Below are 72,089 nucleotides of genomic sequence, written 5' to 3'. Positions count from 1 at the left end.
TCTTAAAGATTGTCAAGAGGAGATAAGAATAAAGGTGGAAATGCTAATAAAAGCTTTGTTTTGCTTATTTAGTGCTTTTGTTGTTTTTCAAATATTACTTGCCCTTTCATTTAATTTATGCAATTTCAGGTTTTGTTTATATTTTGTTCTTTATTAATTATCCAAATATTTTGGTTTTTTGTGGGTGAGACCCTAAGAGACGGGGCCACATTAATGTCACTCCTGAAAGACCACCCCCAGCCTTTATATTGGTGGTCCTTTAGAGGTTCACTGACATTTGATAAGAGCTTTATTATAATTATCTAAACCAGTAATCCATTTTAGGCCTGTGCAGGCTGAAGCCTCCTATTGAGTTTGGAGTCAGGCTGTCTGGAGTGAGATCTCTCTATAGGTAGACAAGTGAATGTCCTGAGCCCTCATTTATAAAGCTTGAGTACACACAAAATGAGACTGAAAATGTGTATATGCTCATTCAAATGTCCAGATTTACTAAGGAAAACTTCACAGGGGAACAAACGTATATTTACAACAACTCTGACCAATGCATACATAATATTACAGAGAAACTGGGAAATGACGCCACCCTTGATCAAGCAGTAAAATGCTACCAAACCAGCTAAATGACAACTCGGAAGCATAATAATTCATTTCAACAAGCTGTTCTTATAAGGTATGTTGATGTGACAAACATTACACCTTAAAAATGATGACTATAATGTACAGACTGTATTTTAGTTCCTTTTAAGAGCGCTAATGATACGTATTTGCACTAAAGAAATTCTGCTGTGTCATCACTTTATCTCGGCTAGGTGTTGTCGGCCAGCTCCCTGAGAAGTGACACCTCAACAGTATCTCAGCTAAGCTTCACTCCATTATGCCTGCTGTGCTGGAAGTCATTAACTGACTGCTGATGCACTACATCCGGTGTTTGTACGGTGTGGGTGTACACACATAACATGACATGTTTCTGACGATATAAAATGGCAATCAGCAGCCATGTCCAGCTCTCCTAACTCAATCGAAGCACTTTACTACACTCATATTATAATAAGGGCATGTAGCAAGACTGAAGCTGCCTTTGTTAACTGTAAGCAGTGACATTTGTGGATGAAAACCTGCACAGGTCACCCTTGCTGGGCGTCCTGTTCTTCCTTTACATTAAATAAAATAAGTACAGTCAGGAGAAAGAGTCAATCAATCTTCTTTTACTTTCTAAGTCCTGCAAGGGTAACACTCAAATCAGCAGAGCAGTAAAATGAAAGAGTTACAAAGAGGTATTTGTGCTGTGTCCTTTTGATTCACTCCAAAGTCAGATCTTTAGTTGTTACTAATAACACAAGCTCTAATACCGTTGGTTACTCCTAGTTGCTAACAGGACATGGCAGAACAGAGACACCTTAAAAGGTAATTATCAACCTGGTCCACTTGGCTGGATGGCCACTTGTCAGTTTCGTTATCCTTAAACGTTCTTGACCTTAAGGTGCCAAAGTACACTGGCGTCTTCAACTTCTGTACGCTTTATCTGCACAGTCCAGTCAACCACAAGTTCCCTGTTCCATTGTTATTATGAGTTGTCAGTCGTAGACAATACAAGCAGATAAATGTCAAAGCAAGCACACCCTAAAGAGACACACTTTTAACTTTATTTCATTTGCTGAAGCCTTACTGTTACTGCAATACTAAATAATAAAACACACTTAACTGTCTTTTTCTCACTTAGTTCAAACTTTTTTGTTATAGTAAACACCAAATTATACCTCATCTTTTAAGCATAAGCTCAGAAGAGTAGAGACTCCATATAAACCCAGTAAGTAATGTAGCTGTTTTGTTCTTGTCTTGTCAACGCACCTAAATTACACGCCAGGTGCACAACGGACCGGTGATCCAAATCCGACTTCTGCACACTCCATTAATACACAAGTCATCCAAGATGTGGCTGACAAACATCATGACTCCACGGACTCGCTCAACCCGTGATTCATTTATTTTGACGTGATAGTGCTGTACGTGGTGAACTGCTTGTTGGTGAAGTAACCTGCTGACCTCTCAGTGTTTCATGTGGCCTGAATTATTCATTATAACAGCAATCATGTCATTACATGTGCCAGGTGACAATGGCTACTCACTCAGTTTTGCCTCACACCTTTCCTGAACCCCAGAAGACAGAGGAGAGGCGCTGTAACTACATGTGTGACCTTTCACTCTCGGATGAAGAGCAAAGCCAGGTATTATTGAATGGAGGTGATGGGGTCTCAAAGCGTCAGGAGGGAGGAGGCTGATCTACCAGCTAATGAAGTTCTGCAGCATCCTGACTGCATATGTAGGAGATGGATTAGCAGGCTCCATATGTGAATGGTTCAGGGTGGGGATTAAAAGGAGTGATCACATATGAGTATTTAAAAAAGTGATTGTGATTTATAAAAAGAAAGTGAATTGTGTAGAAAAGTGTGTACGTCAGGTTTTATACATCTGATTTTTTGGATGTGCACATTTTCCTGTTTATTTTGCCATGCACATATTTTCACTTTCAGTTCTATGCAGATCATTAGAAATGTCACCCCTGGTCTGGTGTTTGGTATTTTGAAGGACTGTCACCCCATGTCACCCAGTGTGTGTCAACATTTCACAGTGGTTTGGAAGTAAAACAGCACAGCACACTAATGCTAACGCCTCATTGCAGAATCATAGTTGGGGGCTTTTTTGATTCTGCAGGACCAGGACAGGACGTCATCATCAGTGTAATGCTGAGTTAAAAATTATTATGAAGAAATATGAGAGGAGAATGTCAGAATAGCAAAATCTTGATAGAAGTTAGGTAATGAAACAAGACAATGAGCAGAATGAAAAGAAGAAATCTACAAGAAAAAGGCTTAAACTGAACAAAACTGTTGTTGTGCACTGGCCAATCAGAACACAGAGCTTTACCTGAAGTCAGCTGATCATTCAAGGAACCCCAGAGACATTAAGGAATTGAACACTCTGGAAAGGAGGAATGAAGTAAAATTGAAGGTTGGGCAGAAACTGCAGGAAATGTGTGGTGGAGGTCATTGGAGATAAAGAAGGATCAACAAGTTAGTAAAGACAGGGGGTCACAAACTGGACTGTTCAGGTTTAAACAATGTATTCAGGAATGATGAGAAGTCTAACTGTTATTACTTAACATCATAGTGTTTGTGCAGTTTTGGGGACTTTAATTAAAGATCAGACCACACCGTTAGGAGAAATTACAGGAGAAATTTCAAAGGATTCACAAACTGTACATTTGTTTAACACTTTAACTAAAGACAGGTTTAGAAAGTTTACATAATTTTACAAACTATAATGGAAGAACAGAAAATTCCTAGAATCTGTAAAAAAAAAAAAAAAGTAGTGAAATTGAGTTTTACTGTTTGTTTAATATTGTTTGAAATCTTGTCCAAGTTTGTCTTAAAAAAAAACACAAGACAGCACTCTCAGGCCCATAACCCTAAAATGTACACCAATTTTTATTTTTCACTTACTTGTTTTAGCTGATGTTGTAGGTGGTGGTGGCTTATCTCGCTGACTTCTAGGAGATGAAACATCTTCAGTCCCCTTTGTGTCAGACTGTAGTGATTCATATTTTACATTAATAGAAGACTCCAGAGATGAAGAGTGTCTGCTATAAGAAGAGACTAACCCGGTCACTGCTCCATCTTGATGCTCATAATAAAGGTCATCTTCCTTGACACTCTCCATACTCCTACAGTTGTGTATCTCGGTGCTGACACACTCGTCTTCATCCTCATCTTTAATACTCACTGACCCCAGCTCATGGTCCTCTTCCTTGATTTCCAGACTCTCCTGTTTGGGGTGGACAATCTCCCACTCACAGTCCTCCACTTTAACATTTATGGTCCTCTCCTCCACGATATTCATGTCGGCCTCAAACGTCTCCTCTTTAACATCCATTTAAACGTTACAGTATTTCTTGTCTGTAGATAAAAACAGAAATCAATTCAATTAAAAGAGATCTAAAGATATTTGATGTTTATAACATCTTCTCAGTTAAAGCTGATGTCAAGTCAAGTAGCTCATAGCAAGTTGACAGTAACTCATCACTTTTCATATCAAATGAGGTGTAAAGTGAGTTTGGGAATAAAAGGAGGGTCAAATAGTGTAGAAAAAGGAGGCCATCTTGTACACTTGTGTGTTAACAGTATTCACTACTCTGATTAAACATTCCCCTGCGTGGAGTTTGCATGTTCTCCCCGTGTCTGCGTGGGTTTCCTCCGGGCGCTCCGGTTTCCTCCCACAGTCCAAAGACATGCAGGTTAGGTGGATTGACGATTCTAAATTGGCCCTAGTGTGTGCTTGGTGTGTGGGTGTGTTTGTGTGTGTCCTGTGGTGGGTTGGCACCCTGCCCGGGATTGGTTCCTGCCTTGTGCCCTGTGTTGGCTGAGATTGGCTCCAGCAGACCCCCGTGACCCTGTGTTTGGATTCAGCGGGTTGGATAATGAATGGATGGATGATTAAACATTCAGTGCTATTGGGGTCCCAGAATTGTGTTATCAGTTAATCTTAAGGAAAGTTTATAAAAGTTAGGCCTCGAGATTATGTTAAGAAATGGGGCAAATGAAGGAGGAGGTTAAATAAAAGGTTTGGGGTCTGCAATCTTAGGACAATGTCACACTGGACGACTTATCCAGCAATTTTCAGTGATAGCCTTCATTTACATAATCTTAGGCTCTGTCCACACAGACGTCTGAACTGAGCATTTTTCTGCTGTCTGTAGCGTCAGGCGAGTGCAGATTGAATGTCGAACATTTTTCTGCTCATTGCAGTGAGTCAGACCGTCCACATGGGCTTTCACCATTTACATCTGGTCAGATGCGCATTCGGATGGCATCAATTTCTACCAAAATCCCAATGAACGCGAATAAAAATATTGGTATTGCATTGACATGTTGTTCATTTAATGTTCAGTCTTGATTTAAACATTTGAGTGGATGATGCTGACCTAATTTCAATTGGCAGAGTATTCCAGAACTTTGGAGATGGAACTACAAAGGCACAATCACCCCTAGTCTTCATCTTAGACTTTGGCACAACCAACAATTGTCGTTGAGAGGAACGGAGGGAGCAGATTGGTGTATACGGGACCAGCAACTTGGCCAGATAGGATGGGGCAGCACCATTCAGTGACATAAAAATCAAAAGTCAAATTTTAAACTGAATCCTAAATTCAACTGGGAGCCAATGAATTGAGGCCAGAATTGGGGTAATGGACACAACTTTCTGAGAACCAGTAAAAAAAACGATCAGCAGGATTCTGAACCATCTGCAGCTGAGAAACATGAGATTTACTGATTCCAGAATAAATTGAATTACAACAGTTGAGACACGATATAGTAAAAGTATGGCATACCTTCTTCAGATCTGAGTGCCCCAGGAACAGCTTGACTTTAGAAAGCAGTCTAAACTTGAAAAAGAAGCTTGACGATGGACGAAATCTGTTTATTAAAATAAAGAGCGGAATCAAGGATAACCCCAAGATTTTTGACATGGGGTTTGATGAATGAAGAGAATGAGAAGAGGCTGGATGATGTGGAGATAGTGAATCAGGAGGCCGTTGGTCCACATGACATACCTGTGGAAGCATGGAGGCGTTTAGGAGAGATGGCAGTAGAGTTTAAAAAAAAAAATGATTGATTTTATTGTCATCATTCCATACAAATAGTCAATTTTTACAAAAAATAGGATTGAAAACAAATCAACCCCCAAGCAGTGGAGTTTTTAACCAGATTGTTTAATGGATTCTTGTGAGAGGATGCCTTAGGAGTGGAGAACAAGTGTACTGGTGCTGAAATTTAAGAATAAGGGGGATATGCAGGACTGCAGTAACTACAGGGGGATAAAATTGATGAGTCACAGCATGAAGTTATTGGAAAGAGTAGTGGAAACTTGGTTAAGAAATTAGGTGATGATTAGTGAGCAGCAGAATGGTTTCATGCCAAAAAAGAGCATCACAGATGCAATGTTTGTTTAGAGGGTGTTGATAGAGAAGTATAGAGAAGGCCAGAAGGAGTTGCATTGTGTCTTTGTGGACCTGGACAAACCATATGACAGGGTGCCTCGAGAGGAGCTGTGGTATTGTACGAGGAAGTCAGGAGTGGGAGAGAAGTATGTAAGACTTGTACAGGATATGTACGAGGGAAGTGTGACAGTGGTGAGGTCTGCAGTAAGAGTGACGGATGCATTCAAGGTGGAGGTGGGATTACATCAGGGATCAGCTCTGAGCCATTTCTTATTTGCAGTGGTGATGGACAGGTTGACAAACAAGATTAGACAGGAGTCCCCATGGACTATGATGTTTGCTTATGACATTGTGATCTGTAGTGATAGTAGGGAGCAGGTTGAGGAGACCCTGGAGAGGTGGAGATATGCTCAAGAGAAGGAGAGGAATGAAGGTCAGTAGGAACAAGACAGAATACATGTGTGTAAATGAGAGGGAGGTCAGTGGAATGGTGAGGATGCAAGGAGTAGAGTTAGCGAAGGTGGATGAGTTTAAATACTTGGGATCAACAGTACAGGGTAATGGGTATTGTGGAAGAGAAGTGAAAAAGAAAGTGCAGGCAAGGTGGAATGGGTGAAGAAGAGTGTCAGGAGTGATTTGTGACAGATGGGTAACAGTAAGAGTGAAAGGGAAGGTCTACAGGATGGTAGTGAGACCAGCTATGTTATATGGGTTGGAGATGGTGGCACTGACCACAAAGCAGGAGACAGAGCTGCAGGTGGCAGAGTTAAAGATGCTAAGATTTGCACTGGGTATGATGAGGATGGATAGGATTAGAAATGAGTACATTAGAGGGTCAGCTCAGGTTGGACGGTTGGGAGACAAAGTCAGAAAGGCGAGAATGTGTTGGTTTGGACATGTGTAGAGGAGAGATGCTGGGTATATTGGGAGAAGGATGCTAAGGATAGAGCTGCCAGGGAAGAGGAAAAGAGGAAGGCCTAAGAGAAGGTTTATGGATGTGGTGAGAGAGGACATGCAGGTGATGGGTGTGACAGAACAAGATGCAGAGGACAGAAAGATAAGGAAGAAGATGATCCGCTGTGGCAACCCATAACAGGAGCAGCTGAAAGAAGAAGAATTTTGCAAAACCCAGCTAATGAGCCAAGATGATCTCTAATAGCCCCATCAGAAGCTATTGGTCCAAATATAACAACTTCAGTCTTACTCTGAGATTCAAAAAATTTACGGCCATCCAATGTTTGACCTCATCATACATAACATTTTTGTATTGAATTTAAGTACTCCTTAGTAATATTAAATAAATCTGGGTATCATTAGTGTAGAAATGAAATTAAATACCATATTTGCGAAATATGGACCCAAAGTGTAGCAAATACAAAGAAAACAACAAAGGACCTAGAAAAGACCCCTGTGGAACAACATATTTCAGATGAGCAGTAGAGGAAAAGAGACTTGTTACCAACTGAAAAAGTCCTATTAGTGAAATAAGATTTGAACCAAGCTAGTGCACCCCCTCGGATTCCTAGTCACTTATCCAGCCTTGACGATATGTTGTGATCAATGGTATCAAAGGCTGCAGTTAAATCCAAAAGCACTAAAACTGTTGAGAGCCCAGAGTCAGCTGAAAGTAAAATATCATTAACAACCCTGAGTAAAGCTGCTTCAGTGCTGTGATAAGTTTTAAAACCGGACTGAAAAATTTCTTGACCACCATTACAATCCAAAAAGATCTGAAACTGCTGCAAAACAACTTTCTCAAGTATTTTAGATAGGAAAGATAGTCGATAAATCGGTATAAAATTCTTTAAGTCATCCTTATTAAGGTTAGGTTTTTTTTTCATTAAGGGCTTAACCACTGCATGTTCAAAATAGGCAGGTACAGTTCCAGTGGTATGAGATAAATTAATAATAAGTAATATATATGGTGCGAGTGATTTTAGTGATCCTCTCCATAACCGTATTAGAATAATATCAGGATAAAAAGTAACCTTAAGTCTATAGTTCAAACTGGTCTAACACAGCATTACAGACAGGAGGAGCTGCTGGGGGACTTCAGGCAAGCCAAAGACCCTCCGAGAGCAATCGCCATTAGGGAGGAGAATACAGAAATGTGGAGAGCTACGAGTACCTGGGGGTTCACATAAACAACAAACCGGACTGGTCTGATAACACAGTGGCACTGGTTAAGAAGGGCCACAGCACACCGAACATCCTAAAGAGACTCTGGGCTTTTGATGTAGAAAGCAAGTTGCTTCTGGGTGCTTTGAAGTAAAAATGGGACTCGACACGTTAAGTGAATCAGAGACAAAAACACCAATGAATGGCAACAGCACCAGGGATGGGTCTCACAGGAAGATTCACAAAGGTCACTACTGGGCTGAAGAACACAAATGCGGCGTGCGCCTCACTCTCAAGTCGCGTGAAGTAGTCCGAGTGGACCGAATTAAAATTCACACGCGCGAGAGTGAGAGAGATGTGGGGGGGGGGGGGGGAGAGAGAGAGAGAGAGAGACACGCGCGCGAGAGAGAGTGTGAGAGAGAGACACGCATGCGAGAGAGAGAGAGTGTGAGAGAGAGACACGCGTGCGAGAGAGAGAGAGACACACGCACGCGCGAGAGTGTGAGAGAGAGACACGCGCGCAAGAGTGAGAGAGAGAGAGAGAGAGAGAGACACGCGCGTGAGAGAGAGAGAGACACACACGCGCGCGAGAGAGAGAGAGAGAGACACACGCACACGCGCGCGAGAGAGAGAGAGAGAGAGAGCGAGAGAGAGAGAGAGAGAGAGAGACACACGCGAGTGAGAGAGAGACACACGCGCGCGAGACAGAGAGACGCGCGCATGAGAGAGAGAGAGAGAGACGCGCGAGAGACAGTGTGAGAGACACGCGCGCGCGCGCGAGAGAGAGAGAGAGTGTGAGAGAGAGACACGCGCGCGAGAGAGAGAGTGTGAGAGAGAGACACGCGCGCGAGAGAGAGTGTGAGAGAGAGACACGCGCGCGAGAGAGAGTGTGAGAGAGAGAGACACGCGCGCAACAGTGAGAGAGAGAGAGAGAGAGACACGCGCGCGAGAGTGAGAGAGAGAGAGAGAGAGAGACACACGCGAGTGAGAGAGAGACACATGCGCGCGAGAGAGAGAGAGAGAGAGAGACGCGCGTGCGAGAGACAGTGTGAGAGACACGCGCGTGAGAGAGAGTGTGAGAGAGAGACACGCGCGCGAGAGAGAGAGTGTGAGAGAGAGACACGCGCGCGAGAGAGAGTGTGAGAGAGAGACACGCGCGCGAGAGAGCGAGAGTGTGAGAGAGACACACGCATGCGCGAGAGTGTGAGAGAGAGAGACACGCGCGCAAGAGTGAGAGAGAGAGAGAGAGACACGCACGCGAGAGTGAGAGAGAGAGAGAGACACGCGCGCGAGAGAGAGACACATGCGCGCGAGAGAGAGACACACGCACGCGAGAGAGTGAGAGAGAGACACATGCGCGCGAGAGAGTGAGTGAGTGAGAGTGAGAGTGAGAGAGAGAGAGAGACGCGCGCGCGAGAGAGTGAGAGAGAGAGAGACGCGCGCACGAGAGAGTGAGAGAGAGAGAGACGCGCGCGAGAGAGTGAGAGAGAGAGACGCGCGCGCGCGAGAGAGTGAGAGAGAGACGCGCGCGCGCAAGAGAGTGAGAGAGAGACGCGCGCGCGCGCGAGAGAGTGAGAGAGAGACGCGCGCGCGCGCGAGAGAGTGAGAGAGAGACGCGCGCGCGCGCGAGAGAGTGAGAGAGAGAGACGCGTGCGCGCGCGAGAGAGTGAGAGAGAGACGCGCGCGCGCGAGACAGAGTGAGAGAGAGAGAGACGCGCGCGCGCGAGAGAGAGTGAGAGAGAGACACGCGCGCGAGAGAGAGTGTGAGAGAGAGAGACACGCGCGCGAGAGTGAGAGAGAGAGAGAGAGAGACACGCGCGCGAGAGTGAGAGAGAGAGAGAGAGACACACGCGAGTGAGAGAGAGACACATGCGCACGAGAGAGAGAGAGAGAGAGAGACGCGCACATGAGAGAGAGAGAGAGAGACGCGCGAGAGAGAGACACGCGTGTGAGAGACAGTGTGAGAGACACGCGCGTGAGAGAGAGACACGCGCGCGAGAGAGAGAGTGTGAGAGAGAGACACGCGCGCGAGAGAGAGTGTGGGAGAGAGACACGCGCGCGAGAGAGAGAGAGTGTGAGAGAGACACACGCACGCGCGAGAGTGTGAGAGAGAGACACGCGCGCAAGAGTGAGAGAGAGAGAGAGAGACACGCACGCGAGAGTGAGAGAGAGAGAGAGAGACATGCGCGCGAGAGAGAGACACATGCGCGCGAGAGAGAGAGAGACACACGCACGCGAGAGAGTGAGAGAGAGACACATGCGCGCGAGAGAGTGAGTGAGTGAGAGTGAGAGTGAGAGTGAGAGAGAGAGAGAGAGAGAGAGAGAGACGCGCGCGCGAGAGAGAGTGAGAGAGAGAGAGACGCGCGCGCGAGAGAGTGAGAGAGAGAGAGACGCGCGCGCGAGTGAGAGAGAGACGCGCGCGCGAGTGAGAGAGAGAGACGCGCGCGCGAGTGAGAGAGAGAGACGCGCGCGCGAGAGAGTGAGAGAGAGACGCGCGCACGAGAAAGAGTGAGAGAGAGACGCGCGCGCGCGAGAGAGTGAGAGAGAGAGACGCGCGCGCGAGAGAGAGTGAGAGAGAGACGCGCGCGCGCGAGAGAGTGAGAGAGAGAGAGACGCGCGCGAGAGAGAGTGAGAGAGAGAGACGCGCGCGCGCGCGAGAGAGAGTGAGAGAGAGACACGCGCGAGAGAGAGTGAGAGAGAGACACGCGCGCGAGAGAGTGAGAGAGAGACACGCGCGCGAGAGAGAGTGAGAGAGAGACACGCGCGCGCGCGAGAGAGAGTGAGAGAGAGACACGCGCGCGCGCGAGAGAGAGTGAGAGAGAGACACGCGCGCGAGAGTGAGAGACAGAGACACACGCACGCGCGAGAGAGTGAGTGAGTGAGTGAGTGAGTGAGTGAGTGAGTGAGTGAGTGAGTGAGTGAGTGAGTGAGTGTGAGAGAGAGAGACACACGCGCGCGAGAGAGTGAGTGTGTGAGAGAGACACACGCGCGAGAGAGTGAGTGTGTGAGAGAGAGAGAGACACGCGCGCGAGAGAGTGAGTCTGAGAGAGAGAGACACACGCGCACGAGAGAGAGTGAGTCTGAGAGAGAGACACACGCGCGAGAGAGAGTGAGTCTGAGAGAGAGACACACGCGCGAGAGAGAGTGAGTCTGAGAGAGAGACACACGCGTGAGAGAGAGAGACACACACGTGAGAGAGACACACGCACGCGAGAGAGTGAGAGAGAGACACGCGCGCGAGCGAGTGAGAGAGAGACACGCGCGCGAGCGAGTGAGAGAGAGACACGCGCGCGAGAGAGTGAGAGAGAGACACACGCGAGTGAGAGAGAGACACACGCGCGCGAGAGTGAGAGAGAGACACACGCGCGCGAGAGAGAGAGAGAGACGCGCGCATGAGAGAGAGAGAGAGAGACGCGCGAGAGACAATGTGAGAGACACGCGTGCGTGCGCGCGCGCGAGAGAGAGAGAGAGAGAGAGTGTGAGAGAGAGACACGCGCGCGAGAGAGAGTGTGAGAGAGAGACACGCGCGCGAGAGAGAGTGTGAGAGAGAGACACGCGCGCAAGAGTGAGTGAGAGAGAGAGAGAGAGAGACACGCGCGCGAGAGTGAGAGAGAGAGAGACACACGCGAGTGAGAGAGACACATGCGCGCGAGAGAGAGAGAGAGAGAGACGCGCGCATGAGAGAGAGAGAGAGAGAGACGCGCGCATGAGAGAGAGAGAGAGAGACGCGTGCGAGAGACAGTGTGAGAGACACGCGCGTGAGAGAGAGTGTGAGAGAGAGACACGCGCGCGAGAGAGAGAGTGTGAGAGAGAGACACGCGCGCGAGAGAGAGTGTGAGAGAGAGACACGCGCGCGAGAGAGAGAGAGTGTGAGAGAGACACACGCACGCGCGAGAGTGTGAGAGAGACACACGCACGCGCGAGAGTGTGAGAGACACGCGCGCAAGAGTGAGAGAGAGAGATAGAGACACGCACGCGAGAGTGAGAGAGAGAGAGAGACACGCGCGCGAGAGAGAGAGACACATGCGCGCGAGAGAGAGAGAGACACACGCACGCGAGAGAGTGAGAGAGAGACACATGCGCGCGAGAGAGTGAGTGAGTGAGAGTGAGAGAGAGAGAGAGAGAGAGAGAGACGCGCGCGCGAGAGAGTGAGAGAGAGAGAGACGCGCGCGCGAGAGAGTGAGAGAGAGAGACGCGCGCGCAAGTGAGAGAGAGAGACGCGCGCGCGAGAGAGTGAGAGAGAGACGCGCGCGAGAGAGAGAGTGAGAGAGAAACGCGCGCGCGCGCGAGAGAGTGAGACACGCGCGCGAGAGAGTGAGAGAGAGACGCGCGCGCGAGAGAGAGAGTGAGAGAGAGAGACGCGCGCGCGCGAGAGAGAGTGAGAGAGAGAGACACGCGCGTGAGAGACAGAGACACACGCACGCACGCGCGAGAGAGTGAGTGAGTGAGTGAGTGAGTGTGAGAGAGAGAGACACACGCGCGCGAGAGAGTGAGTGTGTGAGAGAGAGACACACGCGCGAGAGAGTGAGTGTGTGAGAGATAGAGACACGCGCGCGAGAGAGTGAGTCTGAGAGAGAGAGACACACGCGCACGAGAGAGAGTGAGTCTGAGAGAGAGACACACACGCGAGAGAGAGTGAGTCTGAGAGAGAGACACACGCGCGAGAGAGAGTGAGTCTGAGAGAGAGACACACGCGCGAGAGAGAGTGAGTCTGAGAGAGAGACACACGCGTGAGAGAGAGAGACACACACGTGAGAGAGACACACGCACGCGAGAGAGTGAGAGAGAGACACACGCGCGAGCGAGTGAGAGAGAGACACGCGCGCGAGCGAGTGAGAGAAAGACACGCGCGCGAGAGAGTGAGAGAGAGACACACGCACGAGAGAGTGAGAGAGAAACACACGTGCGCGAGAGAGAGAGTGAGAGAGACACACGCGTGCGAGAGAGAGAGAGTGAGAGAGAGAGAGAGAGAGAGAGAGAGAGAGAGAGAGAGAGAGAGAGAGAGAGAGACGCCGCCATATTGAACTTTCCAACGGTCTGTTACTTAAAGGGCCCATCTTCAAGAAATTTGGTACGCGGGTTTCCAACACTAACTGAATCCTACTTTTGTACATATATACGTCCATAGCCTGCAGCTTGGTCCACACTCTGAATCCTCCAGGCACTCCAGAGAGAGAGAGAGAGACACGCGCGCGAGAGTGAGAGAGAGAGAGAGAGAGACACACGCGAGTGAGAGAGAGAGACACATGCGCGCGAGAGAGAGAGAGAGAGAGACGCGCGCATGAGAGAGAGAGAGAGAGACGCGCGAGAGAGAGACACGCGTGCGAGAGACAGTGTGAGAGACGCGCGTGAGAGAGAGTGTGAGAGAGAGACATGCGCGCGAGAGAGAGAGTGTGAGAGAGAGACACGCGCGCGAGAGAGAGTGTGAGAGAGAGACACGCGCGCGAGAGAGAGAGAGTGTGAGAGAGACACACGCACGCGCGAGAGTGTGAGAGACACGCGCGCAAGAGTGAGAGAGAGAGATAGAGACACGCACGCGAGAGTGAGAGAGAGAGAGAGACACGCGCGCGAGAGAGAGACACATGCGCGCGAGAGAGAGAGAGAGACACACGCACGCGAGAGAGTGAGAGAGAGACACATGCGCGCGAGAGAGTGAGTGAGTGAGAGTGAGAGTGAGAGTGAGAGAGAGAGAGAGAGAGAGACGCGCGCGCGAGAGAGTGAGAGAGAGAGAGACGCGCGCGCGAGAGAGTGAGACGCGCGCGCGAGAGAGTGAGACGCGCGCGCGAGAGAGAGAGACGCGCGCGAGAGAGAGAGTGAGAGAGAGACGCGTGCGCGCGCGAGAGAGTGAGACACGCGCGCGAGAGAGTGAGAGAGAGACGCGCACGCGCGTGAGAGAGTGAGAGAGAGACACGCGCGCGAGAGTGAGAGACAGAGACACACGCACGCGCGAGAGAGTGAGTGAGTGAGTGTGAGAGAGAGAGACACACGCGCGCGAGAGAGTGAGTGTGTGAGAGAGAGACACACGCGCGAGAGAGTGAGTGTGTGAGAGAGAGAGACACGCGCGCGAGAGAGTGAGTCTGAGAGAGAGAGACACACGCGCACGAGAGAGAGTGAGTCTGAGAGAGAGACACACGCGCGAGAGAGAGTGAGTCTGAGAGAGAGACACACGCGCGAGAGAGAGTGAGTCTGAGAGAGAGACACACGCGTGAGAGAGAGAGACACACACGTGAGAGAGACACACGCACGCGAGAGAGTGAGAGAGAGACACGCGCGCGAGCGAGTGAGAGAGAGACACGCGCGCGAGCGAGTGAGAGAAAGACACGCGCGCGAGAGAGTGAGAGAGAGACACACGCACGAGAGAGTGAGAGAGAAACACACGTGCGCGAGAGAGAGAGTGAGAGAGACACACGCGTGCGAGAGAGAGAGAGTGAGAGAGAGAGAGAGAGAGAGAGAGAGAGACGCCGCCATATTGAACTTTCCAACGGTCTGTTACTTAAAGGGCCCATCTTCAAGAAATTTGGTACGCGGGTTCCCAACACTAACTGAATCCTACTTTTGTACATATATACGTCCATAGCCTGCAGCTCGGTCCACACTCTGAATCCTCCAGGCACTCCAGAGCATAATCTAATTTTGAAGGTTGGGGCACCAATAATGTTACTGAGAAACTTACAGCCACCAAAACTTTGTAATGGCACAAGACTTCAGGTCACATGCCTGCAAAATAACCGAATTGAGGCAACTATTTTTACTGGCGGTGGCTCAGGGGAGAGAGTTTCAATTCCTCGCATCCCCGTTATACCCTCTGATCTCCCATTTCAATTAAAAAGCCTACAATTTCCAGTAAGGCTCTGCTTCACAATAACAATTAATAATTCTCAGGGACAGACCCAAAAAAAGGCTGGCATTGATTTGAGGCAAGATTGCTTTTCACATGGCCAACTATGCGTTGCATGCTCAAGAGTAAGCTCAGCGCACAGCTTGGTCATATTACAACCAGAGGGGCGAACTGACAACGTGGTATACAAAGAGATCCTTAACAAATAATTATTGGTACATTTTCCCTCAGTTTATTATTTAAAATTTTAAAGCAGTACTTCGCCGCTGCGAAGCGCGGGTATTTTGCTAGTCTCAATATAAGCTACTCCAAGAAACATCCATCCATTTACTCTTAAAAGCAATCAATGGGTACAAGGCAGGAACAACACCTGAACTGGGCACTGGTCAGACACAGGATCGACACACATGCACATGTAGACCGTGGGACCAATTTAGCATTGCCTATCCACCTAATCTGCATGTTTTAAAAGAGGAGGAAACACACGGACACAGGGAGCACACACAAACTCCACGCAGGGTCCAGGAAACATCTGAAAAAGAATTTTCTGATAGAGGAAGTCGACATCCTGCTGTTTTCAATAACAAGTCACCCAGCCAATTTCTTAAGTCATGTCCAACAAGGATTTCTGCCAAAAACAAAGCATCTAAAACACAAGTTCTTTAATACTTATGGATGGATGAATAGATTGATCTTTATCAGCTCGAAAAGGAAAAAGAAACAGCTTTATAGAGGATCACTAGTTTTCAGGCGTAAATACTGAAGAGCAGGTTTTCAATTTGAATAATGAATTTTGGCTACCAACTGTCAAGAGTTGTGAAAACGTATTTACAGACAAAGGGATAATGAACAGATTGGGACAGGCCAGTGTACGGTGCGACAATCAACCCGTCTTTATTTTGAATGGCTTTGTCATCAGCAGTGTAGGACAGACTGACATTACCATTTTTAACAAGGCTAGAACACAAGTCCTGTTTTAAAATGTGCTTGGATCAAACTACTGTATACCAATCCAGAAGCTTCAGTTTGTATTAATAACATTTGCTCAGACTACTTTAAACTAGAACGTGGTACCAGACAAGGATGTCCCTTGTCGCCACTGTTGTTTTCAATCGCCATTGAACCACTGGCGGTTCACTGCTGAAATTCTTACCAGATAAAGGGGATTGTCAGAGAAGGACTGGAACAGAAAATTTCTCTATATGCAGATGATATGGTCTTATATATACCAGACCCAGAAAACACTGTCCCCGCTGTTTTAACAGCACTAACAGAATTTCAAAAGATATCTGGTCTTAGAATTAATCTGAATAAAAGTATACTCTTTCCAGTGAATTCACAAGCATATAATATCAGATTAGACACCCTACTTTTTACCATAGCAGATCAGTTTAAATACCTAGGGGTAAATATCACAAGTAAACATAAAGCTCTTTATCAACAAAATTTTGGCGTCTGTATGGAAAAATTTAAGCAAGACTTGCATAGATGGTCAACCCTTCATCTCACTCTAGCCGGAAGAATTAACATTGTTAAGATGAATATCCTTCCTAAACTTCTCTTTTTATTTCAAAACATTTCAATATATATCAATAAATCGTTTTTTAAACAGTTAGATTCAATAATAACCTCATTCATTTGGAACTCAAAACACCCACGTATCCGAAGAGCGACCCTACAAAGACCTCAGGCAGAAGGCGGCATGGCTTTACCTAATTTTCAGTTTTATTACTGGGCAGCAAACATACAAGCCATAAAAACCTGGACACAAATAAATGAACACACACAGGCTTGGTCTGCAATAGAAGTAAAATCCTGTAGTACTTCTTTATATTCCCTGCTCTGCTCTCCAATAAATGAAAGTTATCGCAAATATACTAATAACCCAATTGTGCTTTACTCACTCAGAATATGGAACCAAATTAGAAAGCATTTTAAGATGGAAAATCTTTTATCAGTGGCACCTCTGCAAGGGAACCACCTCTTTCAACCTTCGCAAGTATATCCAGTTTTTAATACCTGGAAAAGTTTTGGGATTAAAATGCTCAGAGATCTTTATATAGACAACATATTCACATCTTTTGAACAATTACGTTCAAAATTTAACCTCCCAGCTACACATTTCTTTTACTATCTTCAAATTAGAAATTTTGTTAAACAGAAATTGCCCGATTTCCCCCACCTTGCGCCCTCCACAATGCTGGAAAAAATACTGCTCAATTTCGAGGAAACAAACACTATATCCACAATATATAAAATCTTATTAGAGTCCCTACCTTTCAAAGACCCAAGAGGACATTGGGAAGAAGATCTCTTAATCAATATATCAGAAAAGGAGTGGAAGGTAGCAAAGCAGAGAATTCACTCGAGTTCTATATGCACAAAGCATAGAATTATTCAACTAAAAATTATATATCGAGCTCATCTGTCTCGCTTAAAACTGTCCAAAATGTTTCCAGGCCAGGATCCAACCTGCGAGCGCTGCAACCAAGCTCCTGCCTCACTGGGTCACATGTTCTGGGCCTGCACCAAACTAACATCATTTTGGACAAAAATTTTTAAGTGCCTTTCAGACAGCCTTGGTGTCACAATCCCTCCTAACCCATTAACAGCTGTGTTTGGTGTTCTTCCAGATGGACTGGAATTGGAGAAGGACAAGCAAACGGTGATTGCATTCACTACACTCTTGGCACGCAGACTTATTTTGTTAAATTGGAAGAATCCTAATTCTCCTCTTATAAGTCAGTGGGAAACCGATGTTTTATATTATTTGAAATTGGAAAAAATCAAATTTTCAGTTAGAGGATCTGTACAAAATTTTTTCAAAACATGGCAGGATTTAATCAATATTATTTTAGAATAAGAGAAATAACTATTACCGCATTTAACTCCCTTCTCCATCTCTTATTTATATAGATATTTACTTCTCCCCTTCTTTTGTTTAATGTTGCCTTATTAAAAAGCTTAAAGAAATTTTCCTTTAGCTAAGCTCTCCTTCTCAGGGGTGGGGTTTGATTTGTTTTCAAATTTGTTGGGTTATAAATTGATCTGTTTGTATGGAATGATTACAATGAAAATTAATAAAATAAAAATATTTAAAAAAAAAAATAATAAAAAAAAATAAAATAAAATAAAATGCTGCTGCCAGACACACGTATTGCCAGCTAAAATCTCTCAGTTTCCATGGCCGGGCCCCTCACCTGAATGCAGCCTTCATGCCATACCTGATAAGACAATCGATACCAGACCATGTTAACATGCAGGGGCGTCTCTCAGAGGCACAAGATGGACACTCAAGTTCAAACAAAGAGCCATAAATCAAGGAGGAGTAACACTGATGGACAGCACTTTGCACCAGTGGTCAGTCAAGAGGATGGACTTATGCAAACTCAAGAAACCAATCTCAAGGCCTCTATTCCATCCTTTAAAAACACTTATAAAACACAGATAATCTCATCAAGCTTACAGCTCTCAGCCTGTCCATAACTTTGACTGTCCATAGCTTACAAGGTTTGGCCTTAACAGAGGTTGGAGCATTTGCTTTACTCTGAGGGGCAACTGTGCTCGATTGGAAAAGTGGCAAACTTGTCTGCACTGGAGTTGGATGAGGGTGACATTAGCCCAAAACTTGCTGAAGAATAGCTAGTGCACAAGCTGAGATGGAATCTTAAAGGCCACACATTCATCTTGATTGATACGGCAAATAACTAATCATCATTTGCTCAGAAGACATGACGTTCCTAGCAACAAGAGGACCGACAAGACTTGTTGAACCTCAAAAGAAACTGCAGAAGGTGTCACCAAGACAGAAAAGGAGGCAAGCTCCTAAAACAAAAGAAAGCAGGCTGAAGATTGTTCCACGAGTTTGGAGAAAGCCAACCGAGAAAGGAACAAAGCCTCACTCATGTCAAACTGTAAGTACACCTGCTTTGATTTTGAGAACTTTAAAGTGTGAATTAATTGCTAAAACAAAGAAGCTAATGTGTTATAGCACTGGTGTCACTAAAAGTGAAGGTAATAACCTTGTGAAGGATCATTTCTTTCTGTTAAACATTTCTCCCTAAACTCAGACAGAAAGTGCAGAGCCGCATCTCACTGTAGCAGACACAAACTGCGTGGCCGGTAAGGCAGTGTAGACGAACTAATAGCAAATGAATGCCACCGCGCAGGCAACAGAAGCTTTATGACAAGATAAAGAAGGCAGTGATCTGAACCACTGGAACTGAAATATCAGAATTCATAAGTCATGCACCTTTATCTACAGGAGAGAAAAAGTTCAACTATGCTAATGTAGTTTTATGTCTATTATTATTCATCATCTATTATTGTCTATATTTGCATGTATCCATCTTTGATTATCCTTATGCTATAAGCAAAGTGTATTATTTTGTTTATTGCAGTGTGTTTGTGTTATTTGAGTAAATAGTCGATTACTGCGGCAACAACAACAGAGACAGTGTTTAATGTAGAATTTCACCGATTTATGGGCATCACTCATGACTTGTAAAGATCTTGCCAGCTGGAAAGTGAAACAGAGAGGCCTCACTGAACTTAAATTAATTAGTTGTCCCTTTGTGGCCGTGTTGATAATTGTTTTAATTAATTACCAGCATTAGCTAAAACTGATAATTAACTGAGTGGTCAATTAACATTTCCTACAGCAGACAACATCAAAAGGCGCTTTACACAAATTACAAAACAAGAAGAAGAAGAACTGAACTGCTCAGTGCCACAGAGTCAACACAACAAATAAAGAAAATACAACTGTAGGTGAGAAACAACGTGTGGCTATGGGAGGAACTTACGCGTGTCCAGTCCTTGGCATTTCACATTAATCCACTCCGTTATTTAATAAAAACAAATGTTTATTTTCCAGAGTCAAAATGAAACTCAACACAGACAAGGTAAGAAAACCGAATGTTTCCACGGCCTTATTAATCCACACAATAACTTCCTATTTCCCAAAATTCCCACTACACAGCACCCCTTCTTAAAGTAACAATACCCCATTAGAACTGAATAATTATCTAGCCCTATTCTTAATATATAAACTAATCTTGAGCTACAGAATAAATGTAACATATTTTCAAATTAACTGAACATATAAACGTGAAAACAGAACTTGGCTCATACAACGTATATGACAGAGACATTAGGTGTCAACAGAGGGTTAACAAAATAAACTGAACAAGGGGGCTTGATGACGGGGTACAGCAGCTAAATGGCACAAGTCTTAATGAACGTTTACAGGTTTCATGTTAAAATCTAAAACAGAATTGTATTGCCATTTTCAACAACTGGAAGCAACAAGTTTCACATTTATCAACTTCATCTTGTGGAAGTAAACGTTTCACACAGACATACATCATCATAAACAGTTTACTAATTGTCATAGTAATAAACTCCTATTAAATAGCAGCACCTCTCAGTATTGTGATGTTACCATGGCGGAGGTCTCGTGTGCCTCAGTCTTCATTTTCTGAGGATGTGAGATCCTGAAGGACCAGTTTGCTAAGGGTAATCATCAGTGGAGCGGCCAGACAAAGAACATCTCATTATTAACCCTTGTATTAAATATGTCAAGGAAAGGGTTGGCAGGCCTAACAGTGGTGTTCACCGAAGAGCGGTACACAGGGGTGACCCACACAGCCTGGTTGGGCTCTGCATGATAAAGTCACATGTAGCATTCATCTCACAACCATAGTCCAGTACGAAACAAATACAAACAGAAGTTATTGGGATTTGGGACAAAAACCAGAGTACCTGTACAAGTCAGGAGCCAGCTATAGACCACCGTAGGGTACACTCACATTCAAGTCCACAACCACACCAAGACAAGTTACATTTGCCAGGCCACTAAACCTGAGCATCTTTAGAGAAGTGGAGAAAATAAGAATAAAAGAGCAGACATGGAAACTGCATAGAGATTTTAAAAACAGACTGAGACTCAAATTCAGTCAGCTAGAACTGTGAGGCAGCAACACAAACCACAAACCTCTATTAGCTTATCTAATACTCACTAACAGGCATTACTGGTTTGGCTTTCATATACCAGTAATTGTCCATTAAAGCAATGCATGGATTTTAAAAATCAACATCCATTGGTACCACGAATGGCCACGTGTAACAGCAGCACCCATGTTTGCTTACTTTTGTTTGTATTTTTTTTTTTTTCTGCAGAACTTGGATAACCAAAGTGGTGAGGAAGGTTTGACTCGCCTACCTGCGACAGCAACTGCTGGACCTGCGCCCTTTGTCTCCCAGAGTGCCTGATCTAATCGCTGGGCTGCCAGTAGAGCTACAGAGTGGACACTGAAGTAAAGAGAGCAGGTGTCCGACTCCACAACAAGAGAAGAAGCACAGACCATAGCTGCTTTCTGTCATCATGAGCAATGTAAGGTCACTGGTGAATAAAATGGATGAGCTCTCAACGCTGGTCAGGAGCCCAAGGGAATACAAACTCAGCAGCCTCATGTGCTTAAGTGAGACGAGGCTTAGAGCTGAAACAGCTGACTCTGTGGGTGCACTGGATGGATTTAAAATCGTTTGGGTGGACAGAAGCAGAAGTGAAAACGGTAGGAAGAAAGAAGGTGGACTTGCCATTTTTGTGAATGAAAAAATGGCGCAACACCAGAAACATAACTATTAAAGAACTGGACATGAATGTAGTGCCTCTGGGGAGGACCTTACAATCATATTATATGCTGAGAGTTTTCACATGCCATTGTGCCAATAGTTTATATCTCCCCTCGGCAGATGAGGCAATCACAACAGACACAGTATATTCTGTAATAAGCAGACTCTCTAATGACCATCCCCCCAGTGCATTCATCAAAGTTTTTGAGGTGTTTGACCCTGTTTCACTTTCCTCCACCCTCACTGATTTTTTAGCATTTTGTGGACCATACAACAAAGGAAAACAAGACCCTGGACTTGCTGTGCATCAATGTTAAAGAGGCATATAACTCTGGTGCTTTGCCACCTTTATGCCAATCAGTCTGTAACTTGTTACAGCTCATACCCACATATAAACTCATTGTCCTGCAGCAGCCAATCACCACCAGGACCATTCAGGAATGGACAACAACGGCCGAGGAGGCACTGAAGAATGCCTTTGAGAACACTGAGTGGGATATGCTTTGTGAGTCACACAGCCAGGACACGGAGGGTCTCAGCCACTGTATCACAGATCACATCAAGCTTTGTGTAGATAACACAGTCCTAACAAAGGCAGTGTGCTGTTTGTCCAACAACAAACGATGGATCACAAAAAAATTGAAAGCCTAATGAATATGAAGAGGAGAACCTGCAGGTCTGGAGATAAGGATGAAATCAAGCGGGTGCAGTCAGAGCTGAAGAGCCGGTCCGTGAGTGGAAAGCCCACTACAGAGACAAACATGACCACAAGTTACAACAAAACAACATGAAGGAAGTTTGGAATGGGGTGAGGATCATCACTGGCAGCTGTAAAACATGCAGAGGAGAGTAACAAGCACAGAGCTAATGAACTGAAGCAGATCTTCAACAGGTTTGACTCATTCTTGTCAGTCCAGTCCTCCCCTAACACTGCAGGCCTCTATGTGCTCTGCAACTCAACATCAGTAAGACAAAGGAGCTGCTGGTGGACTTTAGGCACGTCAAAGAGCTACAAGTACCTGGGGGTTCACATGAACTATAAATTGGCTTGGTCTGACAACTAGTGATGGGAACTCCGGCTCTTTTCAAAGCTTCGGCTCTTTTGGATCGGCTCCCTTTAAAGAGCCGGCTCTTACGGCTCCCGAATGGCTCTTCGTTTAGTATCACTTGGATGCTTATATTTTAGCCTAATTAAGCAATTATGAATGGTTTGTGTATAAGCAATTTCTTATTCATTGTTTTCAGACATTACGTACTTTTATGCATTTTTTCATTACAATAAACACACAGTTACTATTGTTTAACATTTTGATAAAAGCTTTAAATGAACAACTTAACACAAAACCACAGCAAACAAATTAAATAAAGGCCAAACTCAACAACAACAACACAACACTATGACTCTTTGAATAAATGTTTTTAGGCCAGGTTGGCATTCAGAAATGCCAGATGCCTCAGCTAAGATGGGCTGATGCGATTTCTCCTGTCCGTGATTATTTGTTCTGTTTTTGAGAAGACTCTTTCTGAGGGGACCGATGTAGCGACAATGCAAAGTCTTCCTACCATTACCTCAACCAGGCGTGGGTAGACTGCAGCCTTGGCCTGCCACCAGCTCAGTGGGTCTTCAGATCTTTGGATGAGGGGCTCCTCAAGATAGGACCTCAACTCCAGCATAGCATCAGCTGTGGGATTTCTCCTTGCAGTGTCTCCTGTTGCTCTTTCGTCAAAGAGCCTCCACACAACAGAAGATAGTGGTTCCTGTGAACACGCACCTGCTCCAATTTCTTCCTCTTGGCCCTTTGATGGAGGAGCAGACAGGCTGCTGGGGTTGCATCTTGCTGCTGCTGCACTTATTCTTTGAAATGCCTCATCCACAGCTCTCTTGTCATTAAATGCTACCTTTTTTCCAGAGCAGTCGTTTCTGAAAGCACAGTGTTGTACTCCATCCTCAGGTATATAGTTATGGAATAAATTGTTTGGGACAAAGTTTTTCTGCTAGGGAGAACATACATGGGGTTTAAGGCCTGTACAAAAGTTGTAAATCCTCTGTCCAGGCCCGGCCTTAGGTATTATGGGGTCCTAGGTGAAAGGGGGGTCCAGAAGCCCCCCTGGAAGCTCTGTGAAATGCGTGAAAATTAGACCAAGGAGTCGATCCGGGGCCCCCCGGACCCTAGGCGGTCGCCTACTTCGCCTATGCCTAAGGCCGGGCCTGCTCTGTCCTCCACAATGGAAAATGGTTAAAAGTCGCTAGCTATCATTTTAGCCAGCTCCTCATCGACACTTATTTGTTTGTTTGGCGTCATTTGTTTTGGAATAAATGTGCTTCTTTTGGTTTGAACTAAAGACTGTGTTATACCTGCAGTTTTCGGTAAGACAGTGGATGCTGCAGCAGAAGTACTTGGTTATTTTCCAGGGTCTGTGGATGGCAGGAGAGAGGGCACGCTCTCCTCCAGTTGCACGGATGGGTGGGTGGTTCTTATATGTCTGTGCTGGTTTGTTGTTGACCCTGCTCTAACGGATATTTTCATATTACAAATTCTGCACTTAGCTTTGCAGTCTCCAATATCACTGAAATGCAGCCAGATGCTGCTTCTTTTTCGGCTTTCACTCATTTCGTCACTCATCTTTTTTTCTTCACGATGCGCTTGCATTTAAATCTGGCTCCTTGTCTGTCGCAGCGCGTCTGCCCCCCTTCCTTCTTTCACATAATGGTACGATCCTAGTCCGATATGTTGTTCGTGAACGAGCCGGCATTATGAGCCAATGTTCTGTGCGCCCATATAAGTAAAGTCCCGCCCCTGCCGAATGGATTTTCAGCAGAGCTGAGCAGGAGCGGCTGAAGCTTCGGCTCTGCTCGACGGGCATCGGCTCCTCTCGTTCGCGAACGACACATCACTACTGACAACACAGTGGCGCAGGTCAAAAAGGGCCACAGCACACCGAACATCCTAAAGAGACTCCGGTCTTTTGATGTATGAAGTAAGTTGATTGTCGGTGCTTTAGAGTAAAAATGGGACTCGACCGAGTGAAGTGAATCAGAGACAATCAACAATGAACAGCAACAGCATGTGGGAAGCCACAGGGGGATTAACTCGAGTAAAGATCGCTGCTGAAGAACACGAACGCGCCGCGCGCCCGTCACTCAAGTCGCGTGCGGTATGTCTAAATGAAGCGAATTAAAACTCACACATATCTAAAGTGCGCCTTCAAAATCCGGAAAACGTTCTAACCTCGTTGAAACTCCTTCCTTACCCCAACCGGTCTTCCTCTCGTGCAGCTGTCGCTACAATGGCTTCAGTAGCCGTCGCCCTGGCTGACGTCAGCCGCACGCGACCATAGCTACACGTGACAGTTTGCTAAACAGTTGAAGGCGAAATTAAAACGTTGATTTGAAGAGGAGGTCAGACTAGGATTACTATGCATGTTCACAACCTTTTGATTGCGAGCACTTAGGGATGGGCGGAGGGTCAAAAGCCTTATGATTTATGCGTATGCGTGGAGCTTTCAACTGTATCAGAGCGCGCAGGACTCTGATCGCGAGTTCACAGTATGGAAGCATAAATAAATTATTATAAAAGTCACAGCGAATCCCCCGAGTCACGTTACTGCGGCAATAACTGGCGACGGTCGTCGAGTCGTTATATGAAAATACCGCAAATGTTAAAGCGAAACTTATAAAGCTGGTCAGATGACTTTTTAAACTATTGTAGCAAACGGCATTTACAAAACTAAATATTTCGAGAAAATGCGTACATACATAAAAGCGTGCCTGACGTTATCCACGACTTGACTGAACTGCGCTCTCGTGTCTGTCTGTCGGATATTCTTGTCAACATTCTAACCACGCCCACTTCGTGACGCGCCTTGTTATGAATTGTGCGGCGTCTCCTTACTGAACGAAACAAGTTTGAAGTACAAAGCATCGAGAAGAGGCGGTCAGACACTTTGTGCTAAAAGGTTCATCTTTAATAAAACAACTGATTTTTCTCTGATTGTCATTAATTTCCATATTAAGTAAATCCAAATTCAAAAAATATATATACAAAACAAAAATAATAATAAGAAGAAGAGTTTCTCATAAAATGCATGGAGGAACCATATTTTCATAACGGAAATGTATTTATTTATTGTACAAGCATGAAAAATACATGAACTGTAGCCCCACGCTTAAAAATAAAGGTGCCAAAGTGATTGTTCCGAGTGATGATGTAAAGGAGTCATTGTTAGTTTCCAAATCCATACTGTATGAAGGTTCCGGGAAGAACTTTTGATTTAGATCCATAGATCCATCCATCCATTTTCCAACCAGGGTCCAAACAGGGTCACGAGGGTCCGCCCGAGCCAATCCCAGCCAACACAGGGCACAAGGCAGGGAACCAATCCCAGGCAGGGTGCCAACCCACCGCAGGACACACACAAACACACCCACACACCAAGCACACACTAGGGCCAATTTAGAATCGCCAATCCACCTAACCTGCATGTCTTTGGATTGTGGGAGGAAACCGGAGCGCCCGGAGGAAACCCACGCAGACACTGGGAGAACATGCAAACTCCACGCAGGGAGGACCCGGGAATCGAACCCAGGTCCCCAGGTCTCCCAACTGCGAGGCAGCAGCGCTACCCACTGCGCCACCGTGCCACCAGATCCATAGATCGATCTATCTATCTATCTATCTATTTTATAGTGCCTTTCCACTCTATATATCTGTCTCACTATTATGTATATATTATGTATATCCACATTACTAACCGAGAATGGTAAACCGGATGGACGCAGGGACATCCGGCAATGGGCCGTGGACGCAAAAGACGTACTGCGCAGGCGCCCCACAAATCCCCCCCCCCCCGCAAGCAATGGGAACCGGATGGAATGCAACGTAAAATAAGAAATGAGGCGTCGCGCACAGAAAAAAGGAGTCAGACCACAGAAAAAAGGAGTCAGACGCCGGCGCCGCACGAAACCCATTGCACACGAAACGGGACACACACAAAGAGGAGGATTCAACAAGCCCCTAGCACACAAAAAAAAAGAAGCCGCGAGCACCACACAAAGCCCGTTGGGCACGAAACGGGACAGACTACGGCCATAGGACACGAAACGTACACAAAAACGATGATTCAGACCCTCGACCACAGTAACATAAATAACAAATGACACACAAAGCCCCATTTCTAAATGAACCGTCCGTATTAAACATACGTCATCTCAACACGTTCACACTATGCAGCATAAGTGGATCTCATTACAATGAGGCACTATTAACCGTTCAACCGCAGAAAAGGCTCCATATTAACAGTGAGTGCGATCCTCCTTATTACTTATCCATATTTCTAACGCTGAAGAACAAACAATTCATGAATTCACGATCACGGGTACAAAACGATACGGCTCGGGTAACGGGACCAAACACACGAACCCGCATGAAAAAAAACAATACACGTCGGCTACAACGCGCTTCTGAAACTCTGGAAGAAAAAATGCTCAACTAACACAGTTACAGAAACGAACCCAAATGGACAGACACACTGAACGTAGACGCATGCAGCGCACGTCTCACAGTGCTGCATCGAAACAGGCACGGGTTCAAAACGAAACACCTCCCGTCTCAGACATACAGAAATGGCAGCGAAGGGACAAAATAAATAAACGCAGACGTCTACACCGCGCATCTGGAATGCCGGAAAACAAGCAGGCAAGGCTCCAAAAAGAGAAAGCTCAACTGACCGACATACAAAAACGGGCAAGGCTCAATACAAACAATGCACGCCGTAAACTACAACGGGCTTCTCACACAGCACAGGCAAATCATTTACACCTCCAAAACAACACGTCCCAAATACTGGACATACAACGACGCGCCTCTCAAACGGCACAAGCAAAACATACACGTCACGGACATCAACGACAGACACCTGCTAAACGCTTGCGCCAGTTAGCTGACAACACGTTCAATAATGAGTCCACTATTCAAGAAAATTCATTGGGATTAATGAATGTAATTTGCAATCATTGTCATTCACTTAACTTCCCTGAAGAAACAACTGGCAATACAAGTAATGAATTTACACGTTGTTGTCAAAAGGGTCAAATTAGACTGCCTCCTTTACATTCATATCCTGAATATCTACAGAAAATTCTAACTAACAATGTACTTGAAAGTGAAAACTTTATGAACTGCATTAGATCCTATAAATCAGTATCCACTATGACCATGAACAGTGGCACTGCACATAACATTCGTCTTGCAAAACTGTTAATTATTGATGAATGTACAATGGCATCCAGTCACTTACTCAACACCATTCATAAACTTTTACAAACGTTGATGAATAATAATATTCTCTTTGGAGGAAAGGTACTTTTATTAGGAGGAGATTTTAGACAGTGCTTAGCTATTGTTCCACATTCCATGCGCTCAGCTATTGTTCAGTGCACCTTAAAATACGCAAACAATTAGCATTGCTTTCAAAAGATACAGTTAGTACAAAACATGCGATGTCCAGATCCAGATCATAACAATTGGTTATTACAACTGGGAGATGGTACACTCACCAATACAGATAGACTTCACCCAGATATTAGTACAATTCCTCAAGCCTTTATCTGCGACGACTTAGTTACAGAGACATTTGGAACAGCAATCTCATTAGACCAAATGCCCCTTTTAACACAACGCACTATATTATGTCCAAAAAATATTAATGTGGAAAACATAAATACCCAAGTCATTGCATTACTTCCTGGAGAGACACAACTCTTTCTAAGCTCTGACAAAGTTGACTCTGATCATGACAATGACCATCTTCATTGACCTTACAAGTTCTGACCTGCAATTACCTTTTACACTTAAACGGCGTGTACAAAGAAATTTTCCAATAACCCTTTATACTGTGCCACACACTTTATTGTTTGCTTTCTATTTGCATCATCTACACCTTCACACTATTCTATATCTCATTCATACATCACGCTCTTTGTCATTTCCCAACACCAGGGGTTGGCGAGCGAAGCGAGCAGGGGGCAGAGCCCCCTAGTATATTCATATATGTGATATAATGTATCACATTATGAATATATGAAGTAGATATGTGGAATCCCAATGGCTTCCTGATTTTAAAAGGTCTCTCCCTTCATCCAGTAACCACAGGCTAATTTCAGGTTTTCCTGACATCTCAGTGCCCTGCTAGGTAGTCTGATATTCTGTTTTGCCCTCACAGGGGCCTTTTTAACACTAGAATTACCAGAGCCTACGAAAAAACTCGTAAATCCGTCACACCTTAAATCGCGTCTTAAATCCGTTTGCACATCTCCGCCAGAGTCTTTTGTCATCTAAATGTGCTGATAAACACAAGCTACTAGCAGCCAGCTATTCCATCCCCCCACCGACTTAGAATGAACTTCTCCTAGCTCATGCCTTGCCTTGATTTGATTATCTGGGATTGAAGTGGAGTTTTAGAGTGGAAATAATATAGCGTTATTTGGAATACACGCATTTCATGTGTGTTCCGTTTCTATAGTAGTCTGTGCAAACACATTTTTAAAACAGAAATGTTTTTCATATTCTAATAGTAAATGACAAAATGTGGGCATAAACTATATAACGTATGAAGCCTGAAGTCCATATATCAAGAAACACTTTCACAAAAAGTACAAATAAGAGAACACGTGCGCTTTTATTCAAAAATATAACTGCACAAAAAAAAAAAAAAAGCCACGTTAGCATGCCACATTGATACTCTTACTACAACCGCCATGGTGGCGTAATGGTATCAGTTCCTGACTGGGAATCAGAGGGTGGTGAGTTCGATCCTGCACTGCTCCACTTCGAGAAGTGAACTACTCTTATTCTTACAATTGTAGAATAACAACATAAATTTGATTTCAGTCTGTAACAGCCGGTGTAACTTATGATACTGGGAAAGGTTAGCTTTTTTTTTTTTTTTTTAATTCACTTTTCATTCTCGCTGTCGCATTCAGAATCAATCCATACAACCCCATCTGACACAGCTGGTTTCAAATAAAGACGCTCTGCAGTGTACCACGATGCATACTAATGCCCCCCCCCCCCCAAAAGGGTTCTGACACACAAACGCTGGCGAAGCTGCCTTCTTCGTATCTCACCGTCACTTGATTTTCTTTTTATTCAGTGTTATTGAGTGTTCCTGCCAGTCCCCACATGTTTCTGTATGCTGTTATTCATTGCGAACAGGAACACACAGGTGGCCGGTTGCTGTGTTCTACAACATCCTTGACCTAGCAGCGATGAATGCACACGTACTGTATAAGGCATGCACGGGGTCCACTGAGAAAAGAAGAGTGTTCATGGCTCACTTTGCAGAGGATCTTCGTCGTCGCTTCTTACAGGAAAAGGCGATGGAAAAAGAAAAGAAGATACAGCATCAACAAACTTCCGTTCTAAGACCTCAGCTTCCCCCAGGGAAGAAAGTACAGTGTCAGGTGCTCATTCGCTGTAATAGGAACCATAGCACAGAGAAGTGTGTACACTGCAACAAGTACACATGTCGTAAATGTAGGAATGGCGGACCTTGGGTGTGTGGGAACTGTCAATATTTGAATGTGATGATTTTATATAGCACGGATTGGAAATCAGCAGTTCTTAACATTGCACCACGCCAGCTGTCGTATCAACCACCAACTGTAACTTGCTTTCTTTATTCTTCGGTTATAGTCTTGAATAAAAGTGCACTTTTATTTATCTGAAAACAGCTGTGTCAGATGGGGTTGTATGGATTGATTCTGAATGCGACAGCGAGAATGAAAAGTGAATTAAAAAAAAAAAAAAGCTAACCTTTACCAGTATCATAAGTTACACCGGCTGTTACAGACTGAAATCAAATTTATGTTGTTATTCTAAAATTGTAAGAATAAGAGCAGTTCACTTCTCGAAGTGGAGCAGTGCGGGATCAAACTCACCACACTCTGATTCCCAGTCAGGAAATGATACCATTACGCCACCGCGGCGGTTGTAGTAAGAATGTCAATGTGGCATGCTAACGCGGCTTTTTTTTTTTTTGTGCAGTTATATTTTTGAATAAAAGCGCACGTGTTCTCATATTTGTACCTTTTGTGAAAGTGTTTCTTTGATATATGGACTTCAGGCTTCATACGTTATATAGTTTATGCCCACATTTTGTCATTTACTATTAGAATATGAAAAACGTTTCTGTTTTAAAAATGTGTTTGCACAGACTACTATAGAAACGGAACACACATGAAATGCGTGTATTCCAAATAACGCTATATTATTTCCACTCTAAAACTCCAGTTCAATCCCAGATAATCAAATCAAGGCAAGGCTTGAGCTAGGAGAAGTTCATTCTAAGTCAGTGGGGGGATGGAATAGCTGGCTGCTAGTAGCTTGTGTTTATCAGCACATTTAGATGACAAAAGACTCTGGTGGAGAGGTGCAAACGGATTTAAGACGCAATTTAAGGTGCAACGAATTTACGAGTTTTTTCGTAGGCTCTGGTAATTCTAGTGTTAAAGCCTAAAGAACCCACTTGATATGTAGATGAATGAAATGGTTCATGTTCAAGCAGTGGTCTATGAGGAACCACACATCCCAGTAAAGTGCCATTATTATTATTTTAAGAGTGCCCAGTCCTATTAGTAAGTCTTTTATAAGATATTTCACTCTCCTTTGTACACAAGGTGTAATTCTGGGGAGGTCCGAAAATTTAAAGTCCACCTTATGAGAAGGATTTAGGAAGCTATCGACTTCCCGATGGTGTTCAGGTTATATAGCGCCTTGATGTGTGGAGTTCAAGTCACAGGAGGTTCTGCTCACACTTTGTAACACACTGGTGAGACCTCATCTGGAGTCCTGTGCACAACACGGTTATTCAATTACAAATTCAGTTGGGTCAGATTTTAAAACCAAGAAATTTAGCTGGGCCAGACATTTTCAGTGGCCAGTAAACAACAGACACATTTTAAACCAACACAAATGAATGTGCTGAAAAACAAGTCATGTTTATTCATTGTTACTCTTTAAATTTGGTCACATCTGGCACAGGCACATCAAAAAGAGCATTAAAAACAATTTAAAAGCTACAACTGAACAGAATCTGAAGTATTAGCAATGCTGTTTGTTTTTTTTTTCAACTTCTGAAATTAAAACATATAAACATTTTGCTCACAAATGACCCAGGTGTATTTCAAAGTTCATGAAATCAAAAAAAAGTCCACAGTATTAGCAATAACATTTGTTTCCCTTTTGAAATAAAATAAATATTTTGGTCATATATGACCCAGGCACATCACAAAGTGTATTTAACAGATTAGCCAAGCACTATCACTGCTCTCAAAGCTCTCAGCGCTGTGGCAGGCGGCTGGCGTCCATGCCACACTGTATTCAGGGGGCGCAGCCCTGGACACTACAATACCTCCCCCTGGATGCTGTAATTGGGACTCCTGATCCCATGTGGGCAGCATATACATCACACCGGAAGTGCAGCCGGAACTCGGTGATCAAGCACCTGGAGCACTTCAGGGTGAACTATAAAAGGAGCCAGCGACCACCACTCAGCGGCCAGAGTCGGGTGGAGGAGGACAAGGTTGCTTGGAAAGAGTGGTGGTACTAAGGAGGAAGAGAAAGTGCGGTGCATGAGTGGTGTGCTTGTGTTTGGGATTTTGTATTGCCTGTGGGTTACGGGGAAGACGTGCGCCCACAGGGGAAGAAAATGAAAAGTATTTGGTTTATTTTACACTTGCCTCCCATGTCCAATCTGTTTCGGGTTGGGCACTATATAGCATCTTCTTACAGTGCACAAAGCCATGACAAGTAATAACAGCGACTAACACACGTGAATACAATGGCTACTGCACTCTGAGGGGACACACAGGAGGTTTGTTTAAATCACCACCTGAGTGACTGGAATCCCCCTGTGCCCACCCACCTACCACTGCTGTTCATTGGTATCTGCGGTTCACTTCACGTGGCTGAGTCCCAAATTTTAGTTTGTAGCACCCAGTCACACCGCCGGCTCCTATTCATTCCTGTCCTTGTATTCCTTTAATCGTTTCCTTCTCGAATCGCCGAACTTGAGTAGACGGCCATTCCACACGTACAGCGCTTTGATTTCTGCCTTTGTTTCTCCTTTGTCACTCTGTGGCGTCCAGTTCAAAGACAGTCACGTGGGTGGTGACCAGTTTATTAACATAAAGGTGGCGGTACGCATACATTGCATTCAGATCAAGTCTGAAGGACTGTGAAGGTACACAGAGGCCATGACTCCTAGCGCTACATGTTGGTTTATTTGTCGCAAACACATAACGTTTTAAAATTTGAAATTGACAAATTGTCAAGTATAATTATAATAATAATTCTTTACATTTACAGAGTGCTTTACTTACAACTCAAACTGCTTTACAAACTTTACATAAGGAGGTCCCAGGACACGAACCCATGATCTCCTTAATGGCGTCAGTGGAGCTACCATTGTGCCACTTGCACTGGTGACCTGTACTACATAATATTGTGCTTGATAGTTTAAAGTTACAAATACAGAATTTCCAAAATCAAAGAATATCAACCTTATGTTGGACAGGTGGTCACAGTATCATAGACTACTAACCCCACCTCGAGTTACACAAAAATGCACTGCATTGTGGGTTGAATGTTGCTGGACTACACAGACTGTTGTATTCATGTTCTGTACTATTGTAGGAATTCATGGAGGAATTTCTGAACGCTTACAAAATGTGTCTTTCTCAGTTTGTCTCTGAGTTTCTGGTTGGACCACTGGCTGGGCAATCAGAGGTTGCTTCTGGACTGCAGGTGGCCAGCGGACTGCCATTTTAATATGCCGGGAGTGCAGTTTTGTTCTCCAGGCTACAAAAAGGACATAGCAGCTCTAGAAAAGGTCCAGAGAAGAGCAACTCAGCTGATTCAGGGCTAGAGGGGATGAGTTATGAGGAAAGAGCCTTTACAGTTTAAACAAAAGAAGATTAAGAGGAGACCTGACTGAAGTGTTTAAAATGATGAAGGGAATTAGTCCAGTGGATCAAAACTGTGACTTTAAAATGAGTTCATCAAGAACATGGGGACACACTTGGAAACTTGTTAAGGGTCAATGTGGGACAAACATTAGGAAGTTGTTCTTCACACGGAGAGCCACAGAGACATGGAATAAGAGACCAAGTAGTGTGGTGGGTAGGAGGACTTTAGGAACCTTCAGAACTCGACTTGATGTTATTTTAGAAGAATTCACCAGATGGGACTGACAAGCTTTGTTAAGCTGAATGGCCTGTTCTCGTCTGGATTGTTCTGATGTTCCTGTGCTGTGTGACGTCCTGCCAAAGCTGCAGCATGTTGTCTGTGTGGACTCTTTAACTGTATGTAGTGGCATAAATGTTTGAGTAGCCGGTTGTTGACAATCACATTCCTTCATTTCATTTTCTTTTCCATTAGTGCTCGACATGAATGCTTCATCAGTACTGTGAAGTTCTCATGAGCCGGACATGGAAACTGAACCTGTTTATAGCGAGACATGCGTTGACGACATGGCACTTATTCACCTTTTCAGATCTTCTTCAGTAGCTGTTCTCATTTTTATATATGGTCTCTATTTTTGATTAGACTTCTCCAATGGAGGTTTTGCTGTATTTTTTATGACCAGTGCTTTATTGTAACGTGCTATCTGTCGAGCCGTGCTGTTTAGGATTACTGCACATGCTCACAGCGTTAATAATTTATGGAGTGTGTGATATCATATCTGAGTTGATGTGACGCACTGCACATGTGCTTAATGAAGAAAATAAAATAAACTCCACTTTACGACATGGCCCGATCTGAACTGAGCATACTGATCCTCCGCTGACAGGGCTGTATTGTCAGTTCAGTTCCATATTAGTTGACCATAATGAGAATATTATGGAAATACTTTGTTGTTCTGCTGAGATTCATCATAGGCTGTGTCTTCAGGGCTTTATTAAGCAGGTTACTTTCCTAATTTTTATTACACAACAAAGAAAATTTACACATAAAAAGGATTAAAAAATAATACAGGGATGTTGCTGGATTCAAGCCCTTAATAGATTTTGGTGGCCCCATAAATATCTAATTCAAAATATAAACAATAATTAACTGTAAAATAAAATGTTATTTTTCAAAATGAAAGAAAATTTACAGTCAGATGAAAATAATGTTTTATTTGTATGCTTCCACTTTATTTACAGTATATTTGAAAAGTGTTCTCTTACTTTTTTCTGATTACAAAGTCTTTGATCAGATCCTCACTTTAAGGTGCTGATCATTCATTCAGATTGAGATGTCAGGGAGGCAACTGAAGATCTCGGCTGAAAGCAGTGGACTGTAAGAGAGAAATGAGAGGAGATCTGTGAGTCACCACCATTGAGGTGGTAGGAGAAGCCATGAGATGAAGTAACATTGACAAAGGAACAAATGTACAAGGAAAAGAATAGTGAACCCACACCAGTCCTTGAAGCACATCTGCAGAAATGTTCTGTCAAGAAGACAAGGAGTTGGACCAGGAGACACAAAAGGATTGGTCCAAGAGGGAGGATTTGAACCTGTTCAAAGCAGAGCCGCTTATTCCAATTTAATTAGGATAAGAGATAAGCAGGGGGTGGTGAACCATAACAAAGGCTGATGAACGGGCAAGGAGGATGAGGACAGAGGAGGAAGAAGGAGCTCGAGCAGATCTAAGAGCATTTGTGACTGAAAGCAGTGGAGTCTCAGTAGAGGGACCCTTGGAGAATCCACACTGAAGTAGATTTAGTTGATTATAGTCAGAGAGAAATGAAGAGAGGTGTTTATGAACTATGAGTTCTAGGGTTTTGGACAGAAATGGCAGAATGGACACAGGATGGTAATTCTCAAGGGCAGATGGGACAAGAGAGGGTTTTTGAGCATAAGGGTTCAACAAGACATCTTGAAATTAGTAGAGAAGATACCGGGGGTCAGTGAGGCGTTGAAAAGAGAAAAGATAAAGGGGATCAAAGAAGTAGAGATGGACTGTAGAAAGAGGTGAAGGAATGGGGTCCAGATCACCGGGGTCTAAAATGTCTGAGTCATGTACAGTATTGAAGGATGATATAGGAGAATGACACAGAGGAGACTCAGAAGATGTCGTTGTGGTCTTTTGGTGATTTTGAAAGAGAAGAAGGAAGCAAAATCATCAGGAGAGAATGACAAAGGTCTTGGAGCAGCAGGAGGACTTAAGAGAGACTTAAAGGTAGAGAAAAGGTGGTGAGCATTTCTTTCAGAGTATGCAATTAATAAGAATGTCTTTGCAGATAGCAGAGATACAGAGAAGAAAGAGAGGAGGGACCTATATTTATCCTGGAGGGATGGAAGTTTCTTATTATGAAATATATATATATATATATTGGAACCTCGGTTCACGAACGTCTCGGCACACGTACAACTCGGTTTACGACCAAAAAGTTCGCCAAACTTTTGCCTCTGTTCACGACCAAACACTCGGTATACGAACAAGCCAGGTTCCCTTTCGGTTTGTTAATGTTGAGCGCGAGCGCGCACACACGCACAGAGAGGCAGCGCAAGAGACAGAGGGCTGTACACACACACACACAGGAGCATGCGCGAGAGAGGCGTGTGCGCACACACACAGGAGCGCTCTAGACAGACACACTGTGAGCTGCAAAGCTGATCGCACCCCCAGAGAATACAGACGCCCCTGGGAAAAACCCTAAGAAACATGGACAGACTACCTTCACATTCCTCCTTTCCCTTCTTGCCGGCTCTGTCGCGTAATATGCCTCTCGTGCGGTGCTCCGCCTTCTTAAAAAGCCTGCAGGGCTTCTTTCAGTTTGTTAAATTGGTTGCTTGCTTCTCCTTCTTTCTCTCTCAGACAATCTGTGCTCCTGGTGGAGCTGTCATCTCTGACTTGTCATGGAGCATGTTTAAACTGTTGAAAAGAGACAAATGTTTGTTTGCAGTGTTTTGAATAAAGTTCCTTTTTTTCTACAACCTCCTGTGTCTCTGTGCAAATCTGTGACCCAAGCGTGACAACACACACAGGCGCTCCAGGCTCGCAAAAGAGAGACGCACGCACACACACGCTAGAGAGACACACACAGGCGCTCCAGGCTCGCAAAAGAGAGACGCACGCACACACACACAGAGCGATTGAGGGACGCATAAGTTAGAGAAGGCTTGTTTTTGTTTTCAGTCCTGTTTCCAGTGATCGGTTCGTAGCCTGCATTGTTGCAATGTTACTTTTCTTGGTGGTTTATTAAATTACGGATTTTTCAAATGTTCCTTTTTTCCCCTGTGCTTAAAACTCATTAAAAAAGGTGTTTTTAGCGAGAGCGGTTCCTAGCACTATAGCGCGAACTATTGCAGTGTTAGTTTTCTCTGTTGTTAAAGGTTTTCTTAGTGTTATTCAATGTTTTTACATTTAGTTTACCATTACGCTGTGCATTCTATGGTATAATTAACTATATTTGTGCTTAAAAACTAAAAAAATGTATATATTTACATACAGTTTCTACGGTCTGGAACGGATTAATTGTATTTACATACAATCCTATGGGAGAAATTGCTTCGGTTCACGACCAACTCGGTTTACGACCAGAGTTTTACAACGAATTATATATAAAATCATTGCTGCATTGAAAAACAAAAAAGACATGAATAACTAAATTTTACAAGAACTATTTACAGGAAATCTTACTGTAATTTAAAAAAAAAAACTCAGTTCATGATCACAAAAACAAACGGCCCAGTGGCAGCCCCAGACAAACGCTGCTTCTCCGATGACTTTATTGGTTTAATAGGCTCCTATAAGGCAGCAGGACACTGAGCCACCCAGCCTCTCTCCTGCTACAGCGTATTCTCGCTCAACTGGCACGTGACCCGAAATCGGAGACAGGATGACGTCATTCAATGCGACGGCTCCTGAAGCCACACTGCCACCGTCTCAAGGCTGTTGTTGATAGTTAGAAGTGTGATCGAGTTCAGAAAGAATCTCATCGGCAAGAGGCAGACAGTAAGTACTTTGGAGATGCGCTTTATGGACGTGTGAGTTTTCATTCGCTCCATTAGAATCACCGCGCGCGGCGAGTTTGTGTTCTTTAGCCCTCCGCTTAACTTTGCTCGTGTGAATCCTCCTGTGGCCACCCGCGTGCCATTGCTGTTCATTCGTATCAGCAGTTCACTTCACGTGGCTGAATCCCAAATTTTAGTTCGTAGCACCCAGTCACACCGCTGGCGCCTGTTCATTCCCCTCCGAGTGTTCTTTTGTCGTTTCCTTCGCGAATCGCCGGCATCGAGCAGACGGCCATTCCACACGTAAGACGCTTTGATTTCTGCCTTTGTTTCTCTTGTCACTCCGCGGCGCTCAGTTCTGACAGTTGCGGGGTTGATGATCGTCCGGACATTGAAAGAGCGGTAAGGAGTCCCTCGGGCAACTTTGTGTTCCTGCCTTACAGTTCTGTCAGAAAGAATTTGATTCTCAGTCTGTTTTTTAAGTCTCTATGCAGTTTCAATGTCTGCTCTTTTATTCTTATTTTCTTCACTTCTGTAAAGATTCTCAGGTTTAGTGGCCTGGCAAATCTAACTTGTCTTGGTGTGGTTGTGGACTTGAATGTGAGTGGACCCAATGATGGTCTATAGCTGGCTCCTGCCCTGTACAGGTACTCTGGTTTTCTTCCTATACCCAAATAACTTTTTGTTTTGCACTGGACCACGGTGGTGAGGTGGGCTGTGTGGGTCACCTCTTTGTGCCACTCTTAGGTGAACTGTCAGGACTGGCATTCCTCTTCTGCACAAGACCCACTTTCATTTAATTTGAATATTCATGAAGGTCAATAATAAGCCGCTTTTACTCTGGTCCAACCCCCTTTTTGGGTTACACATAGCAAACTGGTCCTTCAGAAGCACAAATGGAGCATTAAGAGAGACTGAGGCACACAAGGCCTCCACCGTGACAATCTCACAATACTAGGAGGTGCTGCTGTTTAATTGGAGTTTATTAATGTGTTAAGTACTAAAATATTTGTGATGTGTGCAGAGTGTACTTAAACAAGATGAAGCTGATAAACTTGAAACTTGTTTCAAAGTTGTTGGTAATGACAAAGTTGTTTTGAAGAATGTTTTTGTCCTGGAGCATGTCAGATTTGCCAACCACAGTCGCTGATCTCATCACCTGACCACATTAATTTAAATGACCATTCAGCAGAGTCGTGCTCAGCCCTGTTTCTAACAGCCAATAGCATGCTGCTGATGACGTCTGTGGTGTACAAAGGGTTAACAGCTGTAGCTCTTCAGCAGCAATCTTCACCATTTATTTTATTTTTTCCCCTTTTGTTTTGCTATCTGAAACATGAAACGACAGAAGGAGGAGCATCTCTTACTTTTGTTAGGTTCAAAACCTGCAGTTTCTTATTCCTCTTCACTTAACTCTATGCCTTCTACTTCAGGGAAACATTCACTGGTTGTCTGCTCTCCTGCACACACAGTCTGCCCCTAAGACTAAAAACAAAATCAAACCTGTTTAAATTTATCTTAGCGAGTCGCAGGTTAGTTGAAGTCAGACATTGGGTGTCTCACATTAGGCGGCCATCTTTACAGGGACACACCGCCAACTGCCTCCATCTTGCTAAGATTATTTAAATGAAGGCTGTGATTTAAATAATGGTTTTGGATTTTGTAAGCTTGGTGCAGTTTCACATTAGACAAGTTGACCAGCGATTTTAAGTTCCTCCTTCATATGCCCCTGTTTATTAACATAATCCTGAGGCTCAACTTGTATAAACCTTCCTTAACATTAACTATTAACAAAATTCCAGTACCCTAACATTATTGAATGGTCAATCAAAGTAGTGAATACTGTTGACACACAACTGTGCAAGATGGCCTTCTTCTTCTTCTAACCAGATAAGAGCTGAGAGTGTAGATCAGGGGTGTCGAACTCCAGGCCTGGAGGGCCGCAGTGGCTACAGGTTTTCATTCTAACCCTTTTCCTAATCAGTGAGTAGTTTTCACTGCTAATTAACTCCTTTTCCCTTCATTTCAGTAGCCCTGTTTTTAAGGATTCAGTCCTCTGAATTGATTTGTTTCTTCATTAAATGGCAGCCATACAGAAATGAGACATGAAACGAGCCAACAGATGACCAGCTAAACTGGGATTTCAAACTCCAACCAGTCTCTTAATGAGAAGCTGATTCTTGCTGTTAATTAAGCCCGTTATTTAATTCAATGGCTTGTTGCTGCTCTCATTCTGCCACAGAAGACATTTCCAAATCTGTTGACTTTTCTGTTTTTTCTGTCATATGGTGGCTTGTTTGAGGTCTCATTATTGTTTGGCTACTAATTAAAGAAAAAGAGACAATTAAGGGGCCTGAGTCAAGTTAATTAAAACTAAAGCAGAAGAAGTTAATTAGCAGTAAAAACGGCTCACTAATGAAGAAGATGGTTAGAATGAAAACATGCAGCCACTGCGGTCCTCAAGGACCGGAGTTCGACACGTGTGGTGTAGATAAAGAAGAGGAGATAGTTAGCTGTAGCACTCTCTCTCATCCTGGGGTGTATGTCTCACCTGAACAAATCTCTGCAGGTGATCCCTAGTCATACGTGTGACGACAGGTCATTTTCTAATCCTGGATTTATACACAAGCACTAACAATAACAAGGTGTCATTACTTTTGTAAGAAACATCTAAAGCAATTAAATAAATGCTGCTTAACAGGAGGTTTGAAATAAAGGATAAATGTTGAACTGACAAGTTTGATTTCACACTGGAAGCTTCAAAGCTGGTAAAAAGAAGGGGCAGATTTAGAAAATTAAAGCACGACTGTTTCCTTTTAGAAGCATCCATCCATCCATCCATTATCCAACCCGCTATATCCTAACTACAGGGTCACGGGGGTCTGCTGGAGCCAATCCCAGCCAACACAGGGTGCAAGGCAGGAAACAAACCCCGGGCAGGGCGCCAGCTCACCGCAGGGCACAGAAGCTTTTAGAATCAATAGCTCCCTAATTGGAATAAGTTCTTTTAAGTTCATTTTAAGTAACCAGAAACTATATAGATGTAATGTAAAAGTCGACATCCCACCCATAGTGATACGGTGGTACAAATCACATAAGAGGAAATAAATTAGCTTTCTTTAATGACGATTTACACGGCATAACAGATGAAAGGAAGCCATGACAACATTTTGTGTATAGTTTGTCATTTTCGTCACTGCGCTGAAAGGATTTTCCGGACAGATGACGTAATCTTCCGTCCATCGGCTTCGAAGTGTTTGGCTGTTGTCCAAGCCTTTTTATACTCGTTCCTCGACATGAAGGCCCTTCCTAGGTTTCCAAACAAGGAATGGAAAGGATTCAGTTTCATCTCTAACATACAGGAATAATACAATGCCTTCGCCGTTGTCCCCTTCATTCTCCAAACTGCTAGACTAGTGGTTTCTAAATGCTGACAGCCCTGTGTGCTAACTTTGGCCTGCACATGTGAATGAATTTATAAAATAATTTCTTGTACATAGCACAGTGACATTAAACTTACATTCGTGTTACAATGACAAGCTTGTGACATTTGATTTTTTGATTTAATTTGACTATTCTGTTAAATATTGCTCTTTAGTAATATTTTTTAACCAGCTAATGATGCAAATTTAAATCTCGCCATAGCAAGTGTTGCAATTCAAACAGAATGGGTCTGTGATTAACTAGACTTTAAAACCATGTTGTTAGTAAAACATCTTAAAGAGTTTTTATTTAAATGAAAGTATCCTGAATAATCTGGGAATTCAGTAATTCAACAGTATAATAATGTTTTGAATTTTAATTTTTAGTCTGGATTTTAAGCAGTGTTTTTTGACTACTCTCCGAGAATGATTAGAAATGTGCACATGCTAAGATAAATCAGACACTTCATGATATATCATTCTTTATAAACTCTGTGCTGAAACTCCCACCAAGATTGTAAACCCTACCTTGTGCTATTGCACTGGGGGTCTCCATCCCTGACCCACATTACAATTCAAGGCTTGCATTATATTTTGAGATTTATGAATACCAGAACTTCTTTAATGGGGGTTGGTTAGGGGGGCTTGGATAGGATTTCTGTGTTTGCTGTCATATCAAAGGGTATCCAACATTGTAAAATTGTGTTATATTAGTGTATCACATACAAAAGTCCTAATATCATAACATCCCTAATATCAACAGATGGTGCCGAGTCATAATGGTGTGTCGTAAAGCCATGACTCACTCCCTGAGACTGTTTCATATCTGGTCACCTGGTATGAAGATTGATTACTTACTCTGCCCATGTGGTCTCGGTGAATAACTTGACTTGGCTTCTTTCTTAACTGATGAGGACATAGAAAAATGGGACATAAATGTGTTACATTTGTATTGCACTTCTGAATTAATTAAACCCTGTGTTCTTTTTCTGTGTATAGAAGATGCCAAAAATGTATCCAGCTGGCCAGAAGAGTTTAGAGAAAGAATGTCAACGTGAAGAGGATGTCTCTGAAAAGAGGAACAAAAGAAAGGGTAGGACTAACATTCAGAGACCCCGCAAAATTATAAACCGTATCAAGGTGAAAGACTGTAATCCTCAATATATGGGCCCAGATGAAGACTTAAACAGATTGGGCTCCAGTTTGGGCAGACGCTGCTCCTTGAAGGACAGTAATGCCCACAAGCCGTCAGAATCCTTGAAGACTAACACAGTGAGGCAAGAGAAGAAATTGTGTCCAAATCAAACTGGAGAAGGTATGTGCTAAAATAAAATAAGGCAGTTATGATTTACCTGAAGGGTGCTTTCTTGCATTTTCACTCTGCCTAGAAACAAAGGGTTTTTTTTTTTTAAATACGGGTTTCATTTTTAAAGTATAAGGAACAGAAACAATTTAATCCTTTGGATTGAAATGAGGAGGCCTGGCTGAGTTGTTCTTGCAATTTTTTCAGTTCACAATTTCCTTGGTTTGGGTTGTATCTCTTTTTAATAATAATCACTAGCTTAATGTCTTTATTATGAAGAAAACCTTTTAATAGATTTTAGACAAATTAAAGAGAAGTCAAAGAAAAGTCAAATCTGTTTGTTTCTAACTTTCTTTAAAGAAACCCTTTCAAACAATAATGTATTGCCTTTTTACTTTCTCCATATGTTGTATTGTGGAGTAGACATGTCACCCTTTTTGACTGTTCAATAAATTTGCACAATTTAGACCCCTCTGAATGAAAGTGTTTCACGTCTGCCTGTGTGTAAGAATCTCTATGCATCAGTGGAGTGCAAAACCTGTGAATGGATAAACCAGTCCTGTTCACATTTATTATTATATATGCTGAAATTGCAAAGACTTTGTGAATTTGAAGAAAACTGGTTCACTGAACTTTACTGAGTTTTTTTCTTTTCTTGAAGAGACACAAACATAATTATTAAATAAAGCAGGATTTCATCTAAAATGTGTGAAACATTCTATGAAATGACTTTTAAAGGATTTTGATGTTTTTAGCCATTTCCTGTTTCCTGTCAATTCTGTTGCCGCATATGAACAGGGGCTGATCTTTGTGATGTGGTGATTTTTTTATTTTTGAAGTTTTTGAAAATACAAGTTGGTACAGTACTTGAAATCTTTTTGAAATTCTCATCCATTTTAGAGCAATAGAAAAAAATGATTCAGTTCAGGTAATTTTATTTTGTAGTCCTGTTCACTGAGTGGTGGCTCTAATAAATTCACAGATATGATCTAATGAAACATTTTACAAATGATTAATCACATAATGAGTTAAAACAGACAGGAAAACAAAGCCATTTCAAACTGATTAACATAAATGGAACAGAACAGTATCTGTCAATGAAAATCAAATATGAAGACAAACATGGAGTGAAGAAAAATGTCAGAATTAAAAGCACGATCTTCTCAAAATAAATACTATTCTGGTGCTGTATCAGTTTAAAAAGGGTCGCTATGTAGACTGATGTCTTGGGTCTCTAGCCGTACCTTTTGCCCAACTTTAACGATAGGAGTAGCCTTACATTTGCAATCAGGACATCATTTGGCTAAGAGCTTTTCAAAACGTTTTTGAGCCAAATTCAGCTTTTCACAATACTGTTAAATATGTAATTATTTAAAAACAGATGGAAAAGTGGAGAGGAAGGTGACTCAAGGAATCTAGAATGACAACCATACAGGCACTCAAATGGTGACATTGTAGGAGCAGAGTGAACTGGTACATTCCTAGCAGAGTCAGCAATGGGTAGAAAATCAACGCAGTCATCTTGATTAGGACCAATCAAACAGCACAAGTGTTTCTGTAGGCCTCTGTTAATTCTTTACATTTGCCCATTAGCTTCTGGCTGATAACCAAACATTTGAAGTTTTATAGAACAACCAAATCTCTGACAGAATAGTTTCTAGAAGCGAGAAATAAATGGAACACCACGGTTTGATACACCTTGATACAGAAAACCATAAATACTATCAGTCTTTTCTACAGGGTGGTCCAGATCTAATTATGCAGATACAGATCATCTGGGTGACTTTGATTTATGCAGGGACGATTCCAGTTCAGCGCAAAGACGATTCTTCATGTCGTCAGTTCACAAACTTCTTGATGGTCTGGGATTTTTCGGGTGATTTTCTATGTAATAAACTTAAGTTATAGTGTAATGAAAATTGCATAATTAGATCTCGACCACCCTATAGAAAGACACCTGCCAGTTGTTTAGAAGAACTGAATAAGATGCACACATTTCAAAACTCAATCTGCCTCCACAAAAATTGTATTAAAACCGTTGGAGGAAGGCATATCAGTAATAAAGTCCATGGTTTACTGCTTCCATGAACGTAATGGTACCGGAGCAGTCCAACATGTAGCTTGTATAATCCCAAACATCTTCATGCATACTTTTCCAACAAAAATTTGGCTGAAGTATCTTAAACTCTGTGGTCCGGTGACACAGTTCCAATATTTGCTTTTAAATGCTAGGAGGAACACACACACACACACACACACACACACAGCCTGAAAGAATGTATTTTGGGAAGACTCATCCTCTGTCATCCATCCATCCATCCATTTTCCAACCCGCTGAATCCGAACACAGGGTCACGGGGGTCTGCTGGAGCCAATCCCAGCCAACACAGGGCACAAGGCAGGAACCAATCCTGGGCAGGGTGCCAACCCACCGCAGCCCTCTGTCATTATATTATCAATTAATGGTAAGAATATACAGGTAAAATTCCGTTACAACGAACTCCTAGGGACCTAAAAAATATTTCGTTGTAACGAAAATTTTGTTGTATTGAGATTCTGTATTTGTTACTATAGTGCTTACTTTAACTTGCGTCCAGGCATTCGCAGTCAATTCCATACCTTCTTTTGCGTTAATTTTTAATCTTCTCCTGCCTACAAGTTATGCTGATGATAATTTTTCTCAGCATTTCCTTGTGATAAAACACTTTCAGGGTGAAAATGATGCCCAAATCGAATGGCTAAAGCACTGCTGTGCAGTTGGGTGGGAGGAATTCAACGTGAACATTATCTAAATTTGGAAGCATGTTGTGGGCAACACAGTTATCAATCAGGAGCCGAATCATCCTTCTTCGTATTGTGTCGTTTCTGAACTCTTGAGACCCTCCCCACCCAACGGGAACGACACACTGAGGTGCATCCCGAAGTGCGATTGCAGCATCTGTGGAAGATTGTTTGTCCATTGCCGGGGCAGGGTAACAACAGGCTCATAGCGCTGCAGTGAAGTGACACAGAAGCAAATCCGAAAAGATCAGAGTTGCACTATAAGTCCCTGTCTTGCACCCCAAAACACGAGGCTGAGTCTCAGTACTTTAGCAAAACCAGCTTTATTCAGCTTGAAACAGGAATGGCACACTTATTTATTGTAGCGTGATCTGCCACTCTGCTATACTCAGACACAGCAGTGACATGGCTGACGTGTGCTTTGTGCACGCTAGAAGCTGTTGAGAGTTTTTGGTCTGTTCTGTGGTGTGAGATTTAAATAAAAAAAATACATTTTGCTCTTAAAACTTGGGTTTTGGTTGCCGCTAAGGAACCGTGTGGGAATTTTTAAAGCTTTTTTCCCTTTAGAAGGGTTTTTTTTTTTGCTTTTTTTTCACCCACACAAGAGCAAAAGTAGCTGGGTGTTTGGAGGTGCGCTTGGAAAAGTTACTTGTACCTGTTTTTGTTTTTGTTATCTGTATTGGAATTAGCATCGAGGAGGTAGGGTAGAAAGCAACAGTAACTGATATCGGCATTTGTAAGCAAATAACCGCGTTGTCATAACAGCGTTTCCTTAGTTTAAAGGAAAAGGAAAAGAAAAAAAGGCTGCTGCTGACTTCAAAGCAGTAAAAGGCTCAGCAGTGCGCAGGTAAGCGGCCAGCGTTAAGACACCAAGCAGGCACAATCGGCTGTAGGAGCAAACAAGGTAGTAAAGTTTTATTTATTTTGTTTATTTTAGATTAAACAGTCCTTAGCGGTCCAGAGGTAGAACAGTAAGTGGTCGACAGCGTAAGGGTTCATTAATACGGGGAATACAAACAGTGCGAGTGGAGAGCTTATAAGAAAGAGGAGCGCAAAGGTAGGAGAAGAGACAGAGAAAAGTAAAGTTAACCTCGTAGACAAATAGCAGGCAGCTGAGCGGGAGAACAGTACAGGAGCTTAAAGGGAAAAGGTGTAAAATATCTGTAGTAGATCGTAGTTATACCATTTAAGTTAAGGAGCAGCCGAAAGAAGGAGAAATTTAATTAAAAAAAAAAAAAAACTTAAGGCAGTTTACTAATCCCAAATCAAATTTTAATAATGAGGCCCGTGCAATGCAAGTCCTGTTGGATGTTGGACTTTTTAGATGATGGTTTGGAAGAGCCAGTTGTCTATGAGGGCTACATCTGCAAGAGATGTCAGCTGATCCAGCACCTTGAGTTCAGGGTCGCTGAACTGGAGGAGGAGTTGGCTGAACTGCGTTGTAATAGAGAATTGGTGGACTTGGCCCAGGTGTCCTTTAGAGAGATAGTGTGCACCCCCAAGGTGGTGCGGGAGGAGATTCCAGACCAGACAGGTAGAAACAGGTGGGTCACGGTCACAAGGCGTAAGGCAAAGGGTGCACACTGTCTGGGGGCATCAACCCCAGAATTAGAAGTGGCAAACCGTTATCATGTCCTTGCGGAGCTGGATGGTGTCTCTGATAATTCTGAGGTGGTAGGCAGGGATGAGGAGCCCCAATGGGCCACCTCAAAACCAATTCCCAAAAAGAGAGAGGTAGTGATAGTTGGGGACTCAATCATTAGGGGACTGAAGCACAGGTGTGCTCCAGAGACAGAGAGTCTTGCATGGTGTGTTGCCTTCCGGGAGCACAGGTGGGAGACCTCCCTGGAAGGGTGGATAGGCTTTTGGCCAGAGCGGGGGTGGGTCCAGTTGTCATTGTCCATGTTGGAACAAATGACATACATAAGGGTAGTCTGTCAGTTCGGCGATCCAAATTCAAAGAGTTAGGTGCTAAGCTGAGGAGCAGAACTGACAAGGTAGTCTTCTCTGAAGTTCTGCCTGTGCCACGCGCCAGTCCAGGTAAGATTGAGGAGATTAGAAGGCTTAACGTGTGGCTCAAATCTTGGTGCAGGGTAGAAGGGTATAGGTTTATGGGGCATTGGGACTCCTTTTGGAACAGATGGGACCTGTTCCGCCATGACGGGTTACATCTGAACTGGAGGGGCACCAATGTATTGGGGAGGCGTATGTGTAGGCTAGTCGAGGATTGGGGGGGGGAGGGGGGAGGGGGGGGCAGGGAGTTTAGGACAGGCCAGGTTTACATGGAAGAACAAACAATGGTGTAGAAACAAGAATGCATAGTAATGTAAATTCTAAGCAAACATTTAAATGTAGAAGGAGTAATACATTAAAAATAGCTTGCCTTAATGCTAGAAGTATCAAAAATAAGGTAAGTGAATTGGAGTTATATGTAGCAGAGCATAATTATGATATTATAGCAATAACGAAAACCTGGCTAAATAACAAAGATGGGGATGAGTGTAACATAGAGGGATACACATTTTTTAGGAAGGCTACACAGAACAGAAAAGGAGGTGGGGTTGCTGTTTATGCCAAGCAGGATTTAAATGTAAGTCTTCTTCAGTTGGATGATGAGCCCCATCTTAGTGAGGACATGTGGCTTCGCCTGGAAAATATTAGGGAAAGGGGTCTTATTTAAGGAGTGTGTTCTAGACCACCCAATTCAGACAGTAATTTCAACACACATCTTTTTAGTAATATCAAAAAGGCAAGTTTACAGGGAGATATTATAGTCATGGGGGACTTTAATTATCTAAATATTAACTGGGATAACCTTGCAGATGGCGGAGTACATGAGCAGGAGTTTTTAGAAGTAATCAGTGACTATTTGTTAACACAGCATGTTAAAGCACCAACACAGGGTGAAGCCTGTCTGGATTTAGTATTTTGTAATAATCAGGATAGAATTGAGAGTGTAGAGGTGATTGGGCCACTAGGGTCACGTGACCATAATGTAATACAATTCTCAGTGCAGATGCAAAGACTAAAATTGTTATGTTGAACTTTGGTAGGGCTAATTTTGAGCAGATGCGACAAAGTCTAAGTAGGATACACTGGGATAAGCTTTTAAGTGTGGAGACAGTCGAGGAGCAGTGGAACAGGTTTAAAAATGTTTTACATGTAATGCAGGACAGATACAGACCTAAATTTGGAATTAATAGGAAACTAAAAAAAACTCCACAGTGGATTAATAAAGATTTAAAAAAGAAGTTGCAAAGGAAAAAACTGCTTTATAAGGCATATAAGACTAATGACTGCAAAGTGAATTATAGAGCGTATGAGAACATGAGGGCAACCATTAAGAAGGATATCAGGAAGGCTAAAAGACAGTTGGAGAGGAATATAGCAGATAAGGAGAAAGAAGACCCTAAGAGAATCTTTCAGTATTTTAGTAGTAAAAGAACAATCAAGGAGGAGGTCAAGTGCATCAGAAATAGTAAAGGGGAATTAAAAGATACAGACAGTGAAATAGCGGATGCCTTAAACTTTCATTTTTCTGAGGTGTTTACAAGTGAGCAAGTGGATAACCTCCCAAAGGTAACAGGGACTACTAAGGAGGTACTGAGGGATTTGGAAATTGTAGAGGGAGAAGTACTGCTCAGATTAAATAAGCTGAAATCGAACAAATCACCAGGACCAGATAATATTTACCCTCGAGTTCTTAAGGAGGCTAGTGAGTACATATATAAACCCTTGATACATATTTTTAGGAAGTCACTGTTCACTGGAGAGATTCCGAAGGACTGGAAAATGGCAAATATCATCCCATTATATAAAAAGGGTGACATGGCAGATCCAAGCAACTATAGGCCAGTAAGCTTAACATGCATCACAGGAAAATTAATGGAAGGAATTATTAAGGATAAGATCGAGCAACACCTGGCAAGGACAGGAGTTATTCTAAGCAGTCAGCATGGGTTCAGAAGCGGGAGGTCGTGTTTTACTAACATGCTGGAATTCTATGAGGAGGCAACAAAAGGATACGATCAAAGTGGAGCTTATGATGTTATTTATCTGGACTTTCAGAAAGCATTTGATAAGGTGCCACATGAGAGGTTGGGCATCAAATTAAAAGAGGTGGGAGTTCAGGGTGATGTTTGTAGATGGGTGCAGAATTGGCTCAGACAAAGGAAGCAGAGGGTAATGGTGCTAGGAACCTCATCAGAATTGACTGATGTTAAGAGTGGTGTTCCACAGGGGTCAGTGCTAGGGCCGCTGCTATTTTTAATATATATAAATGATTTAGATAGGATTATAAGTAACAAGCTGGTTAAGTTTGCAGATGATACCAAGATAGGTGGATTAGCAGATAATTTGGAATCCGTTATATCATTACAGAAGGACTTGGACAGCATACAGGCTTGGGCAGATTTGTGGAAGATGAAATTTAATGTCAGTAAATGTAAAGTATTACACATTGGAAGTAAAAATGTTAGGTTTGAATACACAATGGGCGGTCGGAAAATCGAGAGTACACCTTATGAGAAGGATTTAGGAGTCATAGTGGACTCTAAGCAATCGACTTCCCGACAGTGTTCAGAAGCCATTAAGAAGGCTAACAGAATGTTAGGATATATAGCACAATGTGTGGAGTACAAGTCACAGGAGGTTCTGCTCAACCTTTATAATGCACTGGTGAGGCCTCATCTTGAGTACTGTGTGCAGTTTTGGTCTCCAGGCTACAAAAAGGACATAGCAGCACTAGAGAAGATCCAGAGAAGAGCGACTAGGCTGATTCAGGGCTACAGGGGTTGAATTATGAGGAAAGATTAAAAGAGCTGAGCCTTTACAGTTTAAGCAAAAGAAGATTAAGAGGTGACATGATTGAAGTGTTTAAAATTATGAAGGGAATTAGTGCAGTGGATCGAGACTGTTATTTTAAAATGAGTTCATCAAAAACACGGGGACACAGTTGGAAACTTGTTAAGGGTAAATTTCGCACAAACATTAGGAAGTTTTTCTTTACACAAAGAACGATAGAAACTTGGAATAAGCTACCAAGTAGTATGGTAGACAGTAAGAAGTTAGGGTCTTTCAAAACTCGACTTGATGTTTTCTTGGAAGAAATAAGTGGATAGTACTGGCGAGCTTTGTTGGGCTGAATGGCCTGTTCTCGTCTAGAGTGTTCTAATGTTCTAATGCAGGGTCGTGGCCAGATCAGTGATCAAGTAATCCTGTTACCTGCATTTACAATGTTCCTTGAATATCACCCATCAATATCTTTTCTGTTTGCTTTGGCGGAGAGACGCAGCACAGCTTTGAGCCGACTGTTGTCCCAGCAGCAGATAAACAGTCTTCCATAGACACGGAGTTTGGACTTCGGGACGCTCGTCGGCATGCTGTCTAGTTGGGGGAGTTCCCAAGAGAGTCTACAAACCTCACATTTTCTTGAATGATTGCCGCATTAATAGGAATGTTTCTTGAACGAGCATCACTGAACCACATAAAAACGGCTTTTTCAACGTCTTCAAATGCAGCAGTTCACATCACAACCCAAGATTTTTCTTTTTTTGCTCCGTGTTTCAAGAAAGTTGACAGTGTTGATGGCGAAATTCCAAATTCACTGGCAACGTAGTTCACTGGCCTAATCTGCAAATGCCAATAATGAAGTTAGCTAATGTCGACATGCTGGGAAAACAGAGATACAGTGAAATCTCCTTCTTCACAGTGTAAAACTGCACCCAGTTGGGTGTGTCTTGTTCTGAAGACCTCCAACCTTTCTTGAGCCCATAAAATTGCACTGTATATGCCTGCCTCCAATCAGCAATCAGTACAAATGAGTCATTAATTGTGAGAGGTCTTCCAATATCGTAAGGCATAAGAAAATATTCTGAATAGTTCTTCAAATGCTTCTTTTTTGCTGAACGTCAAAGGGACAACCCTACCTTGTTTTTGTTATAGGAAAGGGGCAAGTATATAGCGTTTTAAACAAATAAACATACCCCACTTCAAACTCTGTTCTATTGATAACCTGCAGCAAAATGGCCTTTTTTGTGTTTAGCAAGATGAAATACCAAATTTATGACAAAGGACTGTGTTAAGATAGCAGAAATGTGATTTTAAAAAAGGGTTAGGTTATGGATGAAAAACAAGAAGGCAGAAATTTAGCATCAATGATTTTAAGTTAGAGAGGCTTAAATCTCTGATATTAACTGGGGAACCTGTCTGGTTTGTATAGCAACATAAAGAACAACTTGTTGACTCTTGAATTTAAATATGCAAGAGGTGCCGTCCTTCTAGGTAATAACAAGAGGATGGGATAGTTGATTTCAAATGGAAGAAATTCTCCGCCTTCCTACAACTACATACTCCATAGCTTGGTGTGTCTGTGACGTGGGAAATTATTTAGTGTAGCAGAGTTAAAATACGGAACAATTAGTAACTGTGCTAGATTGTGGTCTTCAGAGTAGGACTGGACATGAAGCAAATATTTTGAAGTCCTAGCATTTGATGTCTGATATATAATAGCAGGTCCTTCTGCAATAAATCTGAAAATCAAAAAAACATTGGGCAGAGTTCTTGTATTAGCAGTGCTCATTACATGAGGCTTAATCAGTCTCTCTTTTCAAGAAAAACTCTAGAATTTTGACTGGGCGAAGTTAAAGGAGTAAAGGGTACTTCAATATTTCTGGCCTCCCAGTGTGTGTATAAATCTATTTCTACTTCTTGTTCCTGACCACGAGCTGGATAAGTATCAGTCTTATTTCTACGCAATTTATACAAAAGAAAAATACATGCCTGAACCTTTCTTTATTAATCAAATAACTGTAAAACTCATAGTTATAACTTCACTAAAGATCTAATGTCTCTGATGAACCATGGGATTTTGTGCACCACTTCTTCTTCTTTCAGCTTCTTCCATTAGGGGTCGCCACAGCGGATCATCTTCTTCCATATCTTTCTGTCCTCTGTATCTTGTTCTGTTACACCCATCACCTGCATGTCCTCTCTCACCACATCCATAAACCTTCTCTTGGGCCTTCCTCTTTTTCTCTTGCCTGGCAGCTCAATCCTTAGCATCCTTCTCCCAATATACCCAGCATCTCAACTCTGAACAGGTCCAAACCAACGCAATGTCGCCTCTCTGAATTTGTCTCTCAACCGTCCAACTTGAGCTGACCTTCTAATGTACTCATTTCTAATCCTGTCCATCCTCGTCACCCCCAATGCAAATCTTAGCATCTTTAACTCTGCTACCTCCAGGTCTGTCTCCTGCTTTCTGAGGTCTGCAGTAGGAGCGACGGATGTGTTCAACATGGAGGTGGGATTACATCAGGGATCAGCTCTGAGCCCTTTCTTATTTGCAGTGGTGATGGACAGGTTGACAGACCAAATTAGACAGGAGTTCCTGTGGACTATGATGTTTGCTGATGACATTGTGATCTGTAATGATAGTAAGGAGCAGGTTGAGGAGACCTTGGAGAGGTGGAGATATGCTCTAGAGAGGAGAGGAATGAAGGTCAGTAGGAAAAAAACAGAATACATGTGTGTGAATGAGAGGTAGGTCATTGTAATGGTGAGGATGAGGGGAGTAGAGTTGGCGAAGGTGGATGAGTTTAAATACTTTGGATCAACAGTACAGAATAATGGGGATTGTGGATGAGAGGTGAAGAAGAGAGTCCTGGCAGGGTGGAATGGGTGGAGAAGAGTGTCAGGAGTGATTTGTGTCAGATGGGTATCAGCAAGAGTGAAAGGAAAGGTCTACAGGATGGTAGTGAGACCAGCTATATTATATGGGTTGGAGATGGTGGCACCGACCAGAAAGCAGGAGACAGAGCTGGAGGTGGCAGAGTTAAAGATGCTAAGATTTGCACTGGGTTTGACAAGGATGGACAGGACTAGAAATGAGGACATTACAGGGTCAGATCAAGTTGGACGGTTGGGAGACAAAGTCAGAGAGGCGAGATTGCGTTGGTTTGGACATATGCAGAGGAGAGATGCTGGGTATATTGGGAGAAGGATGCTAAGGATAGAGCTGCCAGGGAAGAGGAAAAGAGGAAGGCCTAAGAGAAGGTTTATGGATGGATGAGAGAGGACATGCAGGTGATGGGTTTAACAGAACAAGATGCACAGGACAGAAAGAGATGGATGAAGATGATCTGCTGTGGCAACCCCTAATGGGAGCAGCCGAAAGAAGAAGTATGTAAATATACTATGTGGCTTACTGTCTAATAATTTTGATCGCCCACTGCGGGAGTTTACACTTATTCCAGTAAATTAGCTCCTTAATTAGCACAGTTATGCAAACAAGGTGGAGTGGTCATAGGGATCATAACTGATGTAATGAGTCCTTGGCAAAGTCCATGTCACTGTGCATGTAGATGTACTGGCTTTATTATCCTTGACATTTCTATATGGGGTCTTCTCTAAAATGTCTGCAAGTCATGCTGGCCACCCTTGCTGCCCCAGTTGCTCTTTCTTTTTCAAGTCATCACCAAGCCATTAATGATAGTTGCTCATGGCTTGTTCCTAGTTCATGGTAACTGCATCCTAATATGGCTTCATGTGTTTGTTAATTCAGTCTGCAAATGTTGGGATTGTTGAAGTGTTAACTCCATTAGCATGCTTTTGTAAAGTGGGTTGCAAAAGGCATATACTGTTAAACACTGAATAATCTATTGTAGTGCTGTTTTATTTTAAATATTGGTCATTTAAAACTTTAACTCATTTTTATTTCTGTAGATTTTCAACAGAATGACAACTTGTCCTTTCTTCAGAGTCGTCCACAAATTAAACAACCTGATAAGAATAGGAAGAAACTGGCATTTGCAACAAAGAACTTGGTAACGGCCTCTCAGCACCCTAGATTTCAGCCTATTGTGAAGCTAACAAGGATCGATGCCATCAAATCTCAAGGAGTGTACAATCTAAATCCAATCCGCCAACAGTGTGTGAGAACATTTAAATACAAATTGAATTCTAAAGATAATGGAGGGATTCATGGGAGTAAGAAACCGTATCACTGTCTTGAAGGTGGGAGACAATTCTCAGATAGTGACATGCCTAAGAAACACAGAGAAGATAATACAGGGATGGAGCCATACCACCGTTCTGAACGTGTTAAGAACTTTTCAAAACACAGCCATATCACAACTCCCGTTGTAGAGAAACCATATTTGTCTAAATGTGGCAAACAATTCTCACAAGTGAACCACCTTCAGACACACATGATTGGTCACGGAGGACAGGGTTTATGTCGTTGTCCAACATGTGGTAAACATTTCTTTGACAAGAGCCGTCTTCTCAGACACAAAAGAATTCACACTGGAGAGAAACAATATTGTTGTTCTGAATGTGGCAAACGATTCTTACAATCAAGCACTCTTCAGACACACATGAGAGTGCACACAGGAGAACAGCCATTTTCCTGTTCTGAATGTGGCAAACGGTTCTCACAATCAGGCAGTCTTCAGACACACATGAGACTGCACACAGGAGAACAGCCATTTTCCTGTTCTGAATGTGGCAAACGATTCTCACAAACAAGCCATCTTCAGACACACGTGAGAGTGCACACAGGAGAACAGCCATTTTCCTGTTCTGAATGTGGCAAACGGTTCTCACAAACAAGCCATCTTCAGAAACACATGAAAGTGCACACAGGAGAACAGCCATTTTCCTGTTCTAAATGTGGCAAACGATTTGCAAGTAGCAGTAATCATCTGAAGCATTTAAGAGTTCACACTGGTGAGAAGCCCTATTGCTGTCCTGAATGTGGCAAAAGATTTTCCAACACAAGCAATCTTCTGCGTCATGCAGAAGTCCACAATAAAGACCATCTTTAGGCCTGTTCTGTATGTGGCAAGAAATTCTCACAAAGAGGCAGTCTTCATATACATATAAGAACACACATTTGATAGAGGCCATACTCGTTTCCAGATTGTGACAAGCTATTCACCAATAACAGCAGCCTTCATAGACACAACAGAATTCATTCTGGATTAAGGCCATATTGTTTCCCTGAATTTGGCAAGCAATTCATACAACCCTGCAGTCTTCAGTGACACGTAAGAACTCACACAGAAGAAAAGCCATACCGTTGCTCTTAAGTGTGGAAAAACAGAAAACTCCTCTTCAGGGACACATGAAAATTCATGCTAAAAAGGCAAAGTCCAAAGAGACTGTAAATAACAAAAAGAAAAATCAGAAATAATTCAGTCAGGTGTGGAAAGAAAATTGGAATTGCTCTGCTAGTTGGTTACAGAGAATGCATTTGACAAAAAGTTGCAGACTCATTTAGGCAACCCTGCTTATTAATTTACTGTAAGTGGCTTTTGCACTAATGACTATTGCACATTGTACACAGGTCTACTTTACAAGTTCTAATGTTATTTATCTTATGTTATATTTCTATGCTTTTTTTTATATTTTATTGTACTACGAAGTTGAGAGAGAAACAGTATTTTGATTCTCCTATATGTTCTGCACATATAGTGAATTGACAATAAAAGGCCATTTGATTTGATTTCAGTATTTCTATTATCTTTTCTCCAGAGTCCGTATTGGTGTTCACACGACTCTCTGGTGTGGCTGCTGCTCTTTCTATCTGAAGAGTTAGTCCAGCTGGGGTTCAATCAGCCCAGTAACGTCTAGCGGTCCCTCACAACGGGAGTGTATGAATATTCCGAGGCATGTTTAGCATACAGCTGATGACGTGTTCATCTAATATAAATAAGGCCATATATGGACATCCTGTATTACGTTACACAGAGAGATACCTGATACTTCAAGTCCGGAGTGACCTTGAGGGGCTGCATACTTGAATGAACTCATCCTACTTACAGCACTCAGACAAAAAGAAATATAACTGAACAACATAATAGATAAAAAAAAAGGTTTTCCGCTACGGCCGTCCCTACCCGCTGTGACAACTTCATTTCTATTCTGGCAAATGCTTCCCCTCTTTAAAGGCAATTCACCTTGCACCCTATTAGAGTTTAGTGGCCCAACATTTTTTGTAAAAAATATATTAAAAAAACCTTCAAAAAAGGGTCAGTCAGGAATTGACCTTTGCACCCCTAAAGTATCAGGTCCATCTCCCATAGCAGTGAGCCACCAAAGCCAAACTGACCAAACAGATTGCTCAGAGGGACCACACACTCGCAGACAGACAGACAGTATCTTTTTATTATCTTAGCTATTAGCTAAAGAAGCGACCTTGATGGATTTAATTATCTGTTCTCGTTTGGTAAATGTCTTCTGTTCCTGTGACTCAATCTGATGTTCCTCAGGTACCACACTCTGTGGTTTGCTGCCCTCCTCTTCATGTAGGGGTATCTCTGGGCACAAGACACTCTCGTTCACATCAGGCCCTGGTACCACATCTTGTTTGTGGTCTTCTGCTTCATGCAGGGGGTGTCTGGACATCACGCACTGTTATGTGTTTCACATCTGGTTCTGGACTTATTGGAGACCATGAAGATGTCGATGATGTGCCAAATTCTGGATTACAGAGGAGCACAGCAGCCCACTCACCTTTCTGCAGTAAGACACTGTCCTTCACGCCATAGGGGCAGCCACTCCAAGTGATCATCCTTGTGAAGTTCACCGCCCCTCTTCATAAAGTGGTGACATCAGAGGACTGAGATTCCCACTGTCACACAGGAGCTCAGCGTGTCTCCCAGCTCCTTACCTTATTGACGTGATGTCGTCCTCTGCTCTGTGTGACCTGTGAAGTGTCATTTCTTGCTTTCCTTTCTTTGACTACTGGACCCCAGTTATCTCAGACTGCTCCATTTTAATGGAGTCACCGTTCTGTAACATAATGTCAGTCCTTTCCATCTCTTCACTGGTGTGTCTGAGGCAAGCAGGTCATTCTTTCAAACCTGAGCTCCGTCACATCGTCACTGCAGTATCTTCATCAGCTCTTCATCCGCAGTCTACAAGTGAGCTGAGATCTCACAAAGCTGCCGCACAGCCTGTCCATTAAGTGCCAAGACTAGATGGAGTGCTGACTCTCCCAGGACCATTGCTTTAGTTGTGTCACCACCTCAAATGTCACGTGATGAGCCTCTCATGCTGAACTACCATCGTTCTGTGGAAGCTCAATCTGCACCTCAACACTAATAGAGAGGACATCAAAACCTTCATTAGAAATTGGACAATTTATCTGTAATGGTGACAGAATGACATAAACGAATATGTGAAGGCTCACAGTAAAAGATACTTCAGGACGTTTAAAAAATAAATTCAAACATAACAGGAATGAGGGTGACAACTGGGAGACATTTTTATGTTTATAAGAAAAACTTAAAGAAACCAAAAGTTACCCTGAGAGCCACAATTGTTCTTTACAGCTCCTCACTTGAGTACGTGTGGCACAGTAAATGTGACGAGTTGATGTCCACGTCATTTATCAGCCGAGTGCCCTGCGATTCTAAACTGAGCAGATGCAGGTTCAATTCAGGCAGTTCATGGTGGGCACGGGCAGCAGACGGCCACATCATTAGCTTAATGTTTAGATTGGCACTGCCACATTTGTCCAGATGATGAGGTGACAGGAGATGTGAGGGGGCTCAGTGTAAGAGCAGACAGTGATGGACTCGGAGACACACACACACACACACACACACACTGATGTTCTTGTCTAAGCAAACACTACAGCCATCAGGTTTTAAAGAATTAACTTGGCGACTCCACACCGTGTGGTGAACGTCAGAATGACAACACGATCTTCATCCTCGCTATTCTTTTATTCTACTCTTTGAAAATCTTTTCACTTTTATTTTACTTCTGGTGAACTATTGTTTAGTTTTCATTTTAGCTTGCAAAAAAACATTGGTGGAACACTGAGATGGTAGAAGGTTCAAGAACTTAAGTCAGGCTGAGCCAGAACTGGTTAAAGGGCGTAAGGCCTGAACATTACGGGCAGTTTGGCCTCACAGCGCTACATCTCATTAAATTCAGAGCTAGACAGGAGCTCAGTGTCTCTTATGCCATCCATCCCACCCAGAGACCACACTGTGGAGCAGTCCGCACACCCACATAATATCAAAAGGGGATCCAAGCAGCAAAAAAGAGGAGGTTTTGCTTACAAATAAAGGCTAAATATGAGAAAGGGGAGACAGAGACCCTAAGGAGGTAGAATCCCAAACACTTAACTCTTCTTCACAGCAGTAGCTCTAGTTAGCCATGGGGCTGCTGGCCCACTTACCCACACACAGCCCCCTATCTTTCTCCACCAGCTGAGCTCCCATCCAGTCTAATCCTTGATTTCCAGCTCATCCTGAGTCTTCTCAGATGGACCTTTAAAGCTCCAGAGCAGGTGTAGAAAGTCTGGTGCCACCCGTAAGTAGTCACATCTCACACACCTACCATCCCAGAACTCCTCAATAAAACACACTCTTCATCAATTTGTGAGAAACGTAGTCCACCTCAACTCCAAAGTGGTCATGGCATACGCCTTTCTAAATGGAGAGTTTCCACTATGGGCAGCATGGTGGCACAATGGTAGCGCTGCTGCCTCACAGTAAGGAGATTTGGGTTTGCTTCCCGTGGTCTCCCTGCGTGGAGTTTGCATGTTCTCCCCGTGTCTTGTGGGTTTCTCCCACAGTTCAAAGACATGCAGGTTAGGTGCATTGGTGATCCTAAACTGTCCCTAGTGTGTGCTTGGTGTGTGTGTGCCCTGCGGTGGGCTGGCGCCCTGCCCTGGGTTTGTTTCCTGCCTTGCGCCCTGTGCTGGCGGGGATTGGCTCCAGCAGAACCCTGTGACCCTGTGTTAGGATATAGCGGGCTGGATGATGGATGGAGTATCCACAATGCACCTGGGCCAAGAACAATGAAGTCCAGCAGCCGCTTTGCTTTGTGATGTCCCCAGCTTGGACCTTACTGGAGTAAAATCTTCACTTATGTATCCACCATGTGCTCACAGTGATCTGTTATATAGCGCCTTTCATGTCTGTGTTGGATCTTCTTAACACACATATCACATCATACTATTACATGTGTTTTATACACAAAGACAAGTGTGGTGAACATCAGCCTGACAACACCAGTCTCATTCTCCATATTGTCTACTTCTACTCTTCACAGTTTATTTAACTTTTATTTCAGTTCCGGTCCACTAAATTATAATTTGAACAAGTTTGGTTTTAGTTTCACTTGGTGAAAAGAACACTGGTGAAGATGGCAGAAGGTTCAAGAACAGAAGTCATGCTGAGCTCTAATTGGTCCAAAAGCACAAGGCCTGACCATTACACGATAGTCAGCCTGACACCACGATGTCCTGCTGGTCAAAGAGGAGCAGCAGGGAAGGACAAGACCAGCAGAAATTCTAAACTGTGCAGAAACTTAACGTCTCCATCTGTCCATCTGGAGACCCCACTCTGGAGCAGCCTACACAATCACAAAATGTCAAAAGGGGTCACAAGTAGCAAAAAAGATGTTCTCGTTTAAGAGTTTCTCGTACAGTAATGGCTGGGGTCCCCTGCACAAACTTCAAAGTGCCACACGGTCAGGAAAGATCATCCATAATGAACAGCCCCTCAGAGGTGACCCCCACTAGCCGATGATACTTCTGTCCATTTCCTTAGGTCAGGTTTAAGACGCCGAGGTTGACATCACTTCTCCTGGACATCTAAGCAGGTAATGTGGTGTAGTGGTTAAGGCTTTCAGCTTCAAAACCTGAGGCTGTGGGTTCAAATGCTGATCCTGACACGGGTGACCCTGAGCAAGTCACTTCACCTGGCTGGGCTTAAATTAAGAAGAAAAAAACAAAAGAAATGTAACAATTGTATTTGGAAAAAGTCACCAGTAAAATTAAAATAAATAAATAAATTTAAACTGCATGATTAGGGCGAAACCGTCAGGACAAACAGAAACGGCGAGGGCGGACATGGACTTCATCTTCCGTACTTCAGTAAAGAGAAAATGTTCTTTCTGTCACCCATTTTAAAAACTACATTGTAAGGTTTTAATGACACAGCACCCGACACAACGAAATGAAAACAGCGATAAAGTAAGACAGCAAGTGCGGGAGAAGGTGATGGTGCCGCTCGATACTGAGGTTTAGACACTGCGTCGAGCTGACGGAGCACTGGATGTTTCAAATGCGCCCGTCACGTGATTGTGAGGCACGTTAGCGTAATGACGTCATTGATATCCGCGCAGTCAGCAGTCGATTTGGTCCTCACGAGTCTGCTGAAGTGCTTTGGCTCAAAGCGTAAATGAAGTTGTGTCTGCTACAGCGATAAGGTGCGCTAACGCGAGTTCAAATCCTAATGTTAAAATAAGGACTTTGTATAAAACAGTTAAGTAGTACTTGTCTGTAAGTTAACAAATATATTTTGGAGACAAATTGAACGATTTACATGGGGCACCTTTTTCTTTGGTGTGGAATCGTGTCCACCTAGAATCTGTAACAAATTAATGAGCATATTTTGCGTAAGGTAGCACGTATTATAACAATCCAGAATCTACTCTACGCCATGTCGATCATATCAGAGAGGCTAAGAAACGCTTCACTAAAGCCGACGTGGTCATTACACCAGTATATGTGCAAGACACTCTCATTAAACGTTTTTACTATTCAGTGATTCCCAGATCTGTAGCTGAGTTGTATTATTGATTTCCAAAAAGCAATGCGAGTAAAAGCGTGTGCTGCATAACTAATCACAACTGTCTTTCAGCACCATCAACAGTGTCTTCTGCAATTTTAGGAAAGCCTCGGGATTTTTGCGTTAATGAGACAAAAACGTTGTAAAGAAACTTTGCGAATTCATCCAGAGGTGAACATAAAGATCACTCAAGTACTGACAAGAAGGAGCAGCTGGATAAGCACATCTGGAGCCAAACCTTCAAAAAAACACCTGACTTTGTCAGCAACATCCTTTCCTTCTGAATGCATCTTATCAAAGTCTGCGCTCGGTGGTAAATAAGTAATCTTCCGAACTGCAGCACAACAGATAAATCATTGATGTAAACAGAATTATTGAAAGACTAAGCTTTTGTCGTTTCTGTATTCTTAAACCATCTTCAGTCCCACAATCCCCCGCAGTCACTGTCACATTTAACGTTCCCTGCTCCTCACCTGTCGTGTCATCCAAAGCATCAACACTCAGTTTCATTCAAGGCTTTACTGTCCTTCCTTTCATAGACATAAAATAAGACACACATTCCCTCTACATACGTGTCCAATAATAATAGTAAACTGGCAGGAACGAGAAAAAGCACAAGATGGGAATATTCATGACAAGAGCCTCGGCATCAGGGTGAGGATGTGCCTTGTCACCCATTACGTGAGCTCGTCTGCCACCCTTCAGTTGCACTGGCACACGTTACACTCGGGGGCAAATGCAATGGAGAATACCGACAGTGTACACCTTCAGAAGTGGAATAAATCGACTGTATAAGTAGAACATTTCAGATAAACAGTGTGTTGTTACTTTTGATTTATTCTCTCCAAACGTTACATATCTACATGGGAAATGAACATGGGTAATATGTTTATAATCATTCTCACTAAAATACACTGTCAAAATATATTAATGAGCAAACTGAGACACATTGGCCTTTAGGAAATATCAAAAAGCGTGTGCGCTGTCATTTAGGACAGAATGCATTGTTAACGTCACGCACTCTCTACTGACGCGATGTCACGAAAACAAAGAAACAGCACAGTCCGTGCAAACTCATATCCTCCTTGGTTTCTGACCTTATGATTAATTGTCAATATCAAATCAATAAAGTCATTTTAAGAAGATGACAAGTCAGCTATAGTCAGTTCAAATAACGCTCCTTTTTAAAACGTTTGCTTATACAGAATATAAAACAGAATCTCAATGATGCGGGACTCGCGAGTAGTAACTAATAATATGTGACAATGAGAAATTATAATTCATAATAACGGGAACAAGTAAAAACTACGATTTCCTAAAACGGACACTGTAAATGTAGGCATTTCAATAAATAATTTAGGAAACTTGTGTGTGCATTTCAATACCAATTTAAGAACTACGTAGGCTACCTGTTGCACTATAAACGGTATCTCAAGCAGCACTTAACAGTAAATAGTCTAATAGGACAATGACTGACTGTACGAAGATGCTGCGCCGCTACAATAAAGGGTCACACTGTCATTCTGCATGTTTAGAAGGCGCTGATTGGCTGAAACTGTTTATAGCGAATTGTCCCAAGTTGGAAGTGCCGTATAGCGATCAGAAACGAGAAGACACATTTAGGCATGCTGGAAAGTAGTTTGTTTTTCTACAATACAAATTCAGTACGACACCAGGGTCTCCAAACACACAAATATGAAGCTTATTACGTTTTATAGTGAAACTCTTTACATACACAATATAATTAGAGACGTGTGCCCCCTGCCCTTCTACGGCGGCCCAACCTTCCCTCGATAGCTCATTTCTCTTGATATCCGTCTCAGACCATAAACGGTTTTCAATGTTTTTATAAATGGGATCAGACTAAGAAAAAAAAATCGCATATTTAAAAACTAAATTTTGACCTTAAATAAAATATTCTTTTGTTTTTCTTGTTATCCTTTTGTTGAACAGTCAATTAAAATTTATGAAAGCATCGGAATTAAAAGCTTTTAAAAACAACTTAAAATTTCAATCCAGGTCAAAATTGAAATCCCTTTTTTTTTCTTCACCACTCTATACTGTCATTTGTATTAAATGAGTTTGAATTGTGGAATTGCGACGGCGAATTTAGAACTCATGGAGGGTGAGGATCAAATGCGCTCTCTCCTGTCGCTCTAAATGTAAATGCTGATGAGATATGAAACGTAACCAGTAGTCAATGTGCACGCTGGCTGCCATCGAAGAGTGAATAAACTGCTCTTTTGGGGTTCATATATTTGTAAATCTGACGGACTCTAAAGGAGTCAGTGAGTCACCAGCCACGAACCTCACCGCACGTCACTGATCAGGAGGACAATCACGGAATGAGAATGACCAGGAGCAGCGCTAAGTGTCCCGACTTTTAAAACATTAAATATTGGCTTTCGGAGAACACACCGAACACGTCTATGATGCTCTCCGGTGACTGGCACCCCTAGGACTGCCCAGTCTTCTCTTTTTCTCAAGTTACTCAACGTGTTCATGTCACAAGTACATACCTCTCCGCTTGTTAAATGTTGTCTTCCACCTGACAGACCAGCACGACTCTGATTAACATTCAGTCCCTCATTTAAGAAATCACAGTCTGATTTGAACTGCACATGCGCACCAATGTCATGCCGCTACGCCCCAAACTGTAGTGCGCATGTGCACACATTTCCTGGTCACAGACAGAGACGTCCTTTGTATTGTGAGAGAGAAGCACTTCGATCAGACAGCAGCGTTACACACGGGACAAAAATATTATTGAGTTATTCATTTAAGGCTCACTGATATTTTTGGTCAGTCCTTCATAAACATATTTGAATGTCTCCTAAACGTTCTTAGTTTTCAAAGTAAATTATTAAGAGAGTGAGAGGTTGGAAGCACCACACAACGAACCGCCTGGATTGGGACCCGAGTGTAGCGGGTGACACCTCAGCACCACACTGGACACTGTGTGAGGTTTTATATGGTGACTGGAGAGCCAATCCTGCCACCAACACCAAAGTTTTCCATGCAAGTTGGAGGACCTGCTTGCAGGACTGGATGCAGATTAACGTCATACCCAAGATGAAGCAATTGTAGGTTAAGGGCCCTGCTCAATGGTCCAAAAGGGCAGAGTCACTACTGGCATTTAAGGGATTCAAAGGGTTTATTAAAAAATGTTTATCCCGTTGTAAAATGAACCATCATGTAATGTCATGAAACATATATATTCCATTGCGTATTATGAAACTTTTGATCATTAAAACATTTTAAAGTGAAAAGGCCATTCCTACTACAAAGCTCGCCAATCTTATCCACTTAATTCCTCCAAGATAACATCAAGTCAAGTTCTGAAGTTCCATTAAGTCCTACTCTCCATCACACTATTGGTCACCCATTCCAGATGTTTGTGGTTCTTTGCATGAAGACAGACGTCCTAATATTTCTGCGAAATGTCCCCTTAGCAAGTTTCCAAGTGTGTCCCTGTGATCTTGATTGTCATTTTAAAGTCACAGTCCTGATCCACTGGACTAATTCCCTTCATAATTTTAAATATTTCAGTCATGTCTCCCCTTAATCTCCATTTACTTAAACTGTAAAGGCTCAGCTCTTTTAATCTTTCCTCATAGCTCAACCCCTGGAATGAGCCTAGTCGCTCTTCTCTGGACCTTTTCTAGTGCTACTTTGTCTTTTTTGTGGAGCAGAGACCACAACTGCACACAGGACTCCAGATGAGGCCTCACCAGTGTGTTATAAAGCCTGAGCAGATCCTCCTTGAACTTGTACTCCACACATCAAGGCGCTATATAACCTGACATCCTGTTAGCCTTCTTAATGGCTTCTGAACACTGTCACTTCAATTTTCAAATCTTCCATTGTGTATTAAACTCTCACATTTTTACTACCTACATGTAATTCTTTACATTTACTTACATTTAGTTTCATCTGCCACAAATCTGCCCAAGCCTGTATGCTGTCCAAGTCCTTATGTGATGATTCTACAAATTCGAGATTATCTGTCAATTCACCCAGCATGGTATCATCTGCACCAGCAGCTTGTTACTGTCAAGGCGGAGATGGGCACCCTTAGCCCAAAGAAGGCACTCGGAGTCTCAGGACAGGCAGCAGAATCAAGCTTTATAGTGCAATGCACATACAGACTCAGAGTCAGGTGAACGGAGTGCTCAGCAATGGGGCCATCTTACTTTTATTACAGTCCTTATCAAGAGCGAACCTCACTTAGCTCATTTGTCCCCTCATCTGACTCCCATCATTCCACTGTCTTGTCCTGCCTCTGATTGGCTCCACCAATATTTCCCAGCCTAATGAGTGTAGCACTCTGTTCTGTCCATCATGCCCACTTGACAGACCCTCTCCCCACTTTACACCCGTCCAGTACCTGCCACCATTATTTCCAGTCCTCAGCTCACATTCACCACATAGAAATGTCTGACCTTGACTTATGAATTATTGGTAGTTTCCAGTCTTCTAAGAAAAAATTAAAAAATATACAGTCACAGGCCTTTTTGTGATTTAACCCTTACTATACTAACGTGTACTAGGACACAATGCTTATTTTCATATATGCTCATGATTCTCTTTGAATATATGCAAATCAGCAACTTTAAGAATATACTTTTCTATATTTTCCCTCCTTTTCAGGCCCAATAATTTTTATAACCAGAAGGTGAAAAGGGGGAACCAGCTCTCAATCTTCTTTGGCCTTAAACCCGAGACCACTGTCAGTCTTCACAACCTCTGGTTCACCGTTAACCCCTCGTGGTGACACAGACGCCAAAGTGTTTGCAATGAGAAGAAGAGTTGGGTAGGAGACTATTATGGGAATGTCTATGTGGGCAAAGGTATTGTTATGAGGAGGTCTGACACACCAGGGGCCTCATGTATAAACGGTGCGTACGCACAGAAATGTTGCGTACGAACGTTTCCACTCTCAAATCGCGATATGTAAAACCTAAACTTGGCGTAAAGCCACGCACATTTCCACGGTACCTCATACCTTGGTGTACACAATTTCTCCGCTCGGTTTTGCAGACTGGCGGCACCCAGCGTCAAAGCAATGCTACTGTTCCTGTGTGCTCACCCTTTCTTTCTTAGACCCACATTCCTGACGTGGCTTTATAAATACACTGAAATTAACTGCATATTGTTTATTAGTGTAATGCATCTGATTGTAATTAACCTGTAACAATATAATAGTCCAGGGAATAGCCATAGTATTCCAAATACCATAAGTGCTTTAGCATTGTTACTCTCACTGCATCTTCTTCTTCTTTCAGCTGCTCCTGTTAATGGTTGCCACAGTGGATCATCTTTTTCCATATTACTGTCACTGCACCACTCAGAGTATTTATATCACTGTATCTGAGTGGGGAATCACAGTAGCAGCTGATCGGAAAGAGAATTATCGGTATAGAGTTTCAAGCACACACTACCTCAGACATGGCAAAACGCGTCAAAGCATTTCCTGTACGGACGTTGCATTTCAGAAACAGTTTCATCCCAAGAACTATAAACGCACTCAATCAGTCCATCAAGTGTTCCTTGTAGAACTGTTTGGACTTACAGTATAAGTACAATTACCAGTGCCCCACTGTAAACTTGCACTACAGTTATAATATTGCACAACCTGCACCACTTTATAAAGCGCGTATGATGACGATATAATTTTTAAGATGAAATGCAGCAAAATATATTGCTTATAGTATACAGATAAAACTTTAACTTCATTTAAATAATCTGTATTGTTAATAATTAAACATGTGAGGACACGGTGCCGCAGCGTATAGCTAGTTCACGGATAGCTCCTGCCTCGCGCTGTATTATTACTGGTGCTGACGCGACACTGGAAGGATAGACAGATTGAAATATCTTCGTAGTACATGTTTAATTATTCTATGTTCCTTAAAAGTTTTGAAGAATCGGCTTTCTAAGCTTACAGATGGCTTAACGTCTATTTCAGAGCTGATTGTGTGGCAATTGGGTATTTGGAGAAAGAAAAGTAAGGACAGGAATTGGAGTTTAGTACGTTTGAAAGAGACAGTACATCTGTAATAAATTATTTCATTGAAGGTCGCACATGGCGCAGTAAGCCTCTTGCGTGAGATACGTATGAACAATCACTGCGCCACCGTGTTCACATGTTTAATAACGTGCTTTCATTCCTATCATCATGAAAAACATATCATGTATACATCTCAGTATTTTAATTATTCAGAGAGCTGTAATATCACGAATGCAATGGATTCTGTGTCCTTTCAGAGAAAGAGAAAGAACGGAAGCACGTAGTTATTCACACACAGAGCACATAGAAGATCAAATACAGAACAAAGCTACTTGCGAAACTAGTAAATTAAACAATTTTAAGATGAAGTTTATGATGTTCTACTTTAATGACAAAATAAACTACGTGATTAAAGTGGAAATTTCGAGATTAAAGTTGACATTTCGTGCTTTTTTCCCACTGTGTGCCTATTTTTTTTCTCTGTACCCTAATAAGCTTTCATATGACACTCAGACGGCGGGCTACGACTTGCCTTTTCACGCCGACTTTGATATGTGATTTCTTTTTTATTTCGGGCACTGTGCGACTTTGTGTACTTGAACTTTCGAGTTTCTCCGACACTATGTCACTTGATCAACTTCCTTTTGTTTATTATACCACTGTTTAAACCAACAAATAGTACGTTTTTCCTTTGCCTCCACTTGGTATTCTCTGAAATTCTTATATTTTCCCCTGTGCTTTTCCATTTGTCTTTTCACAGAAGGCTATTTATATTGATTTGCATATTCAAAGAGGCATAATTCTGGGAGGAGGTGGGGCGGGACAGAAGGCGCGTGTACGTGCGTTACTTTTTACGCAGATCAGGATTTATGTAGTGGAAGAACGTGAAAGTTTGCGTGCGCACAGATTCCTGCATCTGGATTTTTCTGTGCGTACACACATTCCTGCTTTTGTGCTTACGCCATGTTATAGTGTGAGTTCTACGCATGCCGTTATACATGAGGCCCCAGGTGATTGTTATGAGAAAAGGTGCTGAATGACGTCATCATCATGAGAAACCCTGTAAAGTAGATGATAGGAAACTAACGTGAGAGGAGGGCATTTTGTGAGAAGAACTGTAATATATTCTGGGCTCACTGAACACTCAGGGCTCACGTCATGAACTGAGATGGCTTTATGAACTGTGCAATTGTTGTCTATGCTGTGCAATAAAGTCTAAATTCTGACTGCCTTTCTGAAGACTCTGCTAGTTTTTTCTGAAGATTTTTCCACAACAGATTCTGTAGCACTTCCTCCTGGACTTGATTAGTCTTTAAGGGCTGATCTGTGTCATTTGTTGTCAGGAACATCCTCAGCAACATCTTCCTATTCTTCAGAAGGAGAATCATGGTGGCTGACATGAGCGGCCCCTGGGACTGCAGTACAGTAGTTCAGATGATACCAGGTCGAGCTTCCCTTCACTTAGACATCAGTTGGAGTTGCCCGTACCACTTCATATGGACCTTCTCATCTTGCCTCATTCCATTTCCTTCAGAACACTCTCAGGAAAACTTAATCCCCAGACTTGATCACACTTCTAGGCTCCTCAGCTGGCTTAGGCTCTCAATTCTTCACCTGCAAATAGAAAGTTTGATGGACAGCAGTTAAGTGCTTCATGTAATTTTTATTTTCTAATTACAGCTGTTCTAATGATGGCCCCTTATAAGCCTCCCAGCAAACAGGCCTAGGCATCGGACGGCCAGTAATCACTTCATGTGCAGTTAGATGTGTCACTCTGTTAGTTTGTATGTGATAGCTCATTAAAGCAAGCGGCAGATCATCTAACCAGTTAATCTTCACTGTAGCACAAATCTTATTTATCTTTGCCTTCAATGCCCCATTTGTTCCACCATTCCTTGTGATTGTGGATGGTACCCACAGCCAAGTCTCAGTTTAACACCCAATGCCTGCTAGACGTGTTTCACTACTTTCTGAACAAATGCTGAGCCATCATCTGAGCTTATTACTGATGGAATGCCAATCGTTGGTATGACCTCCCTAGTTAAACATTTCACAACTGTAGCTGCTCCTTGATCTGGTTACCTCCATCCATCTGCTGAACTTGTCTGTTATTACAGCAGGTATCTCTGTTTTCACACCGTTCTTAGCATATCCACACAGTCCATTAGCAGGTGTCTAAATGGGCCCTCTGGTGTTGCTATGTGTCCTAATGGAGTAGTAATTCACTTTCTCACATTGTGTTTGGCACAAATAAGACATTCTGACAAAAAATTATCAATATTAGCTTTCAAATGAGGAGACCAACATCCTGGATTTTTAATTCTCTTAACAATTTCCCCCACTGCTCAATGGTCAACACCATGTGCATCCGTTATTAGAAGGTTTAGCAACATGAAAGGAACAACAATTATTCCATCGCTAGAGCACCATAATCCTTGCCCGTCCTTCTTTGTACCTCTTTGATTCCTGTTCATACAGTCCTGCTCTCTCCTGCATGTCACTTATGTCTCTTTCAGTGACACCAGGCTCAATAATCACAAGTGGAGCTAATATAGGAATTGGTGTTTCAGAAGCTCGTCTGTCTACCTCATCTGCCATGTTATTCCCTTCACTCACAAGTTCATCGCCTTTCTGGTGTGCTTGACACTTCATTACCACCAACTTAGCAGGCACCATCATAGCCCTGATCAGTTCTTGAATCTTCTCACAATGCTGTATAGGTGATCCATCGCTTTTCTTTAACCCTTTCTGTTTCCAAACTGCCCCCTAAAGAGTGACGTACTCCATGGGCATAGACTGAGTCTGTGAAGACTTTCACCATTTTATTCATCCCCAGCTTGTAAGCTTCAGTCTGTGCTTTAAGTTCAGCTAGTTGGGCAGAGCAGGGCTCTTTACAGCCTTGTGACACAAACACTTTAAATTGTCACTCTTTGTCCTTTCTACAATTCCAGATCCTGCATGGTTTCCTACCTGATCCCTATAACATGAGCCATCTATAAAACACGTGTGATCAGCGTTCTGTAGAGACACAGACTCCAAGTCCAGACGTAGCCTGGTGATAACGAATGACTCTGCTATACGCTCATGAGGCTCACCTTCCACGGGCACAAACTCTGCCATATTTAGTGTGTCACACGTTTGGATGACACATCAGGATACGCCAGCAACTGAAAAGCAGATATCAGTCTAACTGGAGTCAAAACAAATCTGCTCTGATTTATTAGTTCAACAATCTAGTGATGGGCGTAAATGATAACCAGTGTTATAGTGGAGGCTTTATCACTGGCATATTGGACCTCTGCTAAACCCTGAAAGTAAGGTGGGTATCCTTGTGCCACACTGACCAGCTTAGAGCATGTCTCTTACATGTCTCTTAAATCAGCACAGCAGTGGCATAGTCTGAGTGGGCATTGCCCAGGTACAGCAGAAGACGCCTGTCATAGTTAGGTGAGGCCAATGCTGGCACTGACTGCATCACCTGCTTAACAGAGTCAAATGCCACGTTAGCATCAATCGTCCATTCCAAGTGATTTCTCAAATTGTGTAACCCTGCAGTTCTCATGATATCTCTCAGTGAGGCTGTTTTCAAAGCATACTCTGGACTCCAGTCTGAGCTAAAACCAGTCATCCCCAAGAACGTCACCATCTGTCCCACGGTCGTTTGCTTAGGTGCCTTGCTTATCCCTCCCAGTTGCGGTGGAGCTATTGCTTTACTGCCTTGTGTGATAATCCTTCCTAAATACTCAGCCTCAGGTTCACAGTACTGCAGTTTAGCCTTTGAGACTTTATGTCCCCCTTGTGTGAGTTTCTCAAGCACTTTTATTGAATCTGCATGGCTTTGTTCCAATGATGCCAAGCAAAGCAACAAATCATCTGCATACCGAATCAATGCACCATCCAGAATCAAGTCCTCCAGGTCAGTTTTAAGAACCCGATTAAAAACATGTGAGGAGTGTTTGAACCCCTGTGTCATCCTCATAAAAGTCTGTTACTTCTTCTTATACATAAAAGCAAACAGCGGCTGGCAGGCCTCAGCCAGTGGAATGATGAAAAACGCTGAGCATAAATCAGTGAGTGAAGAGCGTTTTGTACTCTCAGGAATGTCTGTGAGTGACGCGTGGGGGTTAGGGATCTCTGCTGGCCAGTCCTGTACTCCCTCGTCCACCGCTCTTAGGTCATCTACTAACCTCAACTTTGATTTATCACCTTTCCAGACATGCAGCAGTCTCGTGTTACAAACGCTTTGTGTCTCTTTTAACACTCCTGCATGTAAAGCCCGGTTATCGTGCTCTCTATTCCTTCATCTGCCTCAGGTTTACGAGGGGCTTGCACCCAGGCTTCACCGTCACTTCCACTGGACTGGCTCAACTACTAGGCCCACATCCGTGTCATGTGCAGACCACAGCTCGGTCAGGACTGCTCCTCCATGTCAAGCCTTAACAGTTCTTGTTTTGTTTCATGCATTTCTAACTGTCGAGATGCTGGCAGTTCCACTACTTTGGGCACACCTTCCATGCTAGCTGTGTACTAAATACCATCCATCCATTTTCCAACCTGCTGAATACAAATACAGGGTCACAGGGGTCTGCTGGAGTCAATCCCAGCCAACACAGGGCGCAAGGCAGGAACCAACCATCCGGAAAGTATTCACAGCGCATCACTTTTTCCACATTTTGTTATGTTACAGCCTTATTCCAAAATGGATTAAATTCATTTTTTTCCTCAGAATTCTACACACAACACCCCATAATGACAACGTGAAAAAAGTTTGCTTGAGATTTTTGCAAATTTCTTAAAAATAGAAAAATTGAGAAAGCACATGTACATAAGTATTCACAGCCTTTGACATGAAGCTCAAAATTGAGCTCAGGTGCATCCTGTTTCCCCTGATCATCCTTGAGATGTTTCTGCAGCTTCATTGGAGTCCAACTGTGGTAAATTCAGTTGACTGGACATGATTTGGAAAGGCACACACCTGTCTATAGAAGGTCCCACAGTTGACAGTTCATGTCAGAGCACAAACCAAGCATGAAGTCAAAGGAATTGTCTGTAGACCTCCAAGACAAGATTGTCTCTGGGGAAGGTTACAGAAAAATTTCTGCTGCTTTGAAGGTCCCAATGAGCACAGTGGCCTCCATCATCCGTAAGTGGAAGAAGTTTGACACCACCAGGACTCTTCCTAGAGCTGGCTGGCCATCTAAACTGAGCGATTGGGGGAGAAGGGCCTTAGTCAGGGAGGTGACCAAGAACCCAATGGTCACTCTGTCAGAGCTCCAGAGGACCTCTGTGGAGAGAGGAGAACCTTCCAGAAGGACAACCATCTCTGCAGCAATCGACCAATCAGGCCTGTATGGTAGAGTGGCCAGACGGAAGCCACTCCTTAGTAAAA

General features: G+C 43.1%; 1 protein-coding gene across 1 annotated transcript; it reads left to right on the top strand.

Annotated features, from left to right (window-relative positions):
- Positions 1-24,638: 24,638 nt before the first annotated feature.
- LOC127526341 (gastrula zinc finger protein XlCGF57.1-like) lies at positions 24,639-55,601 on the top strand. The gene is made up of 3 exons (XM_051921639.1): positions 24,639-24,743; positions 42,010-42,325; positions 53,819-55,601. The coding sequence occupies exons 1-3, from the start codon at positions 24,639-24,641 to the stop codon at positions 54,919-54,921; spliced, it is 1,524 nt and encodes a 507-aa protein (XP_051777599.1). The 3' UTR covers positions 54,922-55,601.
- The last annotated feature ends 16,488 nt before the right edge of the window (positions 55,602-72,089 follow it).

The sequence above is a fragment of the Erpetoichthys calabaricus genome (assembly GCF_900747795.2).
Source record: "Erpetoichthys calabaricus chromosome 1 unlocalized genomic scaffold, fErpCal1.3 SUPER_1_unloc_14, whole genome shotgun sequence".
Classification (NCBI taxonomy): Eukaryota; Metazoa; Chordata; class Cladistia; order Polypteriformes; family Polypteridae; genus Erpetoichthys; species Erpetoichthys calabaricus.
The sequence above is the reverse complement of the archived record's forward strand: the minus strand, read 5'-3'. Positions and strand labels throughout refer to the sequence as shown.

Bases quoted from the DNA above. Each gene is read 5' to 3' on its own strand.
- LOC127526341 (XM_051921639.1), top strand. From the start codon at position 24,639: ATGAACAGCAACAGCATGTGGGAAGCCACAGGGGGATTAACTCGAGTA. The intron at 24,744-42,009 runs GTATGTCTAAAT...TTCTGTGTATAG, and splicing joins CGTCACTCAAGTCGCGTGCG to AAGATGCCAAAAATGTATCC. The intron at 42,326-53,818 runs GTATGTGCTAAA...TTATTTCTGTAG, and splicing joins TCCAAATCAAACTGGAGAAG to ATTTTCAACAGAATGACAAC.